Source organism: Lycium barbarum, chromosome 10 (assembly GCF_019175385.1).
Source record: "Lycium barbarum isolate Lr01 chromosome 10, ASM1917538v2, whole genome shotgun sequence".
Classification (NCBI taxonomy): domain Eukaryota; kingdom Viridiplantae; phylum Streptophyta; class Magnoliopsida; order Solanales; family Solanaceae; genus Lycium; species Lycium barbarum.
In genome coordinates this window covers 49,046,988-49,119,076 of record NC_083346.1, presented here as the reverse complement: position 1 = coordinate 49,119,076, position 72,089 = coordinate 49,046,988, and the positions used below count along the sequence as shown (strand labels likewise).

At 36.7% G+C, this 72,089-nt stretch overlaps 2 protein-coding genes and 1 non-coding gene across 5 annotated transcripts; 1 reads left to right on the top strand and 2 right to left on the bottom strand.

Annotated features, from left to right (window-relative positions):
- Positions 1–32,055: 32,055 nt before the first annotated feature.
- Positions 32,056–32,161, bottom strand: LOC132616372 (small nucleolar RNA R71). The gene has a single exon (XR_009573157.1). It is a non-coding gene; the product is annotated as a small nucleolar RNA R71 (small nucleolar RNA).
- Positions 32,162–37,654: 5,493 nt separating this feature from the next.
- LOC132615337 (uncharacterized) lies at positions 37,655–42,139 on the top strand. 3 transcript variants are annotated; one of them, XM_060329921.1, is made up of 3 exons: positions 37,655–38,468; positions 40,747–40,822; positions 41,853–42,139. In XM_060329921.1, the coding sequence occupies exons 1-3, from the start codon at positions 38,232–38,234 to the stop codon at positions 41,858–41,860; spliced, it is 321 nt and encodes a 106-aa protein (XP_060185904.1). In that variant the 5' UTR covers positions 37,655–38,231; the 3' UTR covers positions 41,861–42,139. The 3 variants fall into 3 exon arrangements, 2 of the variants coding, with proteins under 2 accessions (XP_060185904.1, XP_060185906.1); XR_009572659.1 differs by having other exon boundaries at positions 37,661–38,238; XM_060329923.1 differs by lacking the exon at positions 40,747–40,822 and having other exon boundaries at positions 37,656–38,468.
- Positions 42,140–47,704: 5,565 nt separating this feature from the next.
- Positions 47,705–57,640, bottom strand: LOC132615001 (protein TONNEAU 1a-like). The gene is made up of 8 exons (XM_060329555.1): positions 57,386–57,640; positions 51,235–51,367; positions 50,751–50,839; positions 50,536–50,658; positions 49,285–49,418; positions 49,167–49,192; positions 48,933–49,089; positions 47,705–47,902 (listed from the first exon to the last, which is right to left on the bottom strand). The coding sequence occupies exons 1-8, from the start codon at positions 57,470–57,472 to the stop codon at positions 47,857–47,859; spliced, it is 795 nt and encodes a 264-aa protein (XP_060185538.1). The 5' UTR covers positions 57,473–57,640; the 3' UTR covers positions 47,705–47,856.
- Between the last annotated feature and the right edge of the window lie 14,449 nt (positions 57,641–72,089).

Here is a 72,089-nt window from a genome sequence, read left to right as displayed (position 1 = left end):
CAACATGCATTTCACCACAACCACAACTAGAATATAACATAAATTCAACACATTATAGGTATACAATCCACACATACTCACGGCTACATATACATACCACACACCCACTTTGCAAACTTCCATTTCTCCATACAATCAACTCATTTCTCCATACTACAACATAAACATGACTTCATAACACAATAAAAAGAGATGAATTCTTACCTTTTTCCCTAGTCTTCTTCACTTGAGTGAATGGTCACTTTGATGAATTTAATGCTCCTCTCTCCAAACCAACTACACCAAGTTGAAAAGGGCACTCACTTTAGTAGGAATCCAACAAGAATAAAATTTTAGAAGCAAGATTTTTGGTAGCAAATTTTCTATGGCCAAGCCGAACCCTCCCCTTTATTTTCTCTTGTTTTTGCTTTGTTCTTTCATGAATCTTCTAAGGGATGAAGATTGTGTAATATATGATATATACACTATGGTCCCTTAGTTAATTTTTTTTGCACATGGGAAAAATTTATACAACATGGGCTTGGGCCACTAAGTTGGCCGGCCACCCTTCATCCTTGGGCCTAATTTTTCTTTCAATTATTTGGGCCCAATGGATTATAATTCCCGTTTTGTAATTCCCGAAAATAATTTTCGAAATCCCAAATTTGCCCTTAACGTTTCTCGACACTTCCATATTAATATTCTTTCATAACAACTCAAGGGTTACATAAATTCAATTATGACCTTATTTCATACAAGTCCAAATTATTTCCAATTTTCCAAAGGTGTGAAAACACGGGATATAACATCTTCCCCCCCTTTTGAACATTCGTCCTCGAATGTAAAATTAATCTTATAGGGTTTGAAAACACTTTGGGGGAGTTCATGGTTACAAACAACAAATATGACATACGATTGGCATTGAAATGAAATTAAGCAGGGGTTTAAGGTTACCTGTGGACACAGGGAACAGATGAGGATATTTCTTCTTCATTTCTTCCTCGGACTTCCAGGTCATTTCCTCCCTATTATTATTCCGCCACAGCACCTTAACAGAGGCTACATCCTTGTTCCGGATATTTCTTACCTAGCGGTCCAAAATGGCTACGGGCTGCTCCTCGTAAGATAACTGCTCCGTCACCTGAATATCATCCGCAGGAAATATCCTGGAGGGATCACCAATGCATTTGCGGAGCATAGACACATGGAACACCGGATGTACCGCTTCCAAATCTGATGGCAGATCTAACTCATAGGCGACATTTCTAATTTTTCTAATAACCTGATAAGGCCCAATATAACGCGGACTAAGCTTACCCTTTCTGCCGAACCGCATTACGCCTTTCATAGGCGATACCTTTAGAAATACCCAATCACTAACCTGGAATTCCAAAGGACGACGCCGTTTATCAGCGTATGATTTCTGTCGACTCTGGGCTGCCAATAGTCGCTCCCGGATAAGTTTCACCTTATCAACTGCCTGCTGAACCATATCTGGGCCGATTAATTCTGTCTCGCCAATATCAAACCAGCCAATAGGTGACCTGCATTTCCTACCATATAAAGCCTCGTACGGAGCCATCTGGATGCTGGAATGGTAGCTGTTATTATAAGAAAATTCAATCAATGGCAAGTGATCCTCCCAGCTGCCTCTGAAATCAATAACGCAGGCCCGCAACATATCTTCAAGTGTCTGGATAGTGCGCTCGGCCTGTCCGTCACTCTGAGGATGGAAAGCTGTGCTCAGGCTCAGCTGGGTCCCTAATCCTTCCTGAAAAGATCTCCAGAAGTTCGCTGTGAACTGAGCACCTCTGTCAGTGATAATAGATATAGGAACTCCATGAAGCTTCACTATTTCTTTAATATAAAGCCTGGCATAATCCTCGGCGGAATAAGTAGTCCTGACGGGGAGAAAATAGGCTGATTTTGTCAGCCTATTAACAATAACCCAGATGGAATCATACTTCTGTGGAGTGCGAGGCAACCCTGTAATGAAGTCCATATTAATGATCTCCCACTTCCACGTCGGAATTTCCATTTCCTGCAACAGTCCACCCGGTTTCTGGTGTTCAATCTTGACCTGCTGACAATTGGGACACTGGGCGACGAACTCTGCGATGTCCCGTTTCATGTCATCCCACCAATATAAGCATCGGAGATCATGGTACATCTTCGTAGACCCAGGATGGACCGAATAGCGAGCATAATGTGCCTCGCTCATAACCTGCTGCCGAAGGCCTGCAATATCAGGTACACATAACCTGCCCCTGAATAATAAAGTCCCGTCCGGAGTGAACTCGAACGGAGTCTTCTCCTTATCATAGGTTGTGTCTCTGTATCGTGCCAAAACAGGATCTTCATATTGATGCCGTTTGATATCTTCCTTAATAGATGATTCAGAAACCCCTCGGACAGAAATCCGTGTACCTCCAGATTCGGCCAGACGAACCCCAAGATTAGCCAACTGATGAAGGTCACGCACTATCTCTCTCCTGTCCGGCTGTAAATCTGCCAAGCTGCCCATAGATTTCCGGCTAAGCGCATCTGCCACAACATTAGCCTTTCCCGGATGATACAGAATATCCACATCATAGTCCTTCAGGAGCTCCAGCCACCTCCGCTGCCGCAAATTAAGCTCTTTCTGTCTGAAAATATACTGGAGACTCTTATGATCTGTATAGATATCAACATGAACGCCATATAAATAATGTCTCCATATCTTCAGGGCATGGATCACCGCTGCAAGCTCCAGATCGTGAGTAGGATAATTCTTTTCATGCCTTTTCAATTGCCGAGAAGCATAAGCTATAACTCTACCGTGCTGCATCAATACACAGCCCAATCCCACGCCAGAAGCGGCACAATAAATAACATATCCATCGGGTCCCTCTGGAAGAGTCAGAACTGGGGCTGTAGTCAGCTTCTCTTTCAGCAACTGGAAGTTTCGTTCACAAGCATCAGTCCACTGGAACTTGGCTCCCTTCTGAGTTAGCCTTGTCAAAGGTGCTGAAATCGAAGCAAACTTTTCCACAAATATTCTGTAATAGCCCGCTAACCCCAGGAAACTACGTACCTCGGTGGGCGTCGTGGGTCTGGGCCAATTTTTCACGGCCTCAATCTTCTGTGTATCCACCCGGACACCATCAGCTGCAATAATATGCCCCAGAAATGCCACTGAAGCCAGCCAAAATTCACATTTAGAAAATTTTGCATATAATTTCTGACGCCGAAGTACCCCCAATACCGCTCTCAGATGATCTGCGTGCTCTGCCTCGGATCGAGAATAAACCAGAATATCATCGATAAATACAATTACGAACATATCCAAGAATGGCCTGAATACCCGATTCATTAAATCCATGAATACCGCAGGAGCATTAGTCAGCCCAAAAGACATAACTCTGAATTCATAATGCCCATATCTGGTCCGGAATGTTGTCTTAGGAATATCGGCCTCCCGTACCCGTACCTGATGATAGCCAGACCGAAGATCTATCTTCGAAAAATACTTGGCGCCCTGCAACTGATCAAACAAATAGTCAATTCTGGGGAGGGGGTATTTATTCTTTATGGTTACCTTATTCAGCTGTCGATAATCAATACACATACGCAACGACCCGTCTTTCTTACGCACAAATAATACCGGGGCTCCCCAAGGCGAAGTGTTGGGTCTAATGAAGCCTTTTTCTAACAGATCCTTCAACTGCTCTTTCAGCTCTTTCAATTCTGCCGGTGCCATTCTGTACGGGGGAATAGATATCGGCTGAGTATCTGGAAGCAAATCAATAGTAAAATCTATCTCCCGCTCTGGAGGAAGGCCTGGAAGCTCTTCTGGGAACACATCTGGAAATTCATTAACCACGGGAACTGACTGAAGAGTCGGCGTTTCTGCTGTCAAGTCTTCTACCCGAACCAGATGATAAAAATAACCCTTTCTGATCATTTTCTTTGCCTTAAGGTATGAAATAAACTTACCTTTCGGCGATGCCGTATTACCGGCCCATTCTATAACTGGCTCCCCAGGAAACTGGAAACGAACTACCTTACTTTGGCAATCAACATTAGCATAACAGGAGGCTAGCCAGTCCATTCCCATAATAACATCGAACTCCACCAGATCTGCCTTAGTGTCACGGCCACATACAATTACAGAACAGTTCTTATATACTGGTTTTGCTACAATAAAGTCCCCAATCGGTGTGGCTACCTCAAACGGCTCTATAGGTTCAGATGTTATACCAATTTTACAAGCAACCAGAGGCGAAATATATGACAAAGTCGAACCTGGATCAATCAATGCATACACAGACCGAGAGAAAACCAATAATGTACCTGTAACGACATTAGGCGATGCCTCCTGATCCTGGCGGCTGGACAGAGCATAGATGCGGTTCGAAGGACCGCTAGTACCAGAAGCTCCACCACGGCCTCTGCCGCGACCCGCTGATGCTGAAGTACCTGGCCCCGTAGGGCACATAGCCACTGATGAAGATGAAGACCCGACGGCTGATCCGGTAGGCTGCGCTGCACCACCCGAACTACCCTTATACGGGCAATCTCTCACAGAATGGCCCTAGCGGCCACAAGAAAAACATGCACCGGTGGCTCTGTAGCATTCCCCAGGATGGTATCTGCCACAGTAAGAACACTGAGGCCTAGGTGGCCTTGTCTGACCAGAACCCCTGTCTGTCCGCGAACCTGAAGCCCTGGAGCTCTGACCTGCTCCTGAATAACCTGGGCTATCAAATCTGCGACCTGTAGGCTGTGGAGGTGCGCTCTGTGCCGGCTGGGATAGATGTCTGCTAGGCTGCTCCGGCTGCTGAGGCTGCTGAGGCTGCCTGCCCCGAAAATCTCCAGAATATCCAGATGATCTGGCCCTCTTGGGCTGTCTCCGATCCTGGCTCCTATCAGGCTGACGCTCCCTATGCCGGTCCTCCATGCCCTAGGCGTGGGCCTGAATCCGGGCAATATCCATGCCGGGCTGAGCAGCCAATACCAAACAGCTGTCGACAAAATAACGGTCCAGCCCCATAATATACCTGTGCATCCTGTCAGCCATAGTAGCTACCACAGCAGGTGCGTATCAGGCCAATGAGTCGAACTACATACTGTACTCTCGAACACTGCGACCCCTCTGTCTCAGCAATAAGAATCTGTCAGCCTTGGCCCGCCGTAACTCCGGAGGCAGAAAGTGGCTAAGAAAAGCCTGAGAAAAATCATCCCAAACTGTTGGGGGAGCGATGTCGCCTCTGGATAACTCCCATGACTCGTACCAATTTGCCGCTACATCATACAACCGGTACGAAGCCAATGCAACTGACTCTGTCTCGGAAGCATTAATAAACTGTAAGGTGCGCCGCATCTTCCTGATGAACTCCTCGGGATCCTCCTCGGGCTTTGTCCAGAAGAACTCTGGAGGGCCACAAGTCAAGAACTCACGGGCTCTCGAACTGTCACGCCTGTAAGCTTGGTCACCTCCCAGTCCGTGCCCCTGAACCTGTCCTGCCACAAGTCTAGTCAGTAGCTGGACTGCCTCTCTCATAGTCTGATCCTCAGTCCCTGGCCGTGGAGCTGGAGGCTCAGGTACTGGAATCTCGGGAGCTGGCGGTGGAGCCGCCCCTCGACCTGCAGCTGCTGCTGCTCCAATCTCCTCTACGTGTGGCGGTGTGGAAGAGCCCTCTGCCGGGGGCAAAATATCAGGAGCAATATGAGCATGGGCCCTGGTAACCCTTTGGGCCCGACTAGTCTCTCCCACAGCTGCTGCCTTGGCCTTTTGGGCCGCTGTCGCCTTTTTTGGAGGCATAACTGCAAATGTAACAATTCGTTAGGGAGGAATCATCCTGATAACGCAGCTCTATTGCACGATCTAAGACAGAAAGAAGGGTAGTATCCTAAATGCCCTGTAGCCTCCCGTTTATAGGTGTGGTGCACAACACACCGATAAACAAGACTCTACTAAACACGGTCTGTAGACATTCCGAGGACGAACCTGGCTCTGATACCACTTTTGTCACGACCCATCCCCGTAGGCCATGACTAGTGCCCGATCTGGGCACTCACACGCATTCTAGTATATGGCAGAAGCCGATAAGGCTTTATTTCAAATTCAGCTAAATTTTTAGAAAAATTTCGGCAGAGTTTCCTTTGTTTTACGGACTATCCCATATATCCTGCACGCAGAAAATACCAACAAAGGCCACACAGGGCCAACAAAGCAACGTTTAAATATATGCGGACCGGCCACCGCGGCGAATGGATCGCCCAAACACAACATAAGCACCCAACTGTACAGAAAGATCCCAACCCACAAACATGTCCACAGACCTCTAACAGACCGACAGAATCATATGACGGGACAGGGCCCCGCCATACCCATGAACGAGAATATACATATATAGAAGTGACAGACTATACCAAAAGATGGCTCTGAATAAAAGAGCGCTCCAAGAATAGCAGAATGACGTCCTAAGCAGACGGATCAGCAAACCTGTCATCGGTACCTGTGCGGCATGAAAACGCAGCCCCCGAAGAAAGGGGGTCAGTACGAAATATGTACTGAATATGTAAAGCCTGAGTTGCAGAAACAAAATCATAACTGGTGCAGAACATACAGAAAGTAAACGGAAAATCCAAAGTATCAGATACATATTTCCAAACCATGCAGAGTGTGTACAGAACATATGTCATATCAAATCCGGCCCCTGCCAAGGGACTCGGCAGACAGAACGTGGCCACCCTCCCGACGCTGGTGCCACAACACAGAAGAATCAGAATAGGGGCATAACCCCGTAACATAATATGTCATATCAGATGGCCATAGTAAATCATATCAGAACAAACGTACATGGCACAGCATACTCCACAAACCCATGTACGCATATACCTGCCCCCTCACATCGAGGCACGGCGAACAATGCAGGGGATTACGCTTGACAACATATCCTGGCCCGGGCTCAGTGTGGGAAACATTGGGGCATCCACGAATAGAGTCGTGAGAAACTAATGCACGTAAAATATCATAAATGTTTCCATAGACTCGATGAGGCATATCAAAGACAAACCTATCCGATGAAGTCGGAAGGAATCATAGTAAATGAGTTTCGAGTATCAAAACAATTTATCAGACTTAATGGAATATTTAAAACCATATTAGTTAGGTAATTAAAAGGGTAGTCGAAACATTTCTTTCAAAAATCGTTCACAAAGGGGACTTTAGTACATTAAGGGCAAAACCGGGAATAGCGGGCCCACCTCGGAACAAGCAAGGCGGTGGGCTCAAATTACGCCCTTTAAGCTTATGGGGTCACCTATAAAGGTTCTACGGACATTCTATAGCTTTTCAAGGAGTTTAGAGAAAGTTTGCATAATTTCAGGAAAAGCATATCAAAATGGTTCAATTCTACTGAAGGAAAAACTGAGATTTTCTCTTACGGATTCCGATGGCCAAGAAGGTCTTTTGAGGCCCGTATCCGATCCTAAAACACTTAGACATGCCAAAAGAAGGATCGGGGTAGCTTTACATACCTTTCAAGCTCCTTACGCCTTTCCAGACTCACTTCCCGTTTCGTCAAAAATCTGCAAATGGTCAAGTTTACCAATTGTAAGTTATAGATGCTACAAATTCAATTCAACTCTTATTTGTCTACCGAAATTTTGGCAGCACTTCCCCTATACATGTAGCACCCCCGAGAATTCAACTCGGCTCACAATCATCAACAACAACCCAAACAACAACATCAACATCAACAACAAACACTAGAAACACAATATGGCACAACTAGTTCTACTTGCCGACATAATGCCATAACCTTCATTTCAACTTCAATTTCCAACCAATTTCAATGATTTCACATACATTACCAAACTAGACCATCCCAACATGGATTAGAAGCGTTTCATATGGTTTCCTTAAATTATACACACGATATACATAATATACAAACTTTCCGCCAAAGTCGTAACTCATTCAAAACTTCTAATCTTTGGCATACATATTCATAATATGTTTCTAGCTTCCAACTTCATCAATACTCATCATAATTTGCAACTTAATAACTTCACTTTCATAATGTCGTAAAATCGTTCTAAAACGACATAAACTTCTACATTCCATTTCAAAGCAACCTCATATCATCTTACTTTCATTTATATTGCAAGAATCACAATAACACAACTAACACACTAAACAAACTTAATCCATTTCCATCCCACACACTCCATACCACATGGCCAAACACCCCACTACCAACTTCTATCAAATTCATTCAACTTTCATTCCCAACATGCATTTCACCACAACCACAACTAGAATATAACATAAATTCAACACATTATAGGTATACAATCCACACATACTCACAGCTACATATACATACCACACACCCACTTTGCAAACTTCCATTTCTCCATACAATCAACTCATTTCTACATACTACAACATAAACATGACTTCATAACACAATAAAAAGAGATGAATTCTTACCTTTTTCCCTAGTCTTCTTCACTTGAGTGAATGGTCACTTTGATGAATTTAATGCTCCTCTCTCCAAACCAACTACACCAAGTTGAAAAGGGCACTCACTTTAGTAGGAATCCAACAAGAACAAAATTTTAGAAGCAAGATTTTTGGTAGCAAATTTTCTATGGCCAAGCCGAACCCTCCCCTTTATTTTCTCTTGTTTTTGCTTTGTTCTTTCATGAATCTTCTAAGGGATGAAGATTGTGTAATATATGATATATACACTATGGTCCCTTAGTTAATTTTTTTTGCACATGGGAAAAATTTATACAACATGGGCTTGGGCCACTAAGTTGGCCGGCCACCCTTCATCCTTGGGCCTAATTTTTCTTTCAATTATTTGGGCCCAATGGATTATAATTCCCGTTTTGTAATTCCCGAAACTAATTTTCGAAATCCCAAATTTGCCCTTAACGTTTCTCGACACTTCCATATTAATATTCTTTCATAACAACTCAAGGGTTACATAAATTCAATTATGACCTTATATCATACAAGTCCAAATTATTTCCAATTTTCCAAAGGTGTGAAAACACGGGATATAACAGTAAGTTTCTAACCTAAATCTAAGTGATTATTCATGATTCCTTCCATTAATTTTCGTTTCTTTTCATGATTTCTAAGTAGGGAAATAAGGGTTTTTCCATAAAAATGGGTTTGATGGATACATGAAATTGAAGGTTCAATTGTGATTATAGGATATGGACTATCTAGACTATGCGTAAAAGCATTTTAGGCTTAAATTCCAGTTTTTCCCTTGTGGGGTCGAGGTTACATTTTCGAGTCTGTTTTGGGGTTTTGGACTTAATTATAGCAATATGGATGTTGTTGGATTTGTATGATCATGTAGATCTCTAATTTGACCCTATTGGACCGGGATTCATAATAAACTGTCGTTTCAACTTTCGGGGTTTGGGACGGGGTGTTAGGTTGGCTTTTTGGACCCGAATTCTTTATATGGCTTTATGGGTTAGACTCGTATTCTCACGTAAATACCATATTTGAACAGAGTGGGATCGTTTGGAGGCTCAAAGGAAAGGAAAAGTTGTGGAGTGACTCTTCAGCTTCGGATTCAGGCAAGTTGAGACTTACTAGACCTTTTATGTAGTTCTATGTTTTGGTTAATATAATAAGGGGTGTGATGGGGAATTGGGGGTCTCGTACTTGTGAGGTGACGAGCACTTGTGCTGGTACCGGTGTAGCTGTATGGGTAATTAAAATATAAAAGTATTATAATTATGACAGAGGTTATGTTTTTAGCCTTCGGGCCACGAGGATGGTGGATAAATCCATCTAGGTTATTATGATTGTTGTTTATTTGGGTCATGAGAGCCATAATTGACTGAATGCTTGTGATTAATGATATTAGTTGCATTTCATCGCTCCACATCTCTTCTGATTTATGAAGAAGGACTTATAATCTTGATATTGACTTGATATTAAGCACTTGCATGGTGTACGCATATCCATTCGTACTTTCATGATCTTGTTAGCATATGACTGGTAAATTACAAGACAAGGGCTTGGGAAGCCGAATATTGGATATGGTACATGGTTTGGAGTGATGATGATATTCAGCCAACGGCTGGGACCCGATGTGATTTAGGAGATGCATATGGCCATTGCATTGCGTACTATTCACTTGCATTTGCACGTATTCCGTCATATTGCATACCATTTATGCTCTTTGTCTTAGTTTAGTGCCATATGTGCCTAAAATATATAAATATGGGATCTTTATGCTCATACTTTCCATAACTAATATAAAGATGGGATCTTTACATGTAAACTTGTCTTAACTAAGGAAAAGACTGAATCTTACGGTTATGCTTGAAGGGAAACGGATTGAATGAACTGTTGTAGTGTATGCACCTTTTATACTTGTTGAATGCTTATGAATTATGGATTTTGAACTAACAAAGCAAGAAGAGGAGTATCAGAAGTGTCAACCATCATCATCTGATGTTGTTGGGTACACTTGCTTCCCGTACCACTCTACACTTGCTGCACCTTCTGTGTGCATGTACAGATCCGGGCACGAGTTAAGCACTTTGATTTAGAGACTTTTGGAGAGCTTGTGTGGAGTTCAGGGTATGCTGATGAGGGTCCCACAGCACCGGACTTCACTCTATCATTTATCTTCTTTCTTTCTTCATTTCAGACAGTTTAGTGTTTCCCGACTGTATTCGGATTTAGTTGCTCATAAACTCTGACTTTCAGGTTTTGGGGGATTGTATTGACTTAGACTACTTATGGCCTTGTTTTATTAGAATTACTATGAGACTTCTTATGATTACAACTTATTTATGTTTCGCGACTTAGCCTTGTTAGGGATTTTGGGTCGTGACAGAACCCTTTTTACAAATCTCGTTAGATCAACTTTTTGCAGGTGGAGTATGTACTTTCACTCTTTTCTATATTCTTACCCCTACTTTATTACTTAAAATGTCACATCTAATTTGGTAAATATAGCAAACTTTGAGCTACTTTAAAATGCTTAAAAAATTGTGAATGGTGATGATGTCATCTAACATAAACAACTATGCACAAAGATAATCTTAAATGATATAATAAGTATCATGAACTCATTTGATAAATTTAGGTCACTACTAGAAACATGGGCTTTTCTCACCGACAATCAGTAGGAAAATTGAATAATAAAATATGATTTTCTCACTTCATTCCTACGGTACCAGGTAGGGCTAGGCATAAATACCGAAAATCGAAAAATCAGACCGAACCGAATAAATTCGGTTTTTCGGTTCAGTTCGGTTTCGGTTTGTTTTTAGAAACTTCGGTGTTCGATTTTTAGAGTTCAGTTCTTCGGTGTTGCGGTTTAAACCTGTCACGACCCAACCCCGTGGGCCGCGACTGGTATCCTAACTGGATACCCATACGTACCTACCTGACAGAATCGGCGTACTAGACAGAATATTTCAAATAGGTGTTTACAGATTCGAGCCAATACAGATACGGCGCGCGCGAAAATATATATATATATATATATATATATATAGATGCATACTATAACTTTTGCATAAGCCGATGAGGCTAACATAACAGACAGAGTCATAAAATCGTACGCACCTATCTGAACAGATGTAACCCGTAACCCACATACATATCTACAGGCCTCTAACAGACATACAGAATCAGATGACGGGACAGGGCCCCGCCGTACCCAGAATTGTCATACATACAGAATATACAGATGTCAGAAGATATATATACCAAAAGTATTCGCTCCGGATCAAAGGAGCTCTTCAAAATAGCAGAATCTGAGTCCTAGACTGGCGGTGTATCTCCAGGTGCGTCTGTACCTGCGGGCATGTAACGCAGCCCCCGAAGAACCGGGGGTCAGTACGAAAAATGTACCGAGTATGTAAAGCGGAAAAGTATCAAACATAATCATAATCTGGACCGGAAGCACAGAAATACAATAGACGGAATCATAAGCCGAACAGACAGACGGAAGTATACCGGACAGAGTCACAATCCAGACGGACAGACAGAATCGTGGTCCAGACTGACAGACAGAATCATAATACATACGGGCAGACAGAACCACAATACATACGGACAGACAGACGTGTGCCGGACAGAATTATGCATGCAGAGTCATACAGAATCATACAGAGTCATGTACTTATATAAATGCTGATAGCACATACATACATACATACAGATCCCGGCCCTGTCATGGGGGCGCGGTAAACAAAACCCGGCCCTCTTAGTACGGGACGCGGTGGACAGACAGAATCAGATAATGTGCCATCCTGGCCGCCATCCCCATACACAGATCATAATATTATACTGATATAAACAGATCCCGGCCCGCACACCGAGGGACGCAGTGAACAATGCAGAGGAATATGCACGATAACAGAACCTGGCCCGGGACGCAGTGAAGGAAGCATTGAGACATCCACGAACAGATTAATGAGAAACCACATACATACAGACTCAACTTACAGACTCAATCGAACTGAAGGGTGCCAGACGGCGAGTCAAGTCAGAGTATCCGGATAGTATGCATAATACGCGCCTATGTCCTACTTGGGAAGGTACGACAGATTATTATCAGGATTAGATTCTCAGATGTCCAGAAATCATTTTGTAAGATTTGCATAAAAATAGTCATTTCATAATCACAATAATAGTCCAGATGTTTTCTGAGAAAATCGGACAGAACCAAAGTAATTAAGGTTATACAGAAGGCATCGGGCCTTGTGGGCCCGCCTCGGACCAACTCGAGGCGACATATGTAAATTACTGATAATAGACCTTATGAGGTCATCCATAATCATTTGGAAGTATTCCGACTCCGTTTAGGAAAGTTTTATACAAAAGTTCACTTTAGGGACAAGTTATAAGAGAAATGATTCAATCTTACTGAAGAAATTGGAGCGGATTTCCATCTCGAATTCCGAGGAACGGAGTCGTACTTAAGGCTCGCGGCCGAGCCTATTACATTCAGAACATGCCTAAGAATGAAGGGGTAGGCTTTACATACCTTGGTTGCGTCCTACGCTCGTCCAAACTCGATTCCTGTTTCGCTCAAAAACTGCAAATGGTCACATTTACCAGTTACTATTCATGAGACTTAACATTTCTAACCTTAACCAATACTTGTCTATAAGAATTTGGGCAACACCTCCCCTATACATATAGCCTCCCCGAGATTCAACTCGGCTCCAAACGACCAACAACAACCCAACAACAATATCAACAACATCAACAATTATCATAATTCATAATATACACAATTAGTCTACTTTACGACATAATACAATAATCCTCATTTCGACTTCACGCTCCCAAATCAATACCAACATTCTCTCATTTATTCTAATCAAAGTCATTACAATACCATTCGGAATCATATCATAACATTTCTACAATATATACACGAGATATACACAAGATATACAAACATGCAAACTTTCCATCAAGGCCATAATCTATCCAATTCTCCTAATCTTTAACATGCCAGTTCATAACACATTTCCATCTTCCAAGTTTATCAACATTAACCATCATTTGCACCTTAACCACTTCATTTTCTTAATTTCATAAGATCATACTAAACAACATACTTTCCGACAACAACTTAACAACAAATTCTTCATGTTAGCTTAACCCCTTATTCTTCCATCTACTTCACTACAACACAATTAACATACTAACAAAATTTAGTTCATTTTCCACCATCAACACAACACCACACGGCTACATTCCATATTTCCAATTTCCGTCGAATTCATTCAACTTTCATTTCTAATACAATTTTCACCATAACTACAACTAGAATACAACATAAAAATTCAACTCATTACATCAATACATCAACACACACACACAACCACTTTCCAACAAACACACCCACTTTGCAAACTTCCATATTTTCACAAATTCTATTCATTTCTACATTCCACAACATGAACAAAGCTCCATAACATAATAAAAAAAGGGATGGATTCTTACCTTTTTCCAACTCTTCCACTTGCCACAATTGGTAGTTTCTTGCCACAATAATTATACCAACTTGAAGAGCACCTTGAGCTTAGTAGAAATTTTAAAAGAGATGGATTTTTGAACCAACAATTAAGCTCCAAGAATTTTTCTTTCTTTTTCTCTTTCTCTTTTCTTTGGCCGAATTCTCTCCTTCTTTTTCTCTTGTTCTCAATTTTTCTTGAACCTTCTATGAATAAACATGTATTATTACCTCTTTATATTAATTAGTCATGTGAATAATCACATGACTTATGGCCATGGGTTTGGGCCAACATGGCCGGTTGGGCCTCCAAGTTTGGGCCTTATTCTTCCTTTTTATTTTTTAGCCCATTTGGTTAGAATTCTTGTTTTGTAATTCCCGAAACTAATTTCCAAAATTCCTATTTTGTCCTTGGCCTCCTTTCGTAATTCCACGCCAATGTATTCTTAACCGACATGTTCATACCAAGTAAGGTCCAAATATGGCCTCATTCATTACAAGACAAGTTATCTCGGATTTTTCGAATATGCAAAAATGCCGGATGTAACATCCTCCCCCCCCCCCCCTTTAAAACATTCGTCCTCGAATGTTAAATTGACCTCATGGGGCATCATACTACTTCGGGAAGGTTCTTTTTTATAATCGTCCTTTGTTGACTTTCTGATATGGATTCTTTACCAATATAATGGAGTAAATCTTTACATTACTGACTCGTATGCTTTCATAACGCATTCTATCATATCCCACACAATCATTGGGCCATGAACTATATTCTAGTAACGGATGAATGCTTTTCGCTCTTTCACAGACGTTGTGTCCCTGCTTCCTTTCCTTCAAAGCTTTTCAAACATTAAACTTGATATCACTTCTTGTCACACTCCTCGATTCCTCACCACATTATCATAATCCCACGTCATACCAAACAGATTCGTAACTGGGATCGGACGCACAGGGGTATATCGGACAGATTCGTAATCGGAGGCAAACGTACCAAACTATGACGAACAGATTCGTAGTCGAAGTCAGATGTATGGAAATATGTCAGACAGATCTGTGATCAGAACCAGACGTACAGAGATGTGCCAGACGGATTCGTTATCAGAATCAGACATACAAAAATGTATCGAACAGATTCGTAATCAGAGTCAGACATACATAGATGTATCAGACGGATTCATATTCAGAGTCAATCGTACAGAGGTATATCAGACAGAAGCGTAATCGGATTCAGAAGTACAGAGGCGTAATAGGCAGAACCTTATCAGAATCAGAAGTGCAGAAGTACAATAAACAGAGTTTTGATTAGAATCAGACCACTCCTATTAAGGCTCCAGTGGTCTACGAAAATTTCCCTTTGTCGGCATCTCGTTACTTACTCCGACCATTGCATCGGAGGTTATTTCATCAAAACCTGTTCACTTATTCATAAACTTGTTCGCCAAGTTGTCATACAAATCGTCCTACGTGTCGCTTATCGACTCTTTCAAAGATTCCGCTTACTCACATTTCTTATCCTTCATTCTTCCTACTATCCATACTCATTCTCTTTTCCAGATATCGTCATACTAGATTAAGTTATAATGTAATCGGGGTTTTTCTATCCTTTGACAACACTCGTGTCCTTACCTCCGCTTCGTTTCATGTATTCGGTTTAGTAAAACCTTCCGTCTATCACAACATTAGTCACCGGGACTCGGCTCTTGATCCACATGGGCAGCAGACGAAAATCCTACACATACATATACACATACATTTACTAATATCTTACTTGCGAACGTCTCTGATCGTTATTCAACTTCGCTCAATTTCCGAGCGGTATTGCGCCTTTTTCTTTTCGCCCATTTAGTCCACCTCGGTCTGCGCGACTCCTGCAAGGGTACTATCTATTCCACACATTCTCTTTTCCGTTAGGTTACCCCAAATTTCCATTCACATCTTATATTTACACTTGTGAAAATTTTGGTATCCTTCCCAGGAGGTCACCCATCCCAGAATTGCTCTAGCCTTAGCACGCTTAACCTTGAAACATTCATGCGTTTGGACGCATTAGGGCCATTATAATTTCGTCGACTGCCCCGCACGACCTTCGTCACGTAATTTAGGGCAGATCGGGATCTTAGTAAATTTTCGGAAAATTCTCATAGTGGGTCCCACCCCGGGCTAAACCATACAATTATCATATCGCTCTTCCGAATTCTCAATGTCTATCAGGTTAACAACTACCTTGCTCTTATTAATACCCAGAAGAAGAAAATCACATAATATGATAAAGTATAGACCCATTCATACACATATTCCTCAAGAAAAGATCACTAACATACTTGGGTGTGCGCTTGAAGACGCTCCTGGGTCCTGCCGGCCGGTCAATGCAAATACGCGGTTCGAAGGACTGCTATAACCAGAAGCTGCACCACGACCTCTGCCATGACTCGCTGGCGCTGGTGCTGGTGCTGGTGCTCCTCGCCCCGTGGGGCGTATGGCTGCCGAAGGAGAATATGAGCCAGCAACTGACCCAGCAGGCTGGACTGAACCTGAACCACCCTTATGCGGGCACTCTCTGACACGATGATCTGGGCTGCCACAAAAATAACAAGCGTCTGTAGCGCGATAACACTCCCCCGGGTGGGGTCTCCCACAGTAAGAACAAAGGGGCATAGGTGGCCTCGATTGACCGGGACCTCTGCTCACCTGTGAGCCTGGAACTCTGGAGCTCTGTCCTGAGAACTGTGGGGGGCGTACTGTGTGCTGGCTGGGACGAATACCTGTTACCCTGCCGCTGAAAAAACTCGCTCTGAAATCCCCCTGAATACCCGGCCGATCTGGCTCTCTTAGGCCGGCTCCTGTCGTGACCCCTATCAGGTCGACGTTCCCTACGTCGGTCCTCCCTGCCCTGGGCGTGCGCCTGTACCCGGGCAATATGCATCCCTGGCTGAGAAGCCACCTCCAGGCAACTATCAATCAAATAAGGGTCCAACCCCATCACGTACCGGTGCACCCTGTCGGCCATCTCAGCTACTATAGCGGGTGCATACCTAGCCAGTGAGTCAAACTCTAGGCTATACTCTCGAACACTTCTACCGTTCTGTCTTAAGTTCAGGAATCGATCAACCCTAGCTCTCCGCAGCTCTGGAGGTAGAAAATGATCAAGAAAGGTCTTAGTAAACTCGGCCCATACTGCTGGGGGAGCATCGTCACCCCTGGATAGCTGCCAAGACTCATACCAGTTCGCCGCTACCTCATATAACCGATACGAAGCCAACTCGACGGACTCAGTCGGCGAAGCCTTAATCAACCGTATCGTACTCTCCATCTTTCTAATGAACTCCTGGGGGTCCTCTTCGGGTTTTGTCCCGGAGAATTCTGGAGGATTGCATGTCAAAAACTCGCGAGCCCTGGAGCTTTCATATCTGTCCGCACGACCACCCCCAAATCCATGCCTGCGAACCTGCTCTGTCATCAGTGTGGTCAATAACTGAACCGCATCTCGAATGGCCCTGTCCTCCGCCCCTGGCTGTGGAGCTGGAGGCTCAGGCACTGGAACCCCGGGAGCTCGCGGTGGAGCCGCCCTCTGATCAGCAGCTGCTGCTGCTCCAATCTCCTCTGATAAGGGCGGTGTAACAGAGCCGGCTGACAGGGGCTCATCCTCAAGCGCTAACCGTGCACTGGCCCTGGTAACTCTCTGGGCCCGGCTGGTTTCTCCTACCTCGACCCCCGCTTTGCCCTTCTGGGCAGCTGTTGCCTTCTTCGGAGGCATCGCTGAAAACATAACAAATCGTCAGGAGGGGATGATCCTACTAATACAGTTCTATCGCACGATATAAGATTCAAAGAAGGGTAACATCCTAGATACCCTGTAGCCTCTTGTTTATAGATGTGGTGCACAACACACCGATAAACAAGACTCTACTAGACACGGCCTGTAGACATTCCGAAGACTAACCGCTCTGATACCACTTCTGTCACGACCCAACCCCGTGAGCCGCGACTGGTATCCTAACTGGATACCCATACGTACCTACCTGACAGAATCGGCGTACCAGACAGAATATTTCAAATAGGTGTTTACAGATTCGAGCCAATACAGATACGGCGCGCGCGAAAATATATATATATATATATGCATACTATAACTTTTGCATAAGCCGATGAGGCTAACATAACAGACAGAGTCACAAAATCGTACGCACCTATCTGAACAGATGTAACCCGTAACCCACATACATATCTACAGGCCTCTAACAGACATACAGAATCAGATGACGGGACAGGGCCCCGCCGTACCCAGAATTGTCATACATACAGAATATACAGATGTCAGAAGATATATATACCAAAAGTATTCGCTCCGGATCAAAGGAGCTCTTCAAAATAGCAGAATCTGAGTCCTAGACTGGCGGTGTATCTCCAGGTGCGTCTGTACCTGCGGGCATGTAACGCAGCCCCCGAAGAACCGGGGGTCAGTACGAAAAATGTACCGAGTATGTAAAGCGGAAATGTATCAAACATAATCATAATCTGGACCGGAAGCACAGAAATACAATAGACGGAATCATAAGCCGAACAGACAGACAGAAGTATACCGGACAGAGTCACAATCCAGACGGACAAACAGAATCGTGGTCCAGACTGACAGACAGAATCATAATACATACGGGCAGACAGAACCACAATACATACGGACAGACAGACGTGTGCCGGACAGAATTATGCATGCAGAGTCATACAGAATCATACAGAGTCATGTACTTATATAAATGCTGATAGCACATACATACATACATACAGATCCCGGCCCTATCATGGGGGCGCGGTAAACAGAACCCGGCCCTCTTAGTACGGGACGCGGTGGACAGACAGAATCAGATAATGTGCCATCCTGGCTGCCATCCCCATACACAGATCATAATATTATACTGATATAAACAGATCCCGGCCCGCACACCGAGGGACGCGGTGAACAATGCAGAGGAATATGCACGATAACAGAACCTGGCCCGGGACGCAGTGAAGGAAGCATTGAGACATCCACGAACAGATTAATGAGAAACCACATACATACAGACTCAACATACAGACTCAATCGAACTGAAGGGTGCCAGACGGCGAGTCAAGTCAGAGTATCCGGATAGTATGCATAATACGCGCCTATGTCCTACTTGGGAAGGCACGACAGATTATTATCAGGATCAGATTCTCAGATGTCCAGAAATCATTTTGTAAGATTTGCATAAAAATAGTCATTTCATAATCACAATAATAGTCCAGATGTTTTCTGAAAAACTCGGACAGAACCAAAGTAATTAAGGTTATACAGAAGGCATCGGGCCTTGTGGGCCCGCCTCGGACCAACTCGAGGCGACATATGTAAATTACTGATAATAGACCTTATGAGGTCATCCATAATCATTTGGAAGTATTCTGACTCCGTTTAGGAAAGTTTTATACAAAAGTTCACTTTAGGGACAAGTTATAAGAGAAATGATTCCATCTTACTGAAGGAATTGGAGCGGATTTCCATCTCGAATTCCGAGGAACGGAGTCGTACTTAAGGCTCGTGGTCGAGCCTATTACATTCAGAACATGCCTAAGAATGAAGGGGTAGGCTTTACATACCTTGGTTGCGTCCTACGCTCGTCCAAACTCGATTCCTGTTTCGCTCAAAAACTACAAATGGTCACATTTACCAATTACTATTCATGAGACTTAACATTTCTAACCTTAACCAATACTTGTCTATAAGAATTTGGGCAGCACCTCCCCTATACATATAGCCTCCCCGAGATTCAACTCGGCTCCAAACGACCAACAACAACCCAACAACAATATCAACAACATCAACAATTATCATAATTCATAATATACACAATTAGTCTACTTTACGACATAATACAATAATCCTCATTTCGACTTCACGCTCCCAAATCAATACCAACATTCTCTCATTTATTCTAATCAAAGTCATTACAATACCATTCGGAATCATATCATAACATTTCTACAATATATACACGAGATATACACAAGATATACAAACATGCAAACTTTCCATCAAGGCCATAATCTATCCAATTCTCCTAATCTTTAACATGCCAGTTCATAACACATTTCCATCTTCCAAGTTTATCAACATTAACCATCATTTGCACCTTAACCACTTCATTTTCTTAATTTCATAAGATCATACTAAACAACATACTTTCCGACAACAACTTAACAACAAATTCTTCATGTTAGCTTAACCCCTTATTCTTCCATCTACTTCACTACAACACAATTAACATACTAACAAAATTTAGTTCATTTTCCACCATCAACACAACACCACACGGCTACATTCCATATTTCCAATTTCCGTCGAATTCATTCAACTTTCATTTCTAATACAATTTTCACCATAACTACAACTAGAATACAACATAAAAATTCAACTCATTACATCAATACATCAACACACACACACGGCCACTTTCCAACAAACACACCCACTTTGCAAACTTCCATATTTTCACAAATTCTATTCATTTCTACATTCCACAACATGAACAAAGCTCCATAACATAATAAAAAAAGGGATGGATTCTTACCTTTTTCCAACTCTTCCACTTGCCACAATTGGTAGTTTCTTGCCACAATAATTATACCAACTTGAAGAGCACCTTGAGCTTAGTAGAAATTTTAAAAGAGATGGATTTTTGAACCAAGAATTAAGCTCCAAAAATTTATCTTTCTTTTTCTCCTTCTCTTTTCTTTGGCCGAATTCTCTCCCTCTTTTTCTCTTGTTCTCAATTTTTCTTGAACCTTCTATGAATAAACATGTATTATTACCTCTTTATATTAATTAGTCATGTGACTAATCACATGACTTATGGCCATGGGTTTGGGCCAACATGGCCGGTTGGGCCTCCAAGTTTGGGCCTTATTCTTCCTTTTTATTTTTGAGCCCATTTGGTTAGAATTCTTGTTTTGTAATTCCCGAAACTAATTTTCAAAATTCCTATTTTGTCCTTGGCCTCCTTTCGTAATTCCACGCCAATGTATTCTTAACCGACACGTTCATACCAAGTAAGGTCCAAATATGGCCTCATTCATTACAAGCCAAGTTATCTCGGATTTTTCGAATATGCAAAAGTGTCGGATGTAACAAAACCGAAATTTAATACATTACCCAAAAAAAAAATAGTCCAGGCCCATTAAGTTTAAGCCCAAAAGAAACCCAATTATAATATCCTTAACAAGGAAAGGTGACTAGGATGTGTCTTTAGGATTAATGTATGTCTTTTATGTGTTTTTTTAATTGTTCTTACTGTATGTATATAACACCTATTAATCCTATATCATGGTTATGGTTTTCTGTTCTTGTGTATCTTGTTTGTTTGATTTTGATTTCAATTTATCAGTTTTATGTTTTATTGCTTTTGAGAATATGAATTAGTGTAAATGGAATCGCTTCTAATACCATATCGAAAAAACTGAATTGAAAAAATCGAAACTGAACCGAACCGAACTTCAAAAAATCGAAATCGAAAGAACTGAACCGAACCGAACTAGCTTGGTTCGGTGTTCGGTGTTCACCTTCAAAAAATTAAAATTGAAATAGCCGAACCAAAGTTTGAAAAAACCGAACCGAAGAACCGAACGCCCACCCCTAGTACCAGCTCGCTAAGAAAACGCATGGTGGAAAAGAGTTTTCTATTGGAACGCTGGGAAACTTCCTAATTTTTCCGTGTGAAGACACTGCTATTTTTTCTCACTGATTCAATCAAAATATTTGTGGGAATTTCCACTGAACATTTGTCAATGAAATTTTCAATGGGAAAATAGTGACTTTTTAGTAGTGGGTATGATGTTTTTAGCATAATTATACCATAGAAAATAAATTTCAAAATAAATCCTTCAAGAAAATAAAAGGGGCGAGGACAAAATTATCAGCTACATCATTTTTTTTTTTCATGAGCTACATCGTTGCGTTGGGATATGCTTTAATTATTTAAATGATCTGATACTGACTTATTTGGGACTGATAGCATAATTATAATATTATAATAACGTAAATTTTAAAAATGTTTCACGTAGACTGAGAAAAAGGAAAAGAAATATCATTTCCTCACATGCATTTTGAAAGGAAAAGAAAAATGTGAATCAAGAAAAGCAGCTAACCTTTTCATATTTTAGTATATTTTGTATGATTTAATTAGAATTAGCATCTATAAACATTAGTTTAAAGTACAAACTTTTTTATTTTAAATTTATCTTTATTTATAAGTTCACTAATTTCTCATTAAAAGAATAATGTAACATGTATAATATAGGTTGGGGACGGAAAAGATTTTAAGAATAAAGTATCAATAACAAACTAAATTAATTCTTGAACTTTGTTTTAATGAATTTAAGGTTATTTTGAACTTCATCTAAACCTAAGCCTTAATCACCATATTTTCCAGCATAAGGGATAAGTGTATTTTGTTGGATTATAAATATATAATTATATTGCGATATAATATCTTTATATTATTTGATATTATTTGGTAGCATATTTGTAGGGAGATAATTACCATATATTAGTTAGTTTCCTTGTTTCACTAATTACCATATATTAGTTAGTTTCCTTGTTTCACTAGCATCTTAGTTTCCTTGTTTCACTAGGGTTCAAGATTGTATCCTATATATATTCTCTCTTGGTGAATGAATGGAATAAGTCAAGATTGTATAGTTTCTACATGGTATCAGGCCACACGTTTTTTTTCTTCTCTTCATCGTAAATTTCCATGGATGGTGACGCCGTACCTCCTCCACCACCACCCAAAATTGAGTCTAATTCTCCCTATTTTCTCGGTCCTCAAGACCGACCCGGGGACTATATCACGCCTACTCGTTTCAAGGGCGCATCAAATAACGCTGTCGTCGGTCAGTACTTTACTTCCGATCAATGGAAGGCTATTACGGGATTTTTTGGTAATGCTACAATTCCCGAAAATTGCTTGAATGGTAAGTTTGATGTTTTTTCTTGGATTATTGACACTGGTGCTACTCATCATGTTACCAGTGAGAAATCTTGGTTGTTTGATGTCCATACTGTTGATTGTCCTATTAGCTTGCCTAATGGTGAAAAGGTGCTTGCTTCTTCGGAAGGTTCTGTTCGACTGTCAGATAAAATCACCTTACATCATGTCCTTTATGTGCCTTATTTACGTTGCAACTTACTCTTCGTCCCCTAACTTACTGATAATTTACATACTATTGGAACGGGAGTTAGGAGCTGATTGGAACGGGAGTTAGGAGGGACGGCCTATACTATTTTAGCAAACCGGACGTGGTGCAACATGTGTCTACTGTCGTGGCAACGTCCGCATTGGACTTGTGGCATCGACGATTGGGGCATCCTTCCGAGAGAGTAGTTAAGTTGCTTCTTCATGTCAGTAGTGATAAGAGTAGTTTAGCAAAGGATTGTGAAGTGTGTTTACGTGCTAAGCATCCTAGAGACAAATTTCCTTTAAGTGATAATAATGCATCTAGAATATTTGAGAAAATACATTGTGATTTGTGGGGCCCATATCGCCATGTTTCGTCATGTGGAGCTCGTTATTTTTTAACAATTGTTGATGATTTTTCCCGAGCTGTTTGGATTTACTTGTTTGTTGATAAAACAGAAGTGTTTCCGATGTTTGTGGCTTTTGTTTCTATGGTTGATCGACAATTTAATAAAACAATTAAAGTTGTACAAAGTGATAATGGTACAGAATTTAATTGTTTGATCGATTATTTTTCCGCCACTGGTATTTTGTTTGAAACCTCTTGTGTGGGTACTCCGCAACAAAATGGGAGGGTAGAGAGGAAGCATAAACATGTGTTGAATGTTGCGAGGGCTCTCAGATTTCAGGCCAATTTGCCTAATTTTTTCTGGGGTGAATGTGTTCTTGCTGCATCTCATCTCATAAATCGTACCCCCACACCCAAATTGGAAAATAAAACACCTTTTGAAATTTTATTCAATAAACCTCCTTCTTTTGATGCTATTCGTACTTTTGGGTGTTTGTGCTTTGCTCATAATAAAAAAACTCAGGGTGACAAATTTGCTAGTCGGAGCAGAAAGTGTTTGTTTGTGGGATATCCATTTGGTAAGAAGGGGCGGCGGTTGTTTGATCTTGATACGAAGGAATTTTTTGTCTCTCGTGATGTAAAGTTTGTGGAGGATGTGTTTCCTTTTGCTTGTCCGGAAGATGTTAATATTTCGTCCAGTTTTTTTGATGAGGGCGCTGAAATTGATCGTGATTTTATAGTGTACGGGGATGAATTAGGGGGCGAAGTTGATAGTTCGGAGGCTGCCGAGCAGCAGCCGCAAACCACTGCCCAACCAGCGCCTGTTGGCAGGGAAGCCGAGCTGCAGCCAGCGGCCACTGTCCAGCCCGCTGGGAACCCAGCGCCAGCTGCCAGCGAGGCTGAGCGGCTGCCAACAGCCACTGCACAGCCCGCTGGGAACCCAGTGCCCGCTGGCAGCGAGGGGGGGGGGGCAGCAACACCATACCCCAGTCACGAATGTGGAAGGTGTCTTGGGGCGTGGTTTTCGGGAGAAATTTCCCTCTGTTGTGCTTCGTGATTATGTGACACACTCAGTTTTTGCTAATAGTCCGTCCCTACAACTCCTGTTAACAATCAATCCTCAGGTACTCCCTATCCTTTGGCACACTATATTAATTGTGACAATTTTTCTGTAAATTATCGTAAGTTTCTTGCAGCTATTATTTCAGGTAAGGATCCTAAGACCTTCAAAGAATCCATGAAACACGAAGGTTGGAGACATTCAATGAAAGAAGAGATACGTGCATTGGAAGACAATGGTACATGGACTTTGGAACATTTTCCTCCGGGTAAGAAAGCACTTGGTAATCAGTGGGTGTACAAGACCAAGTTTTTGTCAACTGGAGATGTGGAACGGCTCAAATCGCGCTTGGTTGTGTTGGGAAATCATCAACAAGCGGGGATTGACTACAATGAAACTTTTGCTCCGGTCGCCAAGATGACTACTGTTCGAGCCTTCCTAGCCATTGCAGCATCCAAAAATTGGAAACTTCACCAAATGGATGTTCATAATGCCTTTTTACATAGTGACCTTGATGAGGAGGTGTATATGAAGCTCCCTCCCGGGTTTGAAAGTCCAGATCCTACGTTGGTGTGTCGTTTGCGCAAATCGCTGTATGGGTTGAAACAGGCCCCTAGATGTTGGTTTGCAAAATTGGTGACTGCTTTGAAAGGAGACGGTTTCCTTCAATCTTATTCTGATTATTCTCTTTTTACATTTACTAGAGGGAATATTCAGATTAATATCTTGGTTTATGTTGATGATCTTATTATTTCTGAGAATGATTCCGCTGCACTTGCAACTTTCAAAGCCTATTTGAGTGATTGTTTCAAAATGAAAGACCTTAGGTCTCTCAAATATTTTTTGGGTATTGAAGTAGCTCGTAGTTCATCAGGGTTGTTTTTGTGTCAACGCAAGTATACTCTTGATATTATCTCTGAAGCAGGATTGTTAGGTGCAAAGCCAAGTGGGTTCCCTATTGAGCAAAATCATAAACTTGGCCTTGCAAATGGAGATTTGTTGTCGGATCCGGAGGTCTACCGTAGATTAGTTGGACGTTTGATTTATTTGGGGGTCACTCGACCGGACTTGGCATATTCTGTTCATATTTTGTCTCAATTCATGCAAGAACCCCGGATTGAACATTGGGAAGCGGCCTTATGAGTGGTCCGTTATTTGAAAGGCACACCAGGACAGAGTATTTTGTTACGTGCCGACAGTGAGTTGACTTTGCAGGGATGGTGTGATTCTTATTGGGCGGCTTGTCCGCTTACTCGTCGTTCGTTGACAGGTTGAATAGTATTTCTAGGTTAATCTCCCATCTCTTGGAAGACAAAGAAGCAGCACACAGTTTCTAGATCTTCTGCAGAGGCTGAATATAGGTCCATGGCTGCGGTCACTTGTGAGTTGAAGTGGCTGAGAGGTCTGTTGTTGAGTTTAGGTATACAACATCCCAAGGCGATCAAATTGTTTTGTGATATTCAATCCGCTTTGCACATCGCAAAAAATCCAGTTTTCCATGAACAAACAAAGCACATTGAGGTAGATTGTCACTTTGTTCGTGATGCAATTAATGAAGGTTTGACTTCTCCGTCACACGTTTCAACATATTCACAATTGGCACACATTTTTACCAAAGCTCTCGGCAAAACTCAGTTTGACTTCTTGCTTTCCAAGTTGGGCATTTTTTTATTCCCATGCTCCAACTTGAGGGGGGTATTGCGATATAATATCTTTATATTATTTGATATTATTTGGTAGCATATTTGTAGGGAGATAATTACCATATATTAGTTAGTTTCCTTGTTTCACTAATTGTCATATATTAGTTAGTTTCCTTGTTTCACTAGGATCTTAGTTTCCTTGTTTCACTAGGGTTCAAGATTGTATCTTATATATATTCTCTCTTGGTGAATGAATGGAATAAGTCAAGATTGTATAGTTTCTACAAATTATCTTTACAAAAACATTAAAATTATCATTATTTTTTCATATTTTTAACAAAATATTGCAGGAATGAATTAATATAGGGTCAAGTAAGATACCACAGAAAAACATAACAAAGCGGAAAAAAAAGGAGCAAGAGTGTCATTGAAAGAATATGGAAGTCATTCTACAACAAAACCAAGAATTCATAACATGTTGTCATGCCAAAACTGTTACCAACAAGCAAAATGGTTACAAGAAGTCATAACATGTTGTCATGCCAAAACCATTACCAACAAGCAAAATGGTTACGACCAATTCAACTTATGGCTATAAAATGTTGTCAAACTCTGGAGGTAAGGAACGAACTTGGCTTTTGAATCATTCTAGAGAGTAATTTTCTTTTCAATTCAAAATAATTTTTCAAGACTGGAATTACTCTAGCTCCTGATTTTAATTAAGTAGGGAAAATTATTCTTCTTGACTTTTTCTTCTATTTTCTTATTTAATGGACATGAATATTTCCATTATCACTATTAACTCCAGCATGGAGTAATTTTTCCTTTTGTTGGGATAGTGATGAAACTTGATACATTTTATACTACTATTCCGGTTGTTTACATTCTTGACCTGCACTTTTCATCTACATTTCATAATGTGTTGGAATGATGATTTTATATTCATTGTTATCATGTCTATATGTTTTGTTTCTAAGCTATCATTATATTAATTTTGTAATTCTCATGGAGCAAAATTAATATATATAACAGATGAATAAAATAGTAGAGTGATAGTAATTTTTGTTAGTAACATATTATTCCAAGCCCATAATCTTGCTTGCCTCGATTTTAAGTCTCACGGAGGAATTGTTGTAGACAAGATTATTGGTTCAAAGTAAAAATATTCTCACGAAGTTTTTACTATTTTTAGCACAATTCAGGCAAGTGAATATTTAAATTTAATCATCACCAGTTTTAAACCAATTAATTAACATAACCTCACGTAGTGTTAATTATTTATTTATTTCTTAGTGTGAAAATATAATTGTATTAGCAATAATCATTTATTCTTTAGAGAAATGCACGTAGAAATTGAGATTTTATAATAATAATATATCAAGTGAATTCAACGATTCCCCACACTTTCTAAATATAATTTTTCCGGAAGTAGTTTGTTTTTAATCTAAGTAACTTTCATTTCAAAAAAAAAAAATAACTCACCTGTCATCAGTTTGATTCTCTCAAATAGTAGTAAAGATATTACAAATCTGTAGCATAGATTTTTCAATCTCTTTGGGATGATATCATAAACTATACTAGAATTTGGCAAAGTACAAGCATAAAACCTTATACAAATTAGCTTCGTCAAATTGGCGTCGTTGCCGGGGATTGGCATACATCTACTTCAGATTAAATATTTTGTTACTAATTTGAGAACTACTTCTTCTTCTTCTTCTTATTATTATTATTATTATTATTATTATTATTATTATTATTATTATTATTATTATTATTATCATCATCATCATAGTTATTTCTGTTTTTAGTACTACTATTGTTACTATTTTAATAACACATAAGTCTTACCTCTTTCTCTCCCTTTAGTTCTTAAACGAAAAACAACTAAGGGATATATTTATTTTTTTTAGTGAACATTCAGTAACTATCTCATTAGTTACGTTTTTTTTTTTTACTAGTATTAACATAGTAACTATTATTATCTAAGGGTAATAGTATCTTATTATTTCCCTTACCAACTACTTTTATCATCCTAGTAAATTTTCTTTTTTTTGTTTGTTTGCTTATTTACTATTCTTAATTATTGCTGTTTATATATATATATATATACATATATATACTATGCACTACTAAAAAACTCCCAAAATTCGACGGACTGCGTCGCTTTGAAAAACCGACGTTTGTGTATTTCTATTTTATTTTTATTTTTTTAATTAAAAAACCGAAGGACAACGTCAGTTTTTTCCGAAGAATTTTGAAAGTATATTTACGCCAATTAGTTTTACAAAAATCGACGTCCCACGTCGATTTTATTAAAAAAAAATTAAATTAATTAATTAAAAACCGACGGACGACGTCGGTTTTATTTTTAAAAATATATTAAATAATTTATAATTCATTTTGTTTTTTAAAATATTAATAAACGAATATTTTTTAAAGAAACTGATGGACTACGTTGGTTTTTAATTTATTTTTTTTTTGGTCAAAGGCTGGTCAACATTTTAAAAAAACCGATGGACCGCGTCGGTCTTTTTTTTTTTTTTTAACAATATGATAGAAACGGGTTTGGCATATCATTTGCCATCTTCCCCCAAAAAAAAAATACCCACTTGTCTCTAAAATAAAAAACCCTAACCCGCCGCCCACCCTCCTCTGCCCACGCCCACGCCCGCCACCTACTGCTAGCCGCCGCCACCTGCGCAACCCAACCACACCTACCCTAGCCCTGTTTTTAACTTGTAATTTGAGGTAGTTTCTTTTAAATTAGGGATTTTAAAATTCTTTTAATTTTAGTTTTATTTATAGATTTTAGGCTTAATGTTAGTCTATTTAGCTTTGTTAAACATCATTTGTAATGTTATTAATGTTGAATTTGTGAAAAAATGTAAACTTTATTTGGCTAGTTTACTTTTCATTTTTTTTTTTTTTTTTTTTTGCTTGAGATTGTGCTATATTTTATTTTCATTGTCAATGTATTTGTGTTAGCTTAGTTATCATTGTTTGTAATATTATTGATGTTGAAATCGTTCAAAAATGTATACTTTATTTGACCTTTTTTTTCTTTTTTTTCTTTTGTTGGGATTGTGCTTTTTGTTAGAATCCATAAGTTAGTAGAATTTTTATTAAGCATTCAAAATTACAATTGGTTGAGATTGGGTTTTTCAAAGTTAGAATTGTTAAGTTATAGTATTTCTATAACCTCAAAACTAAAGTGTAGACTTTATTTGACTAGATTTACTTTTCATTTTTGGAATTGGTTGGGATTGTGCTTTTCAAAGTTATATTAAAGTTAGAATCCATAAGTTATTAAAGTCAGAATTGTTATTGAGGATTCAAAGTTAGAATTGGTTGGGATTGTGCTTTTCAAGGTTAGAATGTTAAGTTATAATATGTCTACAACCTCAAAACTAAAATGTAGATTTTATTTGGCTAGATTTACTTTTCAATTTTTAGAAATAAAGTTAGAATCTATAAGTTAGAATTGATTGTGTTTTTCAAAGTTAGAATTGGTTGGGATTGAGCTTGTCAAAGTTATATTAAAGTTAGAATTCATAAGTTATTAAAGTTAGAATTGTTATTGAGAATTCAAAGTTAGAATTGGTTGGGATTGTGCTTTTAAAAATTATTGATGTTGAATTTGTGAAAAAATGTAAACTTTGTTTGACTAGTTTACTTATATATATATATATATATATATATATATATATATATATATATATATATATATATATATATATATATATATTTGGTTGAGATTGTGCTATTTTTTATGTTCATTGTCAATGTATTTGTGTTAGCTTAGTTAGAATTGGTTGGGATTGTGCTTTTCCAAATTATATTAAAGTTAGAATCCATAAGTTATTAAAGTTAGAATTGTTATTGAGATGGTTGTGATTGTGCTTTTCAAAGTTAGAATTGTTAAGTCATAATATTTCTATAACCTCTAAACTAAAATGTAAACTTTATTTGACTAGATTTACTTTTCAATGTTTAGAATTAAAGTTAGAATCCATAAGTTATTAAAGTTAGAATTGTTATTGAGAATTCGTAGTTAGAATTGGTTGGGATTGTGCTTTTAAAAGTTATATTAAAGTTAGAATCTATAAGTTATTAAAGTTAGAATTGTTATTAAGAATTCAAGTTTAGAATTGGTTGGGATTGTGTTTTCATAAGTTATTAAAGTTAGAATTGTTATTGAGAATTCAAAGTAAGAATTGGTTGGGATTTTGTTTTCTTAAGTTAGAATTCTTAAGTTAAAATATATTTCTATAACCTCAATAATTTGTGGGTATATTTTTGTAGATGGATCGTATGTGGATGTATAATATAAATAATAGTGATCGTGTAGGTGTACATGATGAATTTGTTGACAAGTTTATCACACATGCAATGTCACTTCACCCTTTTCAAAATAAAGGGGTAATTAGGTGTGCTTGTTCTCGTTGCCAGTGTAAGAAGTATTTGAAACCGGAAGTGATTAGGGTTCATATATATAGTCGTGGGACTTATATTTAAGTTTGGATTTCATAATGGACTTATGTTTTATGCTTTATGGACTTATGTTAAAACTATGTAGAACTAGTTAATGGTACTTTTGGTTGGACATTTAAATATTTTTGAACTTTGAAGGTCTATTTAGATCGTATTTGATGTGTTTAGATAGTATTTGATGTGTTTGATTGTTACTTAGGATGATTTTATGTGTTGTAGCTCTTTTAGAATTGATTTGGAGCATTTTAGTGCTGGTATTGAGCAGGTTTTGTTGTTGCTTTTTGTATTGGTTTTGTGCAGGTGTGGCTGCAGAAAATGCAGCAATTGCATGCAGGAAATTTTCCAGAAAACAGACACAGTCCGTCGGTTTTCTGGAAATTAATTCTGTAAAATTTCCAGAAAATCGACGGACTGCGTCGGTTTTTTATTTTAAAAAAAAATTAAATAATTATTTCTTTTTAAATTAAAGGATTTAAAAATTAAAAAAATCGACGCAGTCCGTCAGTTTTTTAATTTTTTTTTAATTGGATAAAATACCGACGGACCGCGTAAGAGACGCAGTCAATAGCAAAAACACCGACGCAGTCCATCGGTTTTCAGAAAGCGACGCTATGAAAACCGACAGACCGTGATGAGTCGGTTTCAATGAAAAAACTGACGCGAGCCGTCGGTTTTTTCCGTCGATTTTTGATAATTTTTTAGTAGTGATTACTACTTTAGGAATTATTTCTCTTATTCTAAAATTTTAAGGAAGTTTATGACCCGCTTTTCTACAAAAGAGTTGGTCAGTTACAATCTTGAAATTGAAAAAAAAAATCGTTTATGCAGGAAAGAACAAACATCGTCTCAAAGCATAACTTGTCACAAAATGGTGCACCAATTAGGAGATAACGTTAATGCACCGGAGATCCCACCACTAACCCATGTAGAAGATTAGTTTGATGAAGTGGCGCCAAAACCAGCAAACAGAATCCTAAGGGATTATGCTGGACCAGATCGCTTCAATTGTGAATCCAGCGTTAGGAACCCTCCGGTGGCAGCCGACAACTTTGAAATCAGGACAGGCCTAATTCAAACAATTCAACAATCTTGTATCTTCGCTGGTGATCCAGCTGAAGATCCACACAGTCATTTAATTGATTTTCTGGAACTTGTTGAAACTGCTAAGTATAATGGAGTACCTGCTGAAGCAATAAAGTTGAGACTATTTCCTTTCTCTTTAAAAGGAGATGCCAAGACTTGGTTGCGAAGTTTGCCTCAAGGGTCTATTACCACATGGGATCAGATGACTCGGAAATTTTTAAATAAATATTTTTCTCCTGCTAAAACCACAATGTTAAGATAAGATATTTCTGATTTCTTGCAGACCGACATTGAGTCAGTTTATCAAGCATGAGAAAGATTAAAATCAATGCTAAAAAATGTCCGCACCACGATATTCCTAAACATATGCAGTTGTATATCTTCTATCATGGTCTAAAACCTTCATCTAGAAATGTGATAGATGCAGCTGCAGGAGGTTCTATTATGTGAAAAACTACAGAAGAAACACTACAAATGATGAATGAAATCTCTTAAAATGCCATTCAATGGCCATCTGACCGCGTAGTCATCAAGAAGGCTGCTACTGTAAATCAAGCAGATGCTTTAAATACAATGACACAACATATTATTTTTTCGGCACAAAAATTTGAATCTTTCGAGGTGAATACACAACAGTTAAGCCAAGTTGAGGCTTGTGACATGTGTGGAGGAAACCATCTAAACCATAAATGTCAAGCAAGCAATCACAATGATGAGCAGGTTAATGCCCTCGGATACAAGCCATACTCTTTTGGTAGTCCATTGGCGCAAAAACATCCAGGCTTTCAATGGAGCAATCCAAATGGTGCTGAAAACTCCCAAAGCTTTCAAAAGCAATAGGTACAGGGTTCACCCGGATACCAGAATCAAAATCGCGGGCCATCGAATTTTAGACCATATCAACAAACAAAATCATACCAGCAAAGGCCTCAACAAGCCCATTCAAATCTCGATGACCTATTGTACAAGTATATTAAAGCCATTGATGAAAAAATGGATAGTCAAAATTCGGCTCTAAAAAATTTGGAAATTCAGTTAAGTCAATTGGCAACTCTTGTGTCAGAAAAGATTCAAGTTCCCCTACCAAGTAATACAGAGAAAAATCAAAAGGAGCACCTCAAGGCCATTGCTTTATGATCAGGTAAGAATCTTGATGAACCTTAAACAGAGAAACAAGACCAGAATCAGCTCGAACAACAGGTAGACAAGGGTAAGAATGCTAAAACAATTTCTGAAACATCAGAAGAAAGAGAAGTCAAGAAAAATAATGAAGATATTGAAAAACTGACTCCTTTCCCTGTGAAAATTCCTTTTCCACAAAAGTTGAAAAGAGAGAAGCTCGATAATAAATTTGCAAAGTATTTGGAGATTTTAAAACAAATCCACATTAATATTCCTTTTACTGATGCTTTATTGCAAATGCCTTCATATGCCAAATTTTTAAAAGATATTTTATCAAACAAAAAGAAATTAGAAGAAGTTTCTGTGGTAATGCTTACTGAGAAATGCAGTGTGATACTTCAAAACAAACTACCACAAAAACTCGGAGATCTAGGTAGTTTTACAATTCCATGCACTTTGGGAGGGGTATACTTTGAAAAAGCACTTTGTGATTCTGGAGCTTCAATAAATTTGATGCCTTTTTCTATTTTTAAAAAATTAGATCTTGGTGAGATAAAAAATATAGTTGTTTCTCTTTAATTTGCAGATCAAAGTACTAAGAAGCCTAAGGGAATCATTGAGAATGTTCTTGTTAAAGTAGATAAGTTTATTTTCCCTGTAGTTTTATAGTACTTGAAAAGGAGGAATGTCCTGATGAACCAATAACTTTGGGTAGACCATTTCTTGCTACAGGTAGAGCAATCATAGATGTCCATCAAGGACAATTAATTTTAAGTGTAGACGAAGAAAGACAATTAATTTTAAGTGTAGATTCATTTTTTTTATGCAAAAGATACTAAGATTTTCAGGAGATGAGACATCATCTTCGTGTTTTTCAATTGACGTGATTAGTGACCTTGCAGATGAATTCAAAAATGATCAATTAATTTTAGACTCAATGGAAAGATGCTTGGTCACATCAGGCACCACGGAGAATGATGACCCAACATAAAAGAAGAACCTGAGTTATTGGAAAAAGATTCGATGGTTGATGAGATGCAACCAGAAGAAGTTCAACCAAAAATTGAACTCAAAATTCTCCTGTCTCATTTAAAGTATGTTTATCTTGAGCAAGAATTATTTGCATTAATCATTTCATCTTCTTTGACTGTAGAATAGGAAGATAGTTTGATTGAAGTACTACGAGCACATAAAGGAGCCTTAGGGTGGACTGGTAGACATCAAAGGGATTAATCCAGCTATTTGCACACACAAAATCCTCAGGGAAGATGGCTACAAACCAATAATCCAACCTAAAAGGAGATTGAATCCTGCAATGCAAGAAGTGATAAAAAATGAGATAATAAAACTACTAGCAGCAGGTATCATTTACCCCATTTCTGACAGTCCGTGGGTAAGTCCTGTTCAGGTAATACCGAAAAAATGAGGTATGACTATCATAAAAAATGAAAATAATGAACTCATACCTACAAGAACTTTTACAGGATGGAGAGTCTGTATTGATTACAGACGTCTCAATGATGCCACCAGAAAAAGATCATTTCCTTTACCTTTTATTGATCAAATGTTGGAAAGATTAGCGGGATATAAGTTTTATTGTTTTCTTGATGGATATTCAGGTTATAATCAGATACCAATTGCACCAGAAGAGCAGGATAAGACAACTTTCACATGTCCCTAGGAACATATGCCTACAGGAGAATGCCATTTGGTTTGTGCAATGCACCTGCCACATTTCAACGTTGCGTCTCTGCAATTTTTTTGAACATGAATGAAAAGTTTTTGGAGATTTTTATGGATGATTTTACAATTTTTTGAAAAACATTTGAAGATTGTCTTCACCATTTGACCCTAGTTCTTAAAAGATGCGAAGAGACAAACTTAATTCTTAATTGGGGAAAATGTCATTTTATGGTTACTGAGGGATTTGTTTTAGGACATAAAATCACTGCTAAAGGGATAGAAGTTGATAAGGCAAAAATTGACCTTATAGCAGGATTACCCCCTCCCACAACTATTAAAGGCATTAAGAGTTTTCTCGGTCATGCAGGTTTTTATAAAAGATTCATAAAATACTTTTCAAGGATTTCAAAATCTTTGACTAACCTCTTGATGAAAGATATTAAGTTTAATTTTTCAGGTGATTGTTTGAAGGCTTTTGAAACTCTTAAGGAGAAATTATCAACTGCACTTGTAGTCGTATCCCCTGATTGGAGGCAACCTTTTGAGGTCATGTTTGTTGCTAGTGATATAGCAGTCGGAGCTGTTTTAGGCCAAAGAAAAGATAAAAAAAAAATTTGTCCCATTTACTACGGCAGTAGAACATTAAATGAGGCTCAGCTGAATTATACCACAACTGAAAAAGAATTACTAGCAGTTGTGTTTGCATTTGAGAAATTTTGTTCCTATCTAATAGGTACCAAGGTTATTGTTTTCACTGATCATGCGGCTTTAAAATATCTCTTAACAAAGAAAGATGCCTGACCTAGATTGTTAAGATGGATATCTTCAAGAGTTTGACATTGAGATAAAGGATAAAAAAAAGAATGGAGAATCAGGTAGCTGGCCATTTGTCTAGATTAGAGAACCCCTCTCGTGAGTCTTTTGATATAAAAGAAGAGTTTCTTGATGAACGTATTCTTTCTGTCAATTCAATTGTGACTCAACCATCCTGGTTTGCAGACATTGCAAATTACTTGGTTAGAAAGTGGACACCTAAAGATCTCTCTTACTAACAAAGGAAAAAGCTTATATCCGATGCTAAATATTATCTATGGGATGAACCTTGTTTAGATTTTGTGCAGATAATATCATTAGAATATGTGTACCCGAAGAACAAAGGAACCAAATATTGTACCACTGTCATGGTGGAGCAATCGGAGGACATTATGCAGCCAACCGAACTTAAAGTTTTGGAAGTGGGATTTTTCTGGCTAACGCTTTTCAAGGATGTATGTGCATACGTCACAAGATATGACAAGTGTCAAAGAATAGGTAATATCACTAAGAGAGATGAGATGCCATTATAATCAATCCAGGTATGTGAAATATTTGATGTCTGGGGAATAGATTTTATGGGTCATTTTTCCTCATCTCATTCTCTTGAATATATCCTTGTGGCAGTGAATTATGTTTCAAGATGGGTTGAAGTCATTCCCATAAGGAAAAATTATGCTAGAACCGTGTGTGATCTTCTCAAAAAAAATATTTTTACTAGATTCGGTACTCCACGAGTTATCATTAGTGATCAAGGGACTCACTTCATGAATAGACAAATTTCTGCTTTGCTGTCAAAATATGGTGTAACCCATAAAACAGGAACACCATATCATGCTCAAACTCAAGGGCAAGTTGAGGTTTCCAACCGAGAATTAAAAAGAATACTTGAAAAAATGGTTGGAATCTCAAGAAAAAACTGGGCTCTGAAATTAGAGGATGCTTTATGGGCATATCAAACGGCATTTAAAACGCCAATTGGTACTACCCCATACAAATTAGTCTTTGGAAAGGCTTGTCATCTTCCTATTGAATTAGAAAACAAAGCTTATTGGGCACTAAAAGCACTAAATTCTGAAATGAACTTTGCTGGTAAAAATAGATTTTTCAGGTTATTGAGTTGGAAGAGTTGAGATTGGAAGCCTATGAAAATGCCAAAATTTCAAAGAAAAAACCACAAAATGGCATGACAATTTAATCCGACAAAAAAGTTTCAAAATTGGAGATCAAGTACTTCTCTACAATAGTAGACTCAGGCTATTTCCAGGAAAATTGAAATCCAGGTGGACAGATCCTTACAATGTTACAGATGTTACTCCATACGGAGCAATTGAAATTCATCAGATCAATGGAGAAAATATGTTTAAGGTAAATGGTCACAGGTTAAAATTGTACTTCGAAGGAAATTTTGAGCAACAACCATCTGCCACTCTAATAGACTGATGAAGTTGAGAATTTCTGAGTTGAGCTGATGACGTTAAACTCAGAACTATGGTTTCTTACTTGTAGCCATTGAGGGAGAAGCAATGGAGCCTTATAAGTTTAACATAGATTCGAAAAATTAAATGCTTAACCAATTGATCCGATCAATATCCAGATTATTGTACAACCGTAACATCTCATGAAGGCCTCTATAAAAACAGAGTCATCTACAAAGGAGCAACTCCATGGTGATCGGTAGGCCTAAGTAACTGGTTGGTTAACCATTTAATGGCACAACTCATATGTTCGCAGTGGTAAATTTTTTGGTTTATATGTATAACCATGACCTCATGACTGTTAATGTCTTAAATTAGTTCAGTCTATTACACATAGAATTAGGTGTGGTCACAGTTTCTTTCAAGCTTTCTTCTGTGATCATAAATTTGAAAGCCAAAAAATAAATAAATCAATGAATGTTACTAGTATGTATGTATGTGTATATATATATGTGTGTGTATTTGTTGCATTTAAGCGTGTATACTATTTGATGCTAGTATTGTTTTTCCTTACGTCTTAAGTGTTGCATTACTAGTAACGTTAGTAAGATTTTATTACTTATATATAACTATTAAAATCTGTAGATATTTTTAAAAAAGAAAAAAAAGAAAAAAAAAAGAGAAGATATTTTTAGATTCAAGATATGTACGTATTGGACATGTGTTTAGCCTACAATACTTTCCTTGTTAAAAAAAGGCGGGCGGGGGGGGGGGGGGGGGGGGGGGGGGGAAATACCCCTTTAAAAGAAGCCCAGTACGATGATTTTTTTCCTACACCAACCAATTGAAATTCCCCTGTTTCAACTTCCATCTTCTTCAAACGTTGGAGCCACCATAGAATCACACTTCTACACTAACAAGGTTAGTCATGGAAACTGTTGAGTAGTAATTTCTTCCCCATTTTCACTGATTTCCCCATCTCTACTTATCACCATGTAAGAAGTACATTTCTATTTCTCTCTTTTCCTTTAATTTTCTTGCTTCCTTTCCTATTCCCTGTAAATAGCCACCATCATCTTTTGTTTTCTCTTTATCAAACCCTCAGAGAAAAAAAAAATAGACAGCTTCCTCAAAAAGACCCTATTCATGAGATAGTTGTAGGGTTTCTAAGAAACAACAAGTTGAACAAGTACTGTGGACGAACTCTAAGCGGACAGCGATTAGAGAGTATGAAATAAAACTCTTACCAACTAATGGAGAAAGGGCCTGTGAAATTTTGCACAATATTAGATTTCATGGTTGGGAACATTTTGTGGAACATCCAGGGGAGTATGATACAGATATCGTCAGTGAATTATATGCTAACATCAACAAAGACGCGAAAATCTCGATGCAAGGTAAGAAAATTCCTTTCAATCCTAAAGTTCTGAATGAGATATTCTCTTTGAAGGATATTGATGATGAAGATGTTAAAATTAAGATTAAACAAAAAGATGAGCATTTCTTTAAGGAAGCTCTGAAAGCTATTTGTCCAAATGGTGTAAGGATCAATACAGGGTCACCAAGGAAACCTTTGCACATATCTAGTTCCTGTATACTCGAAACGGCACGACCATGTGGAAAATTTGTAAGTTCTCACCTACTCCCTTATCTGAACACCTCAAATTATAATCGGAAAAGGGTGATGCCAATATATGTTATTCAGAAACATCGACCGATCAATGTTGGAAGAATAATTTATGAATCAATGATCAAGTGTCGTTTCTATGATAAAGAATGTTTGTATTTCCCGTCTACAATCACTCGCTTAGTGAGATTTTTTGGTGTTACCAATGAATAATTTGGATAGAACGGAAAATACTTACATTGCTGGGAAAAAGTATTTAAATAGCTTGCAACTGCCCCGTGGTCCGGATTTGAGTTTATATGAACATGATGTTTCAGCAAGTCCGGCATTGAGTGTGGCAGAGAAAGCAGAAACATTAAATGTGGGTACGTCGTCTTTTCCTATTTCGACCGATATTCTAGTTTACATCCAACAGGTGTTACAAGAACAAGTTGCAATGAGAAAAAAATGGGATTTCTTTGCAAATGAACAAGCAAATAGAGAAGCAACGATGAACTCGAATATAGCACATATTATGTCAGAGTTGGCGGAAGCTAAACTTGATCGAAATATTATTCGTCAAACTCTACAAAATCATGTTGCTGTCACATCTCCAACCCATCTATACAATGGAGAAATTCTTGGGAAATTTTGATAATGATGTCTAGTGTTTAAACAATCAGAATTTTCAGCTATATGCGTTCATAAATCCGGGCAGCAACAATCTTTCTAATGCAGATACTAATTGGTGTCACACTCCAGAACTTTCAATGATGTTGCCAGCACCAATGGTGCCGGATTTGATGCCATTTAGCAACCAATCTGTCTTTCCCGATGTAACTACAACCTTTAGAATTGCTACTTCCGACAGTTCTATGGATTTCCTCTCTGAAGGACCATCGGTTAATGTTCCACACTTGGCAAAAATAATTTTGATGCAGATCTTAAATTTTTTCATGATGATGGCACACGTACTAGTGGACAGTGATGTTGGAGCGTTCATTCGAAAGAATGAATGATTCAAAGTGTGGAGATGATACAATTCTACCTTTTATTCTCCATGTGTAACGACCCGTTTGGTCATTATAGTCTTTCCGGCACTTTCTCCCCTTTCCGAGCTTGGTTAGCTCACTTTTGACCCGGGGGGACCGTTGACACGCTTCTCGAGGTGTCTAGATTTGATTCGGGCGACTTTTTGTGAAATTTGAGCTTAAAGTGAAAAAGAGTTGACTCAAAGTTGACTTTTGGATAACCAGACCTTTTTCGAAAATTTGTCGATTCCAAGAGGTCCGGATGATCGTTTAGAACTTGTGTGTATATCTGGTTCGGTTCTCAATGCACTCGGATGCATTTTGGAACTTGGGTTGGGAAATTGGAAATGAGGTATCGGGGGTTGACTCGATCAACGAGACCTCCGTTGGAAATTCTGAGGCCACGAGTGCGTTCGTAGCGTATTTTTATCTGGGACTGTGTATGTGGTTTATGAGCAGATGGCGTCGGGAGTGGTTCGGGATTTCGGTTGAGACTTAAAAAATTTATTTGGAATCTGGTACCTGGTGCCCGCCAATGCGTCCCAGTGGCACCGCTGTTGCGGTGGGATGGCCGCTGGGCCGGCCAAGTGTTTTGTGCCCAGACCGCCCTAGCGTTCTGGGAAGGCGCTGTGGCGGTGACACCATGGAGGCCCCGATGCCGCTTGGCGGTACAGGCCTGTTATTTCATTAAGTGTGTATTAAATAAGCCCTTAGTCTATCATTTATTTCCATTACGAAAATTTAGCTCTTGGGGACTGTTTTAGAAGAATCTCAGAGAAAACTCTTGGTGATAAGTCTTGCTAACCTCTTTACTAATTCCTTGTTCCTAATCATCCTTAGAATTCTTCTTCCCTTGTTAGTCCCTTAGTAATGGAGGATTCAAAGTTGGTTTTGATGGATTTTCTATCTAGGCTTATTAATGATGAAAATGAGTGAGTTTATGCTAGATTATGATGTATCTAAGGTTATTAAACATATATCTTCTGTTATTAGTGTTGAATCCTTGAATCAAAGAGTTAGGGTTTATACCCAAAATTAGGGGTTTTACTTGAATTTCGAAATTGGGGGAATCTTTAAGTTAATTTAGCAATTAGTTGATGGGTTTTGATCATCTAATGTTTAATTTGATATTTTACCCCCGAGTTTCCTATTTTGCCCTTGTGGGCCCCGTTTCCCCAAATTCTAGAGATGGTTTTGACCTAAATTGAATGATAGCTATATTAGTATCAACCTTCATGATTTCTAATGTAGATTTCGAATATGCCTAGACTTCTTTGATCTTGAGGCTTAGCGGAAGGGCAAGACAAAAGAGTGATTGTTGGTGTTTGCTGTTCGGCCATCCAGGTAGGTTATGGCTTACCCTTGGTGAAACTTCATGTAGCAAAGCATATATTTAGATTATATCATCGGAGAAAGCATGTAAACCTTCGGGTATGAAGTTGGGTTGGATATTGTCTTAGGTTGGGCCCTGTTGCGTGATTGGGCTAGCCACCCCGTTGTGCTGTGACTTGATTGTTCTATTGTGTTGGCTTGATGCCACGTATTATTAGTAGATATTGGGATCTTTTATACCATCTTGATTATGATATTGTAGTATCTTATGGGTATATGACTTGTGTAGTCTTTAATGATATTGTTGGCGTATCCACGTTAGTACTTGTGACATTGATATGTTATTGGCGTACCCATGTTGGTACTTGTGATATTGATCCTAATTATTGATGTTGACATTTGCATTGCACTCATTCTCATGATATACTGTTGATACATTATTGGTACTTGATGAGACACTGTGATGAGCTGGGCTCGATTTTTAAATGAGAGTGATGTGAGAGTCCGATATCCGATGTTAGTTCCGGAATCGTGGATTGAGTGAGTGCATAGACTCTGCGGGTCCCCCAGGGTGGTGCCGGTGAGAAGCCCCGTGGGCAAAGATTCGGGTCTAGTCTGTCTGTTGGGCAAAGATCCGGGATGAGTGGCATTTAGACTTCGCGAGTCACCTTGGATTGTGCTACCGAGACGTCGATACTTCCATCCGGAGTACATGTGTACACTGCATTGCATTGCATTGGCATTCTTACATCATTGCATTGCATTGCATCTTGGCTTATATTGTGATGATCCGGTGTTGTACTTGAGTTGTTTGATTTTCAGATTGTATCTATATTGAGACTTAACATAGATGGGTTAGATGCTTCAACCTAGGTGATGACGGATACTTGATTCTGATTGTGTTTGACTTATACTTATTGATTTATCTGCCTATCCTGCTTTATTGTCTGATTATATTAGCTATACTTAGTCGGCCGATGATACCTACCAGTATTGTGGTTTTGTACTGACCTGCACTTGCTGCATTCCTTTATGAATGCAGAGTTCTAGGTTAGGTTTGCTTCTATCTCCCGTGGCTGATAGTCACCATCAGCATAGCATCGAGTTTCCAGGGTGAGCACGAGTCGTTCGCTGCCTTAAAGACTCCTCTTATTATTATGTCTTACTTTCTACTCTGAGACATAGACAAATTGATGTATTACTATATTCCAGACTTGTATAATTTCACTTAGATGCTCTTGTATGGCTTAGACCAGACCTTGGGGGTATTTTCCTTATTTCCGCACTATTTCTATTATATATTATTGTGAGACTTACGTAATTATTCTTTCCGCTTTATTTATTTATTTATTTATTTATTTATTTATTTATTTATGTCTTTACTTATCGTTGGATTGAGGGTTCGCTTACCAAGGTCGGAAAGATAAGTGCCCGCACGATTTAGTCGAAATGGGTCGTGACACCATGGTTTGAAACTATAGTTTTTCTTTTGATATGATGGTCACCATATTTTTGTGAAAGTGACTAAGAAAGGTTTGGTTGTCTTGGTTGGCATCTAACTAGAACATCTTTTTGTTGTAAATAGCCCATAAAGGGTAGAACTAATGGTCATTATGGTGTTTTGTTGAAGGAAGCACTTTTGGAACTCTTGTAGGTAAGAACTAATGATTGTTATGGTGTTGATTTGTAAATAGTTCATAATGGACAGATCTTTAAGCTATACAAAGTTGTTTCGTATAATGCTTATCTTTAGTGTGATTTTAATTTTACTAAATGTTTATCTTTATCATGAAAGTTTATGCATAAACTAACACTCATTTGCACTATGTTTTTTTTTCTTCTTTCTTTATCAAAAAAAAATATTGTACATGAATAACATTCAATAATTTTTTGGCCATATTCCTTGAGTATTTAAAGTCCATAAGAGCTTTGAGAACTTCTAACTTTATGCCATAATTTTTGCAAATGTAAATAATCTACTACAATGAAACTTTGATTTCTGAAAATAATCGAGACTTGTAAATTAGGATAGTCAATAACTTGGTCTTGCCTCTATTGTTGTCAAGGCGAAATCCTAGAAAAATGTTGATTTTGGAAAAGGAATTAGGCCATCTTTGGATCGATTGAGCCTTTGTATTAATCCCCCCCCCCCCCCCCCCCCCCAATGAAAATTATCCCAAGTGTCCAAATTTTGAGCCTTCTTACCTTTTCTTTTAAAACAAAAAAAAAAACACATATTTATGCCCATTATCCTTTTTGCTGGATATGTGCTTAAAAGGACGACAAGTCATATTTGTTGATGAAAAACATGTCTACTTCTTAGAGAGTACTTCATGAAAGAAAAAGAAAAAAAAAGGGACCTATATATTCCTAGTATTTGCAATAAAAAGAGGGTTATTAATTAAAACTCTCATGATCATCTCTTATGAGTAATATCAAGTCTTGTATAAAGCCATCCTTTACATTTATAAAAGCCAGGAAAAAGAGAAGTCACTTTTAAAATATTCTTGTATCATACCAACCCTCAGCCTAACATTACAAGCCAATAAAAGTGCTAAAAGATTCTAAAGTCAGTATTGATCTACATTAGTGGAGATCGACAAGAAAGGCAAGCCTGTGGTTTATTGAACTTATCTTGAAACAAGCAATGTTCTCAATATTTTTCTTAAATCAATGAGGTGTAGTCTTCGAATTTTGTTTGTTTATGAATGTGCAAATCTCTCTCTCTCTCTCTCTCTCTCTCTCTCTCTCTCTCTCTCTCTCTCTCTCTATATATATATATATATATATAAGTTATTATCTCTTGTTTTTATTTCCTCGAGACGAGCAAAGGTTTAAGTGTGGGAGAATTTGATAAGTGCATTTTGTTGGATTATAAATATATAATTATTCTTACAAAAACATAAAAATTATCATTATTTTTTCATATTTTTAACAAAATATTGCAGGAATGAATTAATACAGGGTCAAGTAAGATATCACAGAAAAACACAACAAAGTGGGGAAAAAAAAAAGGAGCAAGAGTGTCATTGAAAGAATACGGAAGTCATTCTATAACAAAACCAAGAATTCATAACATGTTGTCATGCCAAAACTGTTACCAACAAACAAAACGGTTACGAGAAGTCATAACATGTTGTCATGCCAAAACTGTTACCAACAAGCAAAACGGTTACGACCAAGTCATCTTATGGCTATAAAATGTTGTCAAACTCTGGAGGAAAGGAACGAACTTGGCTTTTGAATCATTCTAGAGAGTAATTTTCTTTTGAGTTCAAAATAATTTTTCAAGACTGGAATTACTCTAGTTCCTGATTTTAATTAAGTAGGGGAAATTATTCTTCTTGATTATTTCTTCTATTTTCTTATTTAATGGACATGAATATTTCCATTATCAGTATGAACTCCAGCATGGAGTAATTTTTCCTTTTGTTGGGATAGTGATGAAACTTGATATATTTTATAATACTATTTCGGTTGTTTACATTCTTGGCCTACACTTTTCATCTACATTTCATTATGTGTTGGAATGATGGTTTTAAATACACTGTTATCACGTCTATATATTTTATTTCTAAGTTATCATTATATTAATTTTGTAATTCTCACGCAGCAAAATTAATATATATATATATATATATATATATATATATATATATATATAACAGATGAATAGAATAGTATAGTGATAGTAATTTTTGTTAACATATTATTCCAAGCCCATAATCTTGCTTGCCTCAATTTTAATTCTCACAGAGGAATTGTTGTAGACAAGATTATTGGTTCAAAGTAAAAATATTCTCACGAAGTTTTTACTATTTTTTGCACAATTCAAGCAAGAGAATATTTAAATTTAATCGTCACTAGTTTTAAACCAATTAATTAACATAAACTCACGGAGTGTTAATTAATTATTTATTTTTTAGTGTGAAAATATAATTGTATTAGCAATAATCGATTATTCTTTAGAGAAATGCACGTAGAAACTGAGATTTTATAATAATATTATATCAAGTGAATTCAACGATTCCCAACACTTTCTAAATATAATTTTTCCGGAAGTAGTTTGGTTTTAATCTAAGTAACTTTCATTTCAAAAAAAAAAAATAACTCACCTTTCATCAGTTTGATTCTTTCAAATAGTAGTAAAGATATTACAAATCTGTAGCATAGGTTGTCCAATATCTGTGGGACGATATCATAAACTATACTAGATTTTGGCAAAGTACGAGCATAAAACATTATACAATTAGCTTCGTCAATAAGTTGTTATCAAATGAAATTATGAGTGGCTAATCTATAAATACCAAAATAATTTATTTCTATCTCTAACTAGAAATTATATGCTCACAAATTCATAAAATATTATAATGTCTTTTTCAATTTACGATCGTAGTCAATTTGAAATAACTTTAAATACTTGAAATTATGTTAGTTTACCAAACATTAAGTTATCTCTACCTTTTTTATGTGTACTTATTCCCGGTAAACTTGCTTCCTTATAAACAATTGTTTTAGTAAACTATCCAGCTATGTGACTAAAAAAACTTAATTAATAAACAATACAGAATTAAGAAACAACCATCTTAAAAGAATTGTGCGTAGAAAAAACGTGACACAAATAATCTTTTTAACTAAATTCATTATGGAGTACTTTTCTATTTTGATCTTGGGCTCGAGCTCATCACAGGCTTCACGCGACTAGTTTGGGTTAAGAAATACAGTTAACAGAATAGAGATTTACATTGGATACAAGTAGAGAGAGAGATACTGCTAGAGAGAGGGGCTTACGTCTGAAGATTGGTGAGATGAATGAGTGAAAGACGTATGTGTTGTGTGGAGCTTCCAAGAGAGTGAGAGAGACTATTACTTATAGGATACGCAAAAATAAAGCAATATTATGACAAGGAAGGATAGGGCATCCTGTGTGGAGAGAGAGGGGTTTACATCTGAAGATTGGGAATATGAATGAGTGAAAGACGTGTGTGTTGTGTGGAGCTTCCAAGAGAGTGAGAGAGACTATTACTTATAGGATACGCAAAAATAAAGCAATATTATGATGAGGAAGGATAGGACATCCTGTGGGCTATTTTTTTTTTATTTCTTTTTACGAGGTCCTCCGTAACAACTCAACACCAAACTTGGAACATGAGTAACCTTGAACATCACCATTGTCTTCACTGGAAAACGAATCAACATCACACAGATTTAGCAGAAAACAGAGATTCACTTTGGATTAGAGAGAGAGAGGGGCTTACATCTGAAGATTGGGAAGATGAATGAGTGAAAGACGTGTGTGTTGTGTGGAGCTTCCAAGAGAGTGAGAGAGACTATTACTTCTAGGATACACAAAAATAAAGCAATATTATGATGAGAAAGGATAGGTTCGACATGCCTACATCTGATTCCCTTGAGTTACGGGGTTTATCTTATTGAGTTCATTGAACAAACCGACAAATAAATATATTTATTCGTATAGATAATTTAAAATTATGATTTTACTTCAGAAGTTAATTATTTGTGATCCTTAGTTCCTTATGTGGGATGCACATAATTAATTAATTATAATAGAGAATTTATTTTTTTAATCAAAATACTTGATTCAAACATGTATAATCACTTTCTTATCAAAAATTCGATCTCTCTGTTATTTTATTTTCATAGGTCAAGATTTAAAAGCTCATACATTTCCAACTTTGGGTTATTGTTTTGTCGACCATTCTGAAAAGTTAATGGAGGAAATAATTATTTAGACTTCATATTGATTTCTGTGTTCTATATTTTTTTTTTTAAAAAAAGCACAACTATGTTTGTTCGTTTTATTAATCATTAAAACTTGGTTAAGCTTGAATGTATGTTTACACAAATTTACTGGTAGATTAATGAAATAGAATATATCATAAATTCGTCAATTTGTTCAATTCTTCCAACATGTATTAAATCTTAAAATGTTAAATTCATAACTCTAATGAATTGAAGTGATTGAATTCATATTTCACGTTGCCTAGAACAAATCGAGAAAGAAAAAACCAGCAAAACAAAAAAATTGATAAAACCAAAAATAATTGTTTTTGGTTTCCCTTTATAAAAAAACTTATAAAAATTGAACCAAATCGAACTATGAACGCCCTTGATTATCATATAATGTTTTCTTTGTCAAAGTGGTCAACTTTAATTTTAAATTTTGCACTATTACTAATGTAATATACAAATGTAATAGTATAAGATTTTAAACGTGAACAACCAAATACTTTCATGTTTCCAAGAAAATACTACAACAACAACAATCCAGTGAAATCCCAAGAAAATACCTTCATACAAAATCAAAGAAAAAAAATTCACAATGTTAAAGAGACATTTGTTCTGCACATTTTCTAGCTTTTATCATTCTTCTTAGGTAAGGAGTAAATGAACTTAAAAGTCGTGGAGTCGCTGGTATTACCTCGAATATGAAGTTAAAAATTTGAGCTTTACTATAAAGTCATCATCAAGATTGACAATTGCAACCGTTATTATACCTAGGAATAGGGGACACAAATGAACTGTCAAAAAGTAGGTAAAATTCATTATAAAGTAGAATATAAGATCCAAGACATTGAATGTAAAGTGATTTCTTCTCGTCTGCCTATGTCTTAGTAGATAGATTTACCTGATACCAGGTGAAAGGGAGTAGGCACAAGTAGAATACTCCAGGTGCATACAAACGGACACAAAAATAAGATTATCCTTATTTGCAAAAAAAAACAACAACAACAACCAACAGTTGTAAATAATAACTAGCTCTCTCCAGCCACTCAAACAAAACCTAATAGAAGAAAAATAGCGTAAATACTACACGAATGAACTTAGCTAACAAAATAAGGATACTTGTAAAAGAGAATAAAGAGGAAAAGAGGAAGGAATAAAAGCTCATAGCAACTTACTAAAAGCAATATACAGTATTTTAATCATACGCAACATCACAGGCCAATACACAACATAGCATTTCAGTGGTTTAAGATAACATCAGTTCCCACATTAGTAATTTGGAGACCATTTAGCTACACCTACTCTGCCCTGCCATCTTCCTCAGACATGCCATCCCCTCCATGCCTGTGAACAAATTTAGTAAAAAGTTGAGGCACAACTACACGTTCAAGATAGTATGATCAAATTTAGCAGAAAGACATAACTACATTTTTTACCACAATACTTCAACAAAGAGAACGAGAAATATTAAAGAGTCAACCACTATACATAAGTTTTTCAGAAGACCACACCAGCTCATCAGCTGTCCTAGGTCATTAGTACTCACTGTGTTCTTGAATAGTTTGCCCTTGTCTTGTGTAAGACAAACTTAACTTGATCTGATAGAGAGGGAGCACTTCTTAAAGGGGGGTGATGTCATTGATATCAAATCACAATATACTATTGCCCTCGAAGTTATAGTAAGAAAAGGAAGGTCTCCTATTTATCTTAATGGAGGTATGACAGTCTTTAGATGTATATCAGAACTGAGCTTTCATATATAATCATCACAGCTAGAACAATAGTAACAGCGTAAGGTTTCCTGCCCATTCTCAATTTGTAGGTTTCTATTAGGTGATTCCTCAAGGTGATGCCTATAGCTATACGTCAAAGTGGTAGCACACTTGTCTCAACTCATTGACGTGATCTACCTACAATTTCAATCCCCCAGCTGATGAAAGTCTGATAAGGGTGCCTGGATTTGGTAGTTCTTTACACACGTCACCAGTGAATGAGAAACCATCATCGACCAACAGGTCCCGAGGTTACGAAGGCTTAATATCTGATGAAGTTCGATTTTCCATCACAAATTTGACCTTCTTTGACCAAAGAAGAGCTAGCTACAGACAAACTTAAACCGTACCATACATTAAAATTGTCTAGTTATGCTGCAGAATGGCATCTATGAACAGAACAGCTGCATTAGTTGAAGAAATAAGGTTGTCATCTTTAACCTTACTGACCACCCACAAGTGATGTATTTGTAACAGCCACAACTAAAAGTAAGCAAATCATCCAGGACTCACTTTCACCAACTCTCTAACTCCCATACCCATCCAACAAACGTTACATGAAAACCAAATTTAAAAATGCAATCCAGTTTCCAAACACATACCTCCAGGAAGTGCTAAGGTTCCGAGCTTTTCTGTCCAGCTGAAGGTTTTCTAAGGCAGATGAAGCACGACTTACATCTTCTGCAAGTTCATCATTGTCATATCTCCAGCTGTATTCATCCTTCCTGTATCCAGATATCGACGAACCACCTCTTCTATCTAAAAATCTCAACAGTATGAGTAAGACTGAACATTTATCCTGGAATTAATACAAATAAAGCAAGTACACTACTCACCAGATGACTGGGCAGCAGGACCTGGTCTGTGGAATGAAATGGTCCCAAGTCAAGATCTCAAATCCGAAAAGAAAAATAAATACAAAAAAGATGACATAATAGCGTCTTGGATGAAAACCTTCCCAGTGGAGGTAAGCCCCCAGCAACTGAAGATGAAGAAGGCCTCCTCACGTTCCTTGTTTCTAAATTGGGAAGAGAGTCAGCATCTGGTGTTGTAAATCTCCTCCCAGCACCCCTTCCTTGAGATAAGTTCTGCAACATAGATTTTAAAAGCTTTTCATGATACTGAATCCTACTAGATAGACTGGTATATTCATTATTCACCATAGCCAATTCGAATGCAGGAAAACATGAACTACAAATGCTATAACTATCATTTAATGGAGCTACTTTAACATTTAACGGCTCTAACCACACATGGAACAAGAGACTGTTAAACCATCACAAAAGGCAATGGAGATTGCAACACCAGGCTAATGATCAGTTTCTACCAACAGCAAGTTACATGTATTAACATTGATACACTTGTGTACACTTAAAAATTTTGCAAACCAGCATCTGCAGAATAGGGAATACTCTTTACTAAGTCAATCGCATGCGAGCAAGGTTAATGGTTCAAACACAAACCCCTGGTATTGATTGCACAAGCGGATATACCTCATGGAACAAAGAAAAGAAAGAAGTGTTTGTAGTAGAACAAAAAAAAAACAAATCTTGTTGAACTGAATTAAGCTTAATGGTCTTTTTTTTTTCTTTTGCTAAATAAGCTTAATGATTATTCATTGTCTTATTGGACAGTATCACTAGTAAATCATGAGAGCTGTCCAATTAGGCCTAGACGCTTCCAACTTAATGGAGCAATATTTACTTTCATCCTCCTCGGTGATTTGCCTCTTGCGACCTTTAACAAAATTCTGTTGGTTTACATGTTTTCTGACTAGCAACATGCTTTTTTCCACCTAGGACCACATTTGGTCATAGTTCTGCACTTGTAAACAATTTATCAATCTATGAAAAACCAATACGAGGACATTTTGGATACCACATGGAGAGAGGGCCCACAACTGCATTAGGATGTTGAGACAACACTGTTAACAAGCTGAGCTATTTATACATTTAACGTATTTCGTACATCTTCGTTATTGAGTTCATCCTTCTCAACTTTTTATTCTTTTCAAGGATGATAAAATTGTATTCCCAACAAACAAGTTCCTAGTATAGGATTATCAATGCTAATCTCCCCACTATTCTTTTTCTTTTTCTTTTAATGTTCTTCTTTTAATTCTAGTACAAACATAAATATAAACAATACCATAAGCAACTGACAGATATGTCTGGAAGTTATCTAATATAAGAAGTTTTATCGAACCTCATACTTCAAAAATCCTTCGAGAACATCCAAAAGCAATGGACCACTGTCCCGATTCCTGTTAAGATCGTATCCATTTTTGCTGCTAAATTCTTTTAGCTCTGGTTTCCAAGAATCCTTTTGCTGCAGACAAGTGGTCTCTTGTAAGTTGAAGTAATAACTGACAATTTATGCAAAGTGGTTCAAATTCATTGAGGGAAGCTGTACATTATTACCAAATTACACTCTGGTAAATAAACTTTATGTGTGTGGTTTAATTGAGCCCAGTCAAAGTATTCACATATCAGTGCAGTTAGCAGCCTTCCTGCATTCAGCAAGGGAGAAAAAACAAAAAGTTACAAGAAATCAATATGAAATATCAACTCTTCTCTAACTACTAAAACACCTATCACATCACCAGTTTTTAAAAAAAAAAACTAATAAAACACCTTCTCCATGCATTGCTTATAACTACAGGCCTGAGGTAAGAGGCATTTTACCATAAAAGTAATATTTGGTGTTCAATGTGTAAATATCAGTGTACTATGTAAGAATTCTTAAGCAACTATACGTGTTATCCACTTTAAGATAATTATGCAAGGGAAATAGAAAGCACATGTAATCTATAACACTTCAATAATCAAAATAAAATAAAATATAAGCATGACCGTAAAGCATAAGGGGTAAAAGCCCAAAATAATTAAAACATGTAACTGAAACCTGAAGGGGAATTATGGAGTTGCTTCGCGCGCTCGTTGCAGCTACCCAACAGTGCAGGAGGCAGGCCTTCGTCCTTTTCAATTGTCCTATCCTCCTCTTCTATCGCCTCAAAAACGCTTGCTCTAAGCTCAGCCTAAGAATGTAGCCATGCAAAATGTGTAAATACCTTGTGGATCAACCAGATTTCCAATCTATATCAACAAAGGAGAGTCCTGAAGAAGGATTTGCATGTGACAGCAAAATCTTGTTTCGATAAAAAAGATCATCAGGTTTCATTTACCATTCTTTATCGAAAAAGCTACAAAAATTTCACTATTATTACAAATTCAACATAAAATATCAAGCATTTGTTTTCAGCTTTTTTTCTAATTACACTTCCTCTGTCAAGGTAGTAACAAGTAGCTCTCATGATGTGAAAAACAAGTCAAGCTTTTTATACGCCAAGTTAATCAGACATACTTTTTTTTTTTTTTGGGAATAATCAGACTTTTTTCTTTCGCACTACTGGCTTCAATTTAAACCTCCTTAATGTCTATAATTTGCTCACATGATTGTTTGGAAATTCTACTTCAGAGTCGTACAATATTTTCAGTAAACTCTAACTAGTCATCTAGCGATGTACTTTTTCCATGACCAATTAATGAATCACAAATTAGATTGTTAACCTCTTCTTTTTTTTTTCTCTTTGACGATGTTAACATAGATTGTTAACCTCTTTTGATTATTACTTTTTGTATCATTCATCAGCCAGTCAAATTGTAGAAATTTACTTATCATTTATTTGTAGTTGTATTACTATTACAACCATATATAAGTGGGAATCAAAAGTTTTGTAGTCCTCACATTGAACTTTGATCCAATGAAGCTTTTACATGTGGCTTTTGTGTCTTTTTCCTTATTGCATATTCTTACTTTTACAATTTTTCTTTTTTTTTTAATGACATTTCACTTGGGCATTTGTAATTGGTTAATGATATAGTAACTTTTATGAATTTATTTTTTGCTCCTTATTAAATTATTTTTACTCCTTTATCTCAAAATAATCCCACTTGTGGGATTTTTGTTGTTGTGTTAGATGATTCTAGAAGATGAAAACATGAGTTTTGTTAATACAGGTGAAAAGAAAATACATTATTAAAATCTTAAATGAGTTCAAGATAAGCGTAAAATGAGTTTGAAGTAGGGCGGAGCTAGAGTGTCGACAATGGTCTCGATCGAACCCCGTAGCTTTGGTTCACAAACTTTGTATTTAAATGATAAATTATTAATTTAGTACTGAATAACTTAAAAAATAAGAATTCAGAACCCATAAATTTCAAATGTTGGCTCTACATCTGAATTGAAGTAATTAATTTAGTTAATAATGAAAGTTAAAATGTTTAACCTCATTAAACTAGTTAGTATTAGAAAAGCAAGCAGCTATGTTGCTCGAACTCTCCAAAATGTTGACGTACCTGTGCCCGGATCCTCCAAAAATGCACAACTTTTGGAGGATCCTACACGCACCCGTCTGCATTTTTAAAGAGTCTGAGCAACATAGGCAAGCAGCACACAAGTACCTACATGGCTTTCTAATTAATAGAGAAACACATTTGTACATTCACCTCTCTTGGTTTTCTAGAAGCCTATACAGCTTCGTGGTGCTTCACGCAATCTTATCTTACGGTTTATGCTGATAGCATCCTAGATGGGATTCCCAAAATGTTATCATTCATTGGTATTTCCTTTTGCTGCTCTCTCTCTACATCTTGATCTTTCACAATTCATCACCATAAGTTTCTGATTTCATGGTGCAAAAAGTTGCAAAATTTTAACCCCCTAAATCACCCTCAAATCTATGTTAACTGTTCTCAGATTAATTATCACAGCATGGAACATTCCCAAGTTCCCAACTTTTCTCTACTATTCCTGTTTTTTCCTGGGTTGCGGATGGGAGGCCCATAGTAGGGGCACCGCAAGGGGAAGGAATGGTGGGGAACGAATCTTACACTTCCAAGATACAAGGTAGCAATTCAACAGTAGGTTATAATTTAATCCTCCTTGTCCTGCAAGTGACAATCTTCTCTCTAAGGTGTCATTTGGTTTAGATACAAGTTATGCAGGGATCAGTAATTTAGAGATTCTTATGCAGGGATTAGTAATGTGAGGATTATTTCATGTTGGATGTTTAGTTTGGTTCTATTACAAATTAGTATATAGTGTATAATTTAAAATATTTGTTTACTTTTTAGCCCATAATAATAAAGTTTGTCGACTTTTAAGAGGGCAAGTTTTGGCATTTTAATGTTTTAATTCAAGTATTATTTAATACACATTCTTATTCAATATTCTATCCTGCATAAGATGATACACATATTTCCACATTAACTTATGTAGGTACTATGTAAGAAAAGAAAAAAGCTAACTAAACATTGTATTAGCTATGCTGGATCTTATACCAAGACAATTCTACGATATTATGCTGATTTTTATACATTGATTAACTCTACTGAAAGACCAACCAAACGGCACCAAGCACCTAAAGGTTGGACCCTTCAAAGTCAGTAACTCACACTTGTTCAAGCTAAAGTCAAACTTAATTAAGCCGATAGAATCCTATTCATTTGTGCCCAATTGCGGGCTTTAGATCCCTCGGTGACTCATTGTCTCCTGACTATCCCCATATTTCATGGATTCTTACACCTTAACCACGTTAATTGCGAGGCTACATCCTAAAGGCATTAATGACATCACATGATAAAGGTGGTAGTGTTATCAAAGGCGCGCTTAAGCCCTACAGCGAGGCTCAAAACATGTTGAGCACTTCGCCTCGCTTTATGTGCGCTTCAGTGTCGTCATCAAGGCTTTAAGACATACTTTTCCTTGCCAATGAGCCTCTCTTGATGAGGTGACACTGGATGATTGATATTTCACTTTATCGTAATATTTTTACAATTTCTTTGTCCATATATTTGTTATTCATGCTTATTATTATTAATCTTGGACTAAACATATATATATTTGTGTTATTGTACCATTGCGCTTTTTTCATTAAAGCCCATGCTTTTTTTGCACTTTGCGCTTAAAGCCCCAGCTAACCTTAGAACTTTTTTGAGCTTTTCGCTTTTGATAACACTGGGTGGTATGCTTGGGACATGAATATGAATGTTGAAAGTGGGTAAATGTTTGGCGTGAAGTCCGCGTGAGGCCAGGCCAACTGCAGAACTTTGGCATAAGTTGGCGCTGTCAGAGAGTCCACACAACGGAGGCCACGCAAACTACAGAACATTGGTATGAGGTTAGCGTGTTGTCAGAGAGAACACGCTAGCTGCAAAACTATTAAGAAGTTCCAAAAACGTGGATTTTGATTCTCACACAAGAGGTGGGACCTAGGGCACAACTTGAAGAGTATTTTCTTGTCATTCTACGTCACCCAACCACCAATGCAAGATTTTCATGAGTTATTTATGTTATATGACACTCCATAACATGAATTTTAACATCAAAAATCTTTTGATTTGGTTAGTCAAGAAAACACATCAAGAACCCAAAAGGCTAGGGCTTTAAGATTTGAACTTGTTAAGGTAAACCCAACTACTCTACTTTATTATTATGTATATTTATAGAGATTAAGGTTTATGGTATTGTTATGCGGTTGGAAAGTCAAATTTAACGAAACTTAGTTTCCACCATTTATGGAGATTGTTGGGCAGATGATGTTTTTTTTTTAGAAAGAAAAGATGATGGAATATTTAATGGGCGTTCGATATTGTGATTTAAGAATTTGTTTTTGACAATTTTAATCCGTGAAATTGTGGAATTGGGATGGTGTACTTAGTTCTCACAAAAGTAGCGAGCTCGTAACAATTGAGTTGAACTCGATTATTTGTAGATTGAGAATTGATATGGCTTGAAGGATGGGAGAGGCCAATTTTGATTTTAGAACCTAAGGAAAGTTTAGGCGAAACCTCTAAGTGTGTTTTTGGCTAAAAGCATGCCTACTATGTGTTCGGTGAGATGTTTCAAAGGTTTTATGAATTAAAACTTGTGAGGACGAGCAAGTATGTAATTCACCATGTTCAAAAGTTTGATTTGAAAAAACCGCAAGGGTGGCTCAGTTGGCTGAGCATGAGGCTTTCATAATGGAGGTCTCAGGTTCGAAACCCCCTGCCTACGACAGCAGGGGATTTGTCTTCTGGAAGGAGCTCGTCGCACGGGGCTTGCCTAGTGCGGATTATCTCTCCTGTGTGGTTTGCGACTATTGTACAGGAGCTGGGTTTACCCTGTGTGCACCTGAAGGGTAGTGGCTGCGGGTTCCCATGTCATCAAAAAAAAAAAAAAATTGATTTAAAAAACTAATTTTGCCTAATTATGAATTTTTGGATGGAAGCTAAGCAATGTATACTATGTTGTTTATTGTTTGATTTAAATGTCATGCTTAGTCATGAACATCTTGATTCATGATACGCTTCTATAAATGTGATTGTAATATACATGTTGGAGTGAGAATGACACTCTTAAGTAGATCAAAGTCTACTTGAAACAGCCACCGTCAACTTAGTTATTATGGGATGAGGGCAACAAAATAGCCACAGTTACTCAGTTTTTTGGAGTGAGGGTGACACTACCATGTAGAGCAAGTCTACTTGATATAGCCACAGGTTTACACAACGTTGCGAAGTGAGGAAGACACTGCCAAGTAGAGCAAGTCTACTTGAAACAAGCCACAATTATGATTGACTTCAGTGCTTGACTGTATTACAAGTTATACAGTTTTCAGTTTCTCTCAGCTTTCAGTTAACAATTTCCAGTTTGAAATGTATCTGTGCAATGTGTGCATTTCATATTGTATTTATCTAGTCCCACCACTCAGTAGGTCCTCTATGAGACTTACTGAGTACTATGACAGTATAATAAGCCCTCATGAGCCTCTTTACCTTTTTTGATGCAGAGACGGGTAACGTTGAGCCTGGTACCACCAATTAGATCTTGCGTTCTCCTCAACATCTTTCGCTTGTCTTGCGGTGGGAGTTTCACCCTTCATTTCAATTTTCTTTCAATTATTCTACTGTATGCCCTGAGAACATATGTAGTTCCTGTGCTTAGTCTAGATGGATCATAACTAGTTTCAGACCTAGTGAGTTTCAATTATGATTGGGGATCTTTTTAAATTTTTTGATAAAGTATGATTGGGGGACTTTTGACAGCTGCTTTATGCTATTCAGTTGAGATGTACGTTTATCGATTTCAGTATTTTGCAGTTTATTTGACTATATTTGCTAGCTCTTCAGAAATTTCGTTGGTGTATAAAGTTTTTCAATTTCAATTCAATGATTCTCTCAACGGGGTTAAGTTAGTCTAGAGTTGGTCGCATCCCTAGTTTTGGATCGTGACACAAATAACCCTAAAAAGACATATGCACTTTCTAGAAGTAATGCTTTAAAATCAGAACTTCATGTTTGTGTGATGATAATGAAGCAAATGAAGATAAAAAGCATACATGCTGCGACTGGTCAAGTCTGATACTTAGCTCCTTGGATATGAATTAAACAGTAGAATCAATCATGTTAGACATATTCATTTCTAGACACTGATCTCTAATCACTTAAACTATGATTTGCATTACCCAGAGCTTTCAAGTATACGCTGGTGACACCTAACGCTTTCACTACAAGAAAATATATACATCCAAACATATAATCAGCCAAAAGATATCTAATTAAAGCTTTATGGGTTATTCCAAGCCATACCCAGAAAAGAAAAATGGACAAACTTGCAAGCACATATACATAACCAAAGAAACAGAACCTCCGAAAGATTCTATTTTTCAGTTTGTAACCAAGAAACTGAGGACATTAGTTATTCATGACACCAATTTTCACTACAAGAAAATATACATCCAAACATATAAATGACATATCAACCAAAATGTTTTTTTTTTTTTTATTGCATACTGGTAGGAAAGGGGATTACAAGATGGGAAATTGAACTCTCACCAACAAAGTGATCAGTTGAGGTAGCCAACTACTAAGATCCCCAACCAAAAAGTATGTAATTAGAGCTTTATGGGTTATTGGAAGGGGATACCCAGAAAAGAAAAATGTAGAAAATTGCAAGGAAGATATACATAACCAGTTGATTTGAGAATTCAGAAAAAAGGGAAAATGCATACTCGGATCTTGGCAAGGACGCCTTTCTTCTCAAGGGTACGGGTGACAAGGGTTTTGAGGTCCATCATTTCTCTCGTATAATCATCCATTTCTTGTGTTGCTCTCTGCTACAAATTATCTGATTTTTTCGGATGGTTCTCTTCTCATTCAAGGTTCGTTCGCTCCTCTTTGCCTATGCGATTTTCTTTTTGTGTTTTTGAAATGAGAAATGTTCAAAGTTTATGACGTGATGGATGGGGGTGGGGCCGTATGAAATTGAAGGTAACAACGTTGACTTAAATTACTGCAATTTGACACTTACATTTTAGGACCCCAATATCAATTATGGATAGACACCTTTAATTTTGAAATCAAACATTTACGCCCGTGTATTATGAAAACTAGTCATCGGACACGTGCACGTGTATATCGAGTCAGGTAGTATTTATTAAAAAAATATTAACTCAAATATTAATATTATTAAATCAATGTGAATTGTCTTCATATGATGACTTGTAAACCATTTGATTCTTTTAGCTATTATCTGCTCATCAACTCTTGTTCACAAGTATGAGGATTCGTTCGAAATTCATTATTTTTTATTTTTTTTGATATAGTTCAATGAGATAGGTGATATTTTATCCAGATCTTCTTCCTTCAAGTTGTGCCTAATTATTTCTTTTTCTTCTTCTTCTTTAAGCCCCAATTCCTTTTTTTTTTTTTCCTTTTCTATGACTACACAAAAAATTGAGTTAACTTGATTCTAAACTACCATGACAACCATTTAAACATAAATGAAAGAACGAACAAGACAATTTTCAATAAATCTAGACAAACTACTATATTTGAAAAGAAGTAAATAAACACTCTACATATTCCATTACAAAATGAAGATTGAAATTCAACAACCAATCAGGCTAATATCTAAAATGTTTCATTGTGTTTATTTCGTCATTCAAACTCTTAAGCAAGTACAGAATATTTTTAAGACTTGAAAAGGTAAGTTCACCATTGCAATCACTCAAGAAATGTTTTTAATAAGTACACCATCTCTAGACTCTAATATTAAAAAATAATTCAACCCCAAGTTAATAGAATGAGTTATATCTACACCCTTAGTAACATATAAGATACACACAATAATAGAAAAAAACAGAGAAAAGTAAACCTGAAAAAATTTGGACACAGTTAAACGCTAATCATCTTTAAATTATAATTATTTTGAAGAAAGTATATCATTTAAATAATAAATCGTAAAAATAGATTTAGAGACACATGACTTGTAAAGCCTTATATACGAATCGAGGGATGACACAAAAAGAAAGCACCATATTTACTATGATCCTTTGATTTGAGGACCCTTGAGATTAGTTAGATAAGAGTGCTTCCCATGAATTAAATAATTGTTCAAATATAATTGAAAGCAAAAGATTCCATGTATTTACATTTTCCATCTTTGCTATGTAAATATGTCAACCAACCCCTCCTAATAAGAATTAAATTTGGACTACATCAAGTGTAAGGCTATATAATGATCCTTGCCTAACTAAAGTATTTGATTTGAGTGTGTTGGACCTAAATTGATTTGAGAACTTTGGGATGAGTTTATTTTGTTAATTGGGTTGGGTTTAATGGTGGGTCAAATTTAAATGTGATCAAATTTAAACTGGGAGAAAATAATATCCACGTAGGCGCCACGTAGGATAATAAAAGTTGGGACAAGGGGAATTAACGGTTCAAGAGTAAATATGCGCCCACAGTTAGATTGTAAGGGTACCTTTTTCCGAAAATACTATTACCCCCAACCACCCTTCCCCCGTTTATAGATTCTTTCACATAAATTCCCACTCACTGATCTCAATTAACCCACCTAATCAACCACTCCAGAAATTATTTTCAAACTCCTTAATTATTCACCAACAAACTGTTGGCTGCAACACTCTAATTTAAGATTAAATCAATCTCTAAGTTAACAGAATGAATTACACTTACACTGTTAGTAACGTACTTTCACCGTATTAAATTGTTTGTCGTGTTTCTTTTTTACATATCCCTTAAGAAAATATTAATTAGGAGAAGCTTTTTGGAGTACTATTTTACTCTTATTTATGTCTTAATATATACTCCCGCCGTCCTATATTACTTTTCCACTTTTCGCTTTAAATGCCCTTAAGAAATCATAAATAAGAAGGGTATTTTTACTAATGTACCCTTTAATTCTTTTTAATACACTCTATTTATGTTCCTTATCCATCAATACAAAGTATTGCCTCAAACTAATAAACTCAAGTTAATGAAGTATCCAGATCATTCATGCAAAAGTAAGTTCACGTTAATGGAGGAGCGTAGAGCATATGAATAGACACCATCGTACTTGAAGTTTTCATTGCACTTGTAATCCTTTCCTCCAAAATCTTTCCAAACTGATAAATTAGGCAATTAATGCACTCTTTTGACAAAACGTGTACATGAAAAAGATGAATAATGTAGCAGTTTTTTTTTTGGGTACTATACGATATTTAATACTGTTTAGACTTTCAAAAAGTAGTTGTTTTAAGGGTAAAATGGGAAAAATTTAATCAATTCTATCTTCGTTTTGTAAATTGACAAGTAATTTCGGACATATATTTTTAGTGATGTGGACAAGTAATATGAGACAGATGGAGTAATTTTTTTCATTGAATGTTTACTCTATTTATGTGTCATTTCCATCAATGACACCATAATTGAGGTGTTTGTAGTTTTCAAGAACAATTACTACTAAGGATAAAATGGGAAAAAAAAATTAATTTTATTTTAAACTTCTAAAATAACAAATAATTTGAAACAATTATTTTTAAAGATTATGACAACTAATTCGAGACGGAAAGAGTATAAGATAAACAATTATAAAAAGCACGTAAGTAATTTAAATGCTATAATCATGTCCTGACAAACTCAGTTATAAGGGAACTTGGAAACACATATGTAAAGGTATAAGCCTCTTGCTTACTTGGATAATCATGTCGATGATGCACTGTTCTGATGAGAACTTTAAGCATATAACATTGCATTGTTTTTCCAAGTGGTAGTTAGGGTGCTTGTCGCTGGACGTTTTGTATAAGGTTCTCTTGCGTGAAAAGCAAAATGATGCAACTATCTTCGGCAGAGAAAAGCAAGGCTCTCTTGCGTGAGCGTAGGGATATTTAATTCTTTATTATACATTAAATAGAATAGGAAGGGCATTTTAGTAATTTAATTTTTAAGTTTTGGAGTTCATGCTTTTAATATAATATAGATATAGATAGACAGATAGGTATTCACTTAGCGTTCGGTATTCATATTGGAACCCGATCAAATTCGATTATGCACCGAAAACTCCCGTAGGATAAAGCATTTCCGAACAAAAGCAACTCTGTACCCACATTATTCGGTACTGGTTTAGAGTTAGAATGACACAGGTCACATAAGTTATCGTTGATCCTTGATTCTTCCATTATTTCAAGTTTTTCAACTTTTACTTGTGTCGTTACCTTAATTATTATTGTACAAATATAAATATATTTTATTAGCTGATATTTTAGTATAAATTTTGTTGATTTAGGCTTCAGGCTTTTAATACAAACACCAAACTTTGAAGTTTATTCCAATCAAATACGATATTTTTGTAAATAGACAATTATTCTTTCCCAAAGTTAGATGATATAAACTAAAATATGCATAAAAAGGTGGTGGACTTTAATATTACTTAAATAGGTGGAAAATAAATAAAGAAATAGATACTCTATGCATGTCATTGCAATATGAAGGATGTGAATACAGTTTAAGGAAATAACATATAAAATTATTTCTATAGATGCCATTGAAAAATGAAGAATTTAAACTTACCCACTTCGTTAGTGACCTGTACAACGTGACTAAAGTTTAATATATTTATTAGAAGGAAATTCAGGAAGAAAATACCTTAACTGTAGGTTCAGAAATTTATCCATTTTGAAAATGTATATGGACAGTCCTACGTGAGCCCCAAACGGTGGGTTTGGTGTTCCTAAGAGTAGCGTTCTTTCGGTTTGCAAGTCAAAATAGGGCATTTAAGTTTAAAAGGGCATTTTTGTAATTTTACTTTCAAGTTAGGAGTTAATGCTTTTAATATAATATAGCTTATTAATCAAACCATTATGTTGCAATTGAAGCAGTTATTCAAATACCTTATAATTGCAATTGAAATAGTTAAACAGATTCTGCGCATGATAGAAAAGAAGTTGAGCGTGGGAATGTTCATTATATTAATTTGATAATTGTTTTCTTAATGATTTAATATTTATTTTTATTTAAATGTTGATATTGCTTACGATTTTTTTTTTACATAAAACACTGACCTTAGATGTTTTGTCCCATGAAGTAGAATTGAGAAGGCATGGCTTTGATCCATGCTCAAGCATGAAATGTTGTCACCATGTTTTATCCATAAACCACTCCCATTTCACTTGACTTCCACGTAATTGCAAGGCTTAATTGATGCCTTGAAAGATCAAAAGAAGTTGGAAAAAGGAGGTTGGCCGAGATGAAAAGGCATGTTCAATTGTTCGTGTCCGTTATTCGTAGACCATTTGGAAAATTGAATAGTTGTGACTGTTGGCTTTTTTTTTATTTTTTATTTTTAATAAATTGTGTTCTAGCAGGCCTGTTGTGACTGTTGGCTTGGTGCTGTCCGTAATTTTTTTATTTTTTTTTTTGGTTTTTAATTTTAAAGAAGAGATTTATGTAATTTAACTTTCAGGTTAGGGAGTTTATGCTTGTAATATAATATAGATATAGATTATACGCTTACACTCACTGTAGTTAGGGGTGTTTAAAGTTTGGTTAAAAATCGATCCAAACTGAAGACTGAACTAAATCGATTAAATAAACTGATATTTATTTGGGTTAGGTTTTATTTGATTTTCAATTTTAAAAAACTGATCATATTTGGTTTGATTTTGGTTTTAGTTTTACTAAAAGCAAACCGAAGAAAAAATTGAACCAAACCGATAAGTTTTATACATAATTTATATTTATATATATATATATATTATTTTTTTATAAATATTTTTAAATAATTTGTATACTTTGACAATAAAAAATTTATTTACCTCTAATAGGCTAAAGAACTTTATACCATAAGCCCTTTTCTAAAAACAAATCCATGAATTCAAACTCTTTTGTTCAGAAAAACAACTAAAAAATTTACTTATATTTATTTTTGTATTTCTTATAAACTTTATTCACTTAACTAAAACATATAAATCCTAAGACATTTTCTCCATAATCCAAGAATATTATAGTTACCACAATAAAAAGGTAATAGCGAATTATAAGTTGGAAAAGGATAGAAAATTCTCTCCTAATTGTAGGAAGAAAAAACAAACCTGAAAGAGGGAAATAACGTTAGTTTTCTTTAAAACCGAAAATCGACCCAAACCGATGTATATGTATTATATTTGGTTTGGTTTGGTTTTAAGAATTTTAGAAACCCACTAGAATGATTTGGTTTTGGTTTTAACCTAAAACTGACCCATGAACATCCCTACCTGTAGTATATTCATAACTAAATATATTAAAATATATATCTATATGTAATATAAAGTTAGGCATAGACAAGGTGACGTGTCACCTCTCTATGGCCATCATTCCTATTTATCTCTTTTCTCCTTTTTTTTTTTTTTTTTTTTTTTTTTTACTTTTTCCTCATTCATCCTATTAATTTAGCTTTATATTAAAAAGCCATAATCAGTTTATTCTTTAATTTTAATTGAATATTTAATACATATTGATGTCTATGTCTTTTCATTTCATCCGTTTGCACATTCTTTTCGTTCATGAACCAACATTCAACAACCATTAATCTCCAATTAAATTGAGCAATTAAGACATAGTTATGTCTCTGCTACTATTTATCTTCTTTTCCATATTAGTTGCTACTCAAATTTTCCTTTCACCTCTCATTGTGAATTGTGATGCTTCAGCTTTGTAGTTTGCAGCTTATGCCTAGAAATTCAATTTCAACAATATTTTTGGTTTGTTCTCTCACTCTGTATATTATGTATGGTGAAATATATGTAGTTGTTTAGATAGATTATTTGTTTTCTTTAATTATTTTGTATTAGATTGTGATAAGATTATATATTATGTACAACAAGACAGAGAAGTCAAAGGAAATATTTTGTTTTTTATTTTACATAATCATAATTTCTCTTGTGAGATTCATGTCTAATTGGATATACTATCTTAGTTAAATTTACTTGTATGTGTTATCTTCAAGCATATTCAAAAGGACCCATTTTATTACAGTGGAAGGTATGTAACGATTTCATTGAAAACTTGACACTTTTGAATCCATAATTGATCTTACTCAGAATTTGCTAAATTTTAGTAATTTGTGTTATGTCATCTACATCGAGGCATTTGGTATCTACCTCAACGTTGGATGCATTTCTTCTAAGGTAATTATATATTCTCTAAATACATAATTGTGTTCGGGTCAACTCAATATTGAAACATAGAGAGAAAATCAAACTTCTTAACAAGAAATGATGATTTACCTAACATTTGTTGTGAAATTGAAATTTATAAATAATTTATCTCATTGTTTCACTCAACAAGAATCAACCAAACATAAATCACTAAATGCATAGAAAATTAAAGGACCAAAAGCATATGGTAGATCGAAAATTGAAAAGGACTTATGAAGAAGACCTTCAGATTAATATTAGGATTGTTGACACCTAGTTTTTGACCTCCCATAATTTATTTTAAGTGCTCGGAGTCCTTGGACAGTAAATAAAATCAGCTGCGTACCCTAAAGGGTCTAGGTAATTTTTTATGAAATTATTTGGGATAATATCTCACCCTTTTAAATTAATAAAGAAGTCTCTTGGGTAATTTTAATTTTTGTAGAAATTAATGATATTCAAAGGATTTTCTTTTATTACTAAAATTAATCAAAGGGGGCAAGAAAACCCTTTTTGATAATCATTTGTCTCATTAATTAAATCAAGGAAAAATTAGATTAATAGATGATTCTATTCCATATTACTATCCAAGGTATTTTGGGTAATTAAAAGAACTGACCATTTTACCCTTTAAATCTTGATTCTATATGCATTTGCGTAGTTGATTAATTTTTCTTTTATCTGGTTAGTTAATTCAAAGCAGCATCTGCAAAATGATTTCTATTTTATTTATGAGTCATGTTTTAAATTATTTAAGTCCTAATGGACTACTAATTAGTTTTATTTATTTATTTATTAGTTTATTTTTCCCCGACCTTTTATGCATATATATGTATATACCAATATACATGATGCATATACAATATATGTGTATATAGATAACAGGCCTAGCATTTTGAGAAATAAAGGACCAGGCCCAGTCCAATAAGAACTAGGACCTAGTCCAATAAGGAGTTAAAAGGGGGAGGGGGAGGAGTATTATACTCCTCCACCCGTTTCAACAAAAGAAGACCCTAGGGGCTCTGTTTGCAAATAGAGAGACGAGAGGCAGCTAGGGAGCGAAACCCTAGCGCCGCCTCCTGTTCACCACCTACCCCGCCCCTTTTCGCGGTCCCGTCCCATCTCAACGCTGATGGCGTGAAGAGAGAAGGCGAAGCCATTAATGCTTCTTCCTTCTCTCCACAAAATCGGGCCAAACAAACCCTTAAAGGTACAATCTCTCCATTTTATATTTTTTCTGTCGTTGTTGTTAATATAGAGGCTTGTAAGCCGTTGATTTCATTGTTGTACCATAGATCTGGACTGTATGTTTGAGTTTGTGAGTAGGACTTGCATAAATTTGCACCTCCCACATCGGTAGTGTGTAGTTTTCAAAGCCATTCTAGGGTTTCTATAAAATAGAAACCCGCATTCATTGGAGAAAAGGAGTTGGAAACCACATAGAGACTGAAAATTTGCCATTTTTAGTATTAAGAGTTCCAAAGTTAAAATTTTTCATTTTTAAGCTTAAGTTTTCTTTAAGTTTACCAGTTCTAAAATTCGTGTTTCTGTTATTGTTGGTGTTCGTGGTGGTCTGAGTTTGGAGTTGGAGCATAAAGGCTTCCTAATCCATCGCTTGTGCCTCGGTTGCACTCACAAAAAGTAAATACCTTTTAGTTTACTGCTTTTTTTTGTTATTTTATGTCATGCTTAGTTCATAAGATTCTAGTTAGGATAGTATTTTAGTTTATTGTTTTTCTTATTTATGTCGTGTTAGTTTAATTTAGTTAATGAGATTCTGCTTAAGGTAGCATTTTGGTCCATTGTTTTTCTTACTTGAATTCTGCTTATGTGGTGCTTAGTTAATAGGAATATGTGAGAGTTTATGATGAAGATTAAGTAGTTATTGTTCTTTATGCTCAGTTCCTGTTTGGTGTGATGTTTAGGTAGCATAATTGTATGGTCTATGATGAGGTGTGAGTTAGTGTATTAGTTGGTCATCCTTTATATTTTGGTTCTGCTTGCATTATATCTAGTTGAGAGGAGTGTTTAGGGTTTAGGATAGATGTCTAGGTCAATATGCTTGGTTCATTCCTTCTTCTTTTAGTTCGGTGACCACATAGTGCTTGGTTCATGTAATTGCTTGAGGTTTTAAAAACAAAGCTTAAACCGGATGTGCTTGTTGTAGTTCCCTTTTGATCTTGTCTACATTTTTACTCATTTAGGGAGTCTCATGTGAGTTATAGAATAGTTGTTTTTCAAATTGATTAGATTGTTTTAACTCAGCTTCTCAGCTTCTTAGTCTGGATTTTGTTCATGCTTTGTATGACTAGTTTTTTTTCCCTTATACCTAACCTAGGCTATAATACTAAGCTAATGAACCTGCCTCACTTAGATTTCCATTTAGCTTCCCTACTTGTACCCTTGGTTGTTCTGTTGTGATTAAAGACCTTTGAATGGGGCTTGGGACCATAGTCTGAGTTGAGAGAGTTTGTCTAAAGTGGATTTCCTTCTGGACTTTCTTGTCTTATCATGGCTGTCTAAATATTTTTCAAGTGTTCTATGTAAGGGTCTGGGTTGGGTTCATGCTAGTGTATTGCTTAGTATAAGTCATGTATTATGAATTAAGGTCAAGATGGGTCTGTTGAAGTCATGAATGGTCTAGTCCTGTGTGTCTCATGTAATAAAAATTAGGTTCATGAGGTTAGTTTGAAGTCACAAGCTCTTTTGAGTAAATTGATTTGTCTTGTGTCTTGTTATTTATCATTGGGAGTCTTGTCCTAGTCTTGGGATTAATAAAGGGAAGGGTCAATAGGTCTGTCTGAAGTAGATTACCTAATCTGATCATTGCTTGTTTTATGTGGTGATATGCTGGTTGGGAGTTTGATGTCTTGAACCCAATTTCTCATATTTTGTCTTGCTTGATCTTCATGTGTCAGGGGAAGAGTGAGGGTCTGTCATGTTAAAAGCTTGTTATGCTGAATCAAGTCTGGTCATTTGTTTGTCCTATGTGGTTATATGTTGGTTGGGAGTCTGTTGTATTGAACCAGTTGGTCATGGTCTGTCCTGTTTGATCATAAGTGTCATTGGAAAGTTAAGCTTGTCTATGTGTGAACCCAGTCTGATTATTGCTTGTTTGATATGGTTATGTGTCAAAAAATAGTAAAGATTCATCATGTTAAACCTCAGTCTGGTTGTTAGTGTCTTACCTGATCATATACATGTTGGAAAGATGAAAGCCTAAGAAGAAGTGGACCTAGTCTATGTATCACATTGTCTTCTCTTAAATAATTTGGTTTGTTTGAAAGTTGAAGTTGTCATGTGTTGGACCTGGCCAAACCCTGTTTGTTCTTTAATGGTGTTTTGATTCCAAAGCTGGTAAATGTCCTGTGTGCTCTTTGTGGATTCCCACTTATTTTACTTGGCAACTTGTTTGACCTCATTCTTATTGTCTCACCTAAACCTTACCCATTTGATAAAACTTGGAACTTTGGGGCTGCAATAAGGTATATTGAAACAAAGGTTTTAAAAAGGGGGGTGATTCTGGGGGAAGGGCTTTAACTGGACCGAGGTGCCTCACTTAGCTGTGCTTTTTATTTGGTTGTTTCTGTTTGTGGTAAATGTGGGAATCTGTTAGACTGCCTCTGAGTAGAACATGTGGAGTGAGTGGTTGTGATATGATTAAGTCTAAAAGGTTTCTCTAAAAGTTGCTATAATAAGTTAGGTCCAGGGGAGCTTTAAGATGGCCTATGTTTAATGAAGAGAAATGGGAGGCAAATCATCTAGTCTAACAGGTTGGTTAAGGGGATAACTACCATGTGCTTGTCCTCACCTAGCAGATGGAATATGGCTTCTGATAAAAGAGGCATAAAAAGGATTTTAGTGTTGATAGTCTTGGCTAGGAATGTATGCATGTGTGTGTGGTCCATGGGCCAGGTCTATGTGTAGGAAAACATTTTCTTTAAGAACTTTCCACCTAGTTACAATAATAATAGGTAAGTAAAGGATAAAAGAAAGAAGGATGATAGGATCTTTGGTACACCAGTTACAAATATTGCTTAACTTATCCTTGTGTGGTCTTCTCTGTACACTGTGTTGTTTCCTTTGGATGTTGAGAGATGAATTCTTTTAAAAAGAGTGGTTATAAGGCTAAAACGATGATGTGGAAGTCTGTTGATTGTCCCCTTGTGTGGCCTGATTCTGATGGACAAATAAATGTGTACCCTTTCCTTTGAATTACAATGTGGTAAGAAACAAAGACTTTTTTCTATGATCTTGGCTTTAAGTTTGAAGCTGTTAGGGAAAATTGGTTTGATTGTCATTTTTTATATGTCCATGGTGTGTCTGTTTGCCAGTACTCATAAGGGAATCTGATAAAAAGACTGTTTGGCTTCATTTTGTAAATTGTGTGATATAATTGAGTTGTCCAAGATCTTCCATGGCCCTCAGTGGAGTCACTAGGGTATGAGGGGGAGGGCATAAAGGAGAGGAAAGAGATCTTAGGAGAGTGAAAGTGAGCCTGGGCATGAACTGGAGGTAATGACTAGTGGAACCCAGGGTCCCTTTGCTGAAAGGGAGATTTAGGAGGAGGAGATGGGGAGGTGATGACCCCACCCTATCTTGCTTCCCCTTTCCTTACCCTGAGATCACTTCCTTTTCTTTTAGAACTTTTTTTCATGGCCTTGGGACACACAAAGGTACAAGGTGATTTTGGAACAGCTTAACTATGTCTAACAGGGAGGGAAAGACACACCTAGAGCCAAATAAGCTACAACAAATACTTGCCAAGTCTGAGTGTCATGAGATCCCTACCTTGCCTTTTCTTTGAAAATCCTTTTTGCTGAAAGGTTTGTAGGTTTTTCTGAGTCTAATTTGCTTAAAATTGGTTGTATGCATAAAGGTAAAAGGAATGGGGGCTGATGGTTAGGCTATGTGAACCTGAGTTCATCTGTGAGAAACTGAGAGTTGATATGTGTTATTTGTGTCATGTGCTTTGTTGTTGGCTATATGCCTATGTCTATTTTTTCTAATCTAATTTATCCATGACTGATGTTTAGAACCTGCTACCTGGTCTGTTTGGTTTAGGCTTGTCCTTTATGTGGTGTTTGGTCTTTTTATTTTGCCAATACTAGGATCATGCTGTCAATTCATTTCTTGCCTTTCTCTTCTTCCTCTTCTTCCTCTTCTGTACTTTAGGAAAAACCTTGAATCAGTCTAAAATATGTTAAAGGAACACTTTTTTTTAGGAATCAAAGTTGTTGACAGATTGTTTAGTTGGCTTGTCCATTGAGATTTCCCTCCCCTTAGTAGAGTCTTTTCAAAGTTCATTTGTCTATTAATTCAAGGTCTTGTTTTATGTATCAGTCTGTGGTGTGTTAATAAAGAGGAGTAGCTTTAAGGGATGCCAGTTTTGAATATGTACTCTAAAAAGTTTTAAAGTTAGCCATGAGCCTTGGCTATCTATGAGGTCTTCCTGGGTTTGTTTTTCTTTCTTTCCTCTGAAAATACTGTGTTTGTTTCTGGACCTGTTTGTGAGCAATCTTGAATTTGACTGGGATAAGATGAATGCCCTCAATTGAACTAGTGTAATAAGATTTGTTTCCTCTGGGCAGTTGGTTTTTGAACCTTAACAAATAAGTAGGATAGGCTGTTTTAACTTGGAAATCTGGGACCTGTCTTTTATGAGAAGTCCTGAGTTGAGTGACTGCCTGAAAAGAGACCAGTTGTGTTGGACTATAAAATCTCTTGAACCTGTTTTGATGCACCTGAAGTGTTCCAGTTTACTCCTTCTGTTTTTTTTTATGATTATCTTAACAAGTCCATGGTTTTGAGTGATCATCATCAGTGTCCCTTTTATAGCAGTTGCATACATTACCTTTAATCATGAAGCTGGATTTTCCCTCATTTTTTCTTATACTTGCTGGTTGTCTAGTCTCACTTAATGTGTTGTTACTATTTGGGTATTAATGTCTCCCTTTAGAGTATGGCACTTGGCTGTTTGTTTGTATGAGTTTGCTTGAAATATGTTGCTGCTCCCAAGTTCCATACTCCCTTTTCGTCTTGTTTGGAGGCACTGGTTGGAGCTAAGCTATGGTAGTTTGGGGTCGTCCAGGGCTTCTTGGTGTTAGCCATGCTTGGGGTTCTTAGAAGCCCCTTGGAACTTGTGCAACATCAAGGATATAAGGCAAGGACCCAGTCCCCATGCCATTGCAAAATCCCCAACCAAGGCAAATCCATTTCAAGGAGAAGAGGGGCAAGTATAGAACAATGTGGGTACTTTTTTCGTGTTTTATATACTACACATAGTCTTTATTATTTTGGTGATAAGTTTAGCGTATATAAACTAACCGGGTCCCTTTTTCTTTTCCTCCTCCACTTGCATGACCATTCGGGTCAAGACCAGCCGCCTGTTGGGCCAAAGGCCTAATAGGACCTCTATCCAATTAAGATCGAGTCCGAGAAGAAAATAATAGCGAGGCGCGCAGAAGGCCCAACCATGGGTGAAAATGACCCCTAGGGGCTTGGTACGCCCCTAGTTTAAATTTATTTCCATTTATGTATGATCTTATTCGTATGCATTTATGTGTATTCAAACTCATATTATAGTGGAAAATCCTTATGATTGGAATTAGACATCTTAGCACAACAGTTCTTATGCCGTTTAGTCGACTTTAGGTCCCCGTACGCGATTTTCAAGATCCACGGATTCAAACAGAATGCCTTTTACAACTAAAGTGCAAAATGAGGCCTTTTCAAAACTGCTTTTAGAAAAAATAAATCACTACTAATTTTCTAAGTTTAAATGGCAATCACGTTTTTATATAATAGAGGTATTTTCACAAAAAATGAGTTAATTAATTTAATGACTGAATTTCCCAAAATCAGTTTTAATAGACAGGTTTGGCAACAATTAGCTTTTAACCTATATAACTTCATTGATAAGTGGCAAATCTTTTTGACAAAGACATTGGACCAAAATTTTAACTTAAACAAAAACCAGATTTTTTTTCTTACCAAGTTGTGAATACCCATCTCTGGAAAATAGAGGCAAATAAAGGATTTTTAGCACGAAACACTGTTTTGGCCCAAAGTTGGTCCAAATTAGCTTACATTTTCAGACGGGATATACACGTTTAAATATAAAACACCTTTATAAACATTTAAAGAACTTATGCGTAATATAAAGTCCCGGATAAGACTGAAACGTACCAATGCGAGTCAACCCGAGCCCCGGTGTATGAGTATAAATAAATAACTCATAAATAACATTTCCTTTACATTTTTTACAAACTTATACTTGTATATAAAAGGAAACTATTTATACTCGGATGATATAATCCGAAACTATGATACCCCTATAAATAAAAGGGATATATATTCTTCCAAAATATATAATATGCATGACAGTTCTTTTTTTTACGGGAAAATAAATACAAAATAAGCAGTTTAAGCAAATACTCATACACTGGAATTCAAAGGTCAACCGTATAGTACGGATCCTTAATACTGGGGTGCCTAACACCTTCCCCAGGGGATCATCAGAACCCTTACCTCGAACTCTGGATTACGAAGGTTTTTTCACGGTATTTGAATAAACCATTCACCACTGTTTTCCTGATTTCCTAAAAATTAGGTGGCGACTCTTTTAAAACAAAGTCCAAAAGAGCACCAACGAGTTCGTAGTATCCTTTATTTATGCCCTAAACCTGCGTGAAAAAGTGAACCGCGACAAGATTTAAGAAAATTTGTTAAATTAAATATCTAATAATCAAAAAATAAAATTTATTAAAATAATTTCTAATATTTTGCTGCACTCTTTTCGTATTCCTAATGATTTGTTCAGCAATTAAATTGTTTAGTCTTTTGTTTGTATAAATATTGTGTAATAATATCTATGATTCTTCAAATTTTATAATATTTTTGTAATGCATGTTTCTTTAATATCCTCTTTTATAGTTTATGTTGACATTTGAAAATATTATCTTTTGATTATTTACTTTTTATTATTATAAAGTTAAAGGGGGAAGAAAAATAAATTTTTGATATTCTTAAAACAAAATGAGGAAAGAAAAAAAAGAAAAAAGTTATAGATAAAAAGGTTAAAAAGGGGAAAAAGAAAAGGGAAAAAATAAGATAAAAATTACGTAAGAAATTCATTCATATATATATATATATATATATATATATATAACAAATGTACAAGGAAATAAATGTATTTTAAAGTTTGAATATATGCACAAAGATAGATCGATTTTTTCTTGAATTCTTTTGATTCTTT

Bases quoted from the DNA above. Each gene is read 5' to 3' on its own strand.
- LOC132615001 (XM_060329555.1), bottom strand. From the start codon at position 57,472: ATGGATGATTATACGAGAGAAATGATGGACCTCAAAACCCTTGTCACC. The intron at 50,659-50,750 runs GTAATAATGTAC...ACTTGTCTGCAG, and splicing joins ATTTACCAGAGTGTAATTTG to CAAAAGGATTCTTGGAAACC. The intron at 47,903-48,932 runs GTATGTGTTTGG...ATTTGTTCACAG, and splicing joins AACCTTAGCACTTCCTGGAG to GCATGGAGGGGATGGCATGT.
- LOC132615337 (XM_060329921.1), top strand. From the start codon at position 38,232: ATGCAAGGTAAGAAAATTCCTTTCAATCCTAAAGTTCTGAATGAGATA. The intron at 38,469-40,746 runs GTAAGTTCTCAC...GAATATGCCTAG, and splicing joins CACGACCATGTGGAAAATTT to ACTTCTTTGATCTTGAGGCT.